This window comes from Coregonus lavaretus, assembly GCF_964263955.1.
Source record: "Coregonus lavaretus genome assembly, chromosome: 38".
NCBI lineage: Eukaryota > Metazoa > Chordata > Actinopteri > Salmoniformes > Salmonidae > Coregonus > Coregonus lavaretus.
In genome coordinates this window covers 140,494-212,582 of record NC_140025.1, presented here as the reverse complement: position 1 = coordinate 212,582, position 72,089 = coordinate 140,494, and the positions used below count along the sequence as shown (strand labels likewise).

General features: G+C 43.6%; 1 protein-coding gene and 1 pseudogene across 2 annotated transcripts; both read right to left on the bottom strand.

Annotated features, from left to right (window-relative positions):
* Positions 1-13,116: 13,116 nt before the first annotated feature.
* Positions 13,117-32,651, bottom strand: LOC311112471 (hormone-sensitive lipase-like; annotated as a pseudogene). Its single transcript has 7 exons — positions 32,637-32,651; positions 32,353-32,440; positions 15,636-15,814; positions 15,268-15,412; positions 14,271-14,492; positions 13,673-14,079; positions 13,117-13,481 (listed from the first exon to the last, which is right to left on the bottom strand). The product of its transcript is annotated as a hormone-sensitive lipase-like (transcript).
* On the bottom strand, positions 32,532-55,531 carry LOC311111947 (hormone-sensitive lipase-like). Its single transcript, XM_084154884.1, has 11 exons — positions 55,443-55,531; positions 43,134-43,383; positions 42,585-42,869; positions 42,242-42,332; positions 41,327-41,472; positions 40,937-41,122; positions 40,653-40,808; positions 40,305-40,449; positions 39,913-40,140; positions 39,333-39,721; positions 32,532-34,262 (listed from the first exon to the last, which is right to left on the bottom strand). The coding sequence occupies exons 2-11, from the start codon at positions 43,371-43,373 to the stop codon at positions 33,996-33,998; spliced, it is 2,133 nt and encodes a 710-aa protein (XP_084011010.1). The 5' UTR covers positions 43,374-43,383; positions 55,443-55,531; the 3' UTR covers positions 32,532-33,995.
* Between the last annotated feature and the right edge of the window lie 16,558 nt (positions 55,532-72,089).

Sequence of the window (72,089 nt, the reverse complement as noted above, 5' to 3'; positions counted from 1 at the left end):
GCTGCCTGAGGCTGAGGAGGAATACACAGGTCAGTGGCTCACAACACCACCCATTAGGATGACATGTAGTGGAATAGCAAAACAAGTGTTTCACTTACTAAAACTATGATATTTCTCACTCACTAAAATTAATAACGTTTTAGTAAAGAGCCTTGATTTCCTAGATCACAGTGTGTCTGGTCCTGAACTCTCCCTGTCCCTCTGTTTCAGAGTCTCCAGTTGAGGGGTGCTGCTCCCAGAGTGCGGACCGGCGGGGCAGAACGAGACCCCCTGGCCAACTGTACCTACCGCTGCCATCCAACCAGCTGCATCTGATCCCCCGGCCACCTGGAGTGTGGCCAACCAATGACTTTCCCACAATTTACCTGTGGAGTCCAGAGAAAGCCCCAGTCTGTCACGGAACACAGAGTTGTTGTTCCAGCGCCCCGCCACCAGATGAGGCTGGCCTGTTAAGACCCCAGGGTGGGTACCATTGCCAACAGAGAAGGTCACTTGACCTGGATTGGGGTGAGAGTAGAGGATGAGCTGAGAGAGGAGAGGAGAGAAAAGGAAAGGAAAGGAGGAGAGTAATGAGCTCAGTCCTCTTGCTTAAGAGCAGGGAATAGACGTGTGTGAATACAAAGCCAAATGTGGATATGTTTTTCAATGTGTAGATACAACCAACTAACTTTCCCTTTTGGATCACCCTTCCATGAATCTTTTCATCATTCGTATTGGGGTTGTTTTTTCAAGCAATTGTATGTGTACAGAGAAAGCTTGAATTAAATTGTCTCGTCTCACGTCATCATTACATCTGTCACTCTCGCTCTCACCATAAGGTCACGTTAAGTTGATACAAAAGTAGGATTTTATGTTATTCACTCAAGACTACTTATTTTGTAAAATATTTTTGCATCACCCTACTTTTCCCAATACTCTGTTTAATTGTCCATCATTTTAATGTATGTACTAGAAACAGCTTGACCTGGCAACCTTTGGGGTCTAAGATGTTGAGATTAAGTGGCATTGAAAAGTCTGACATGGAAAACATACCCTAACCTGTGATCTGTGTAAGAGACAATATAGTGAGAAACGGTCAGTTGTAACACATTCGGCTGAGGTTTTCAGCCCTCTATCAAAATAATAATAATATAATTACCAACCTTTGGAGTCTAAGACGTTGAGAAAAGTGTCATTGATGAGTCTGACATGGAATATCACATCTAACCCTAACCTGTGAAAAATGTACAGTTGTCATCAAGGCAAAGGGTGGCTACTTTGAAGAATCTCAAATATAAAATATATTTTGATTTGTTTAACACTTTTTTTGGTTACTACATGATTCCATATGTGTTATTTCATAGTTGTGATGTCTTCACTATTATTCTACAATGTAGAAAATAGTAAAAATTAAGAAAAACCCTGGAATGAGTATGTGTGTCCAAACTTTTGACTGGTACTGTATGGACTACCACAATATTCGACCTAACCCCAATTCACTAGTGGTCTTCAGTGAGGTGCACAGCTGCATCTTTATGTCCTCCATGACATCCATCTCATTAGTTCAGAACAGGATGAATTAATATCTCTGGGTTACGCCCCAAAATATATTGTGTTCATTGTTTTCACAGCCCTTTATGTAATGAGAATAAGGATAGGTGTCACATGATGGGTTAAACATGTTTGGAGAATTTGACATAGTGGTTCCCAACTTGACTTCTTTGACACATGCTAAACATCATGAGAAAAAATGCAGTTTAAAGCCATTTACCTTTGGATAAAAGTGTCCTATATCAGTCTACAAGGTTTTCATTGTAATCCATTAGGGAGTCATGATGACCGTGACCCTGTGAATAGACCTGCCATTCAACATGTTTGGCTTGCAGTATGTTTGGCTTGGAGTCTTGCATCGGCAGTTATCTGGCTGCTGTGGTGATGGCAGTAATACTGGAGGTCACTGGTTAAATCCACTTCAATCAGTGTAGATGAAAGGGAAAAGACAGATTAAAGAAGGATTTTTAAGCCTTGAGACAATTGAGACATGGATTGTGTATGTGTGCCATTCAGAGGGTGAATGGGCAAGACAAAATATTTAATTGCCTTTGAACAGGGTTTGGTAGTAGGTGCCAGGCGCACTGGTTTGTGTCAAGAACTGCAACGCTGCTGGGTTTTTCCACACTCAACAATTTTCCGTGTGTATCAAGAATGGTCCACCACCCAAAGGACATCCAGCATCCCTGTGGAGCGCTTTCGACACCTTGTAGAGTCCATACCCCGACGAATTAGGGAGTGGGGGGGGCAACTCAATATTAGAAAGTTGTTGTTAATGTTTTGTACACTCAGTGTATTGGTTGGTGGTAACATATGACTTACTTTTCTTTTAGCTGTTAGTGGAGCATAGGGCCTCAACAGCATTGAGGGTTCAGCCCACAGGGTCATGGAGACACGTGACGCATGCTGCCCCACCACAACAGTCAGGTCCAAAATTATTGGCACGTGTCTCCATTATTCTCCATTATTACACCATAAACCCTCACCCCAACAATGATCATGCCTTAATTTGGAGAATTTGTAGAAATGTGTGAATGCTTTTCCTTTCTACATTACCAAAAATGGTAAAACAATGTACTTCAAAGACACTGTTTATCATGAACAATGCCTAGATTAACAAAATAACATGACCAGATCGAACATTGCAGTATGAACAACTGCAAAAGAAAGTAATTTCACATGGAAAGAAAATAACATTTATTTCAGCACTTATTTGGGTTAAAAGTATGCTATTTGGGCAAAATATGATTATGTTATATTTGATTTGATTTATTAGGATCCATATTAGCCGACGCCAATGTCTATGTTGACTTCACTTTCCATGTGAAATGTGTATCTAATGATTGTTATTAACATACCTGCATGCCTCCATGTGGGTTCAATCCCTTTGTAGGGAAGTGAACCCAAGTGGCATTCACAAGAGGTGAATGGCCATACCTCTCCTCACTCTCCCTACACCATGCAGTTATCTAGGTAACAAACATGACACCGCTCAGTGAACCACAAGATAAGCTAACTTATTATTGATGTGATCTACACACACTTACAAAGTCACAAATATAGGCTATATTCTATTTAAACATACTCTTAGTTAGATAAGGTAAAATGATCTGTTAGTCTTAATTTATCATTCTTATTTACAGACCTATAGTGCCTTGCAAAAGTATTCATCCCCCTTGGCATTTTTCCTATTTTGTTGCATTACAACCTGTAATTTAAATTGATTTTTATTTGGATTTCATGTAATGGACATACACAAAATAGTCCAAATTGGTGAAGTGGAATGAAAAAAATAACTTGCTTCAGAATATTCTAAAACATAAATAACGGAAAAGTGGTGCGTGCATATGTATTCACCCCCTTTGATATGAAGCCCCTAAATAAGATCTGGTGCAACCAATTACCTTTATTTCATAATTAGTTAAATAAAGTCCACCTATGTGCAATCTAAGTGTCACATGATCTGTCACATGATCTCAGTATATATACACCTGTTCTGAAAGGCCCCAGAGTCTGCAACACCACTAAGCAAGGGGCACCACCAAGCAAGCGGCACCATGAAGACCAAGGAGCTCTCCAAACAGGTCTGGGACAAAGTTGTGGAAAAGTACAGATCAGGGTTGGGTTATAAAAAAATATCCAAAACTTTGAACATCCCACGGAGCACCATTAAATCCATTATTAAAAATTGGAAAGAATATGGCATCACAACAAACCTGCCAAGAGAGGGCAGCCCATCAAAACTCACGGACCAGGCAAGGAGGGCATTAATCAGAGAGGCAACAAAGACACCAAAGATAACCCTGAAGGAGCTGCAAAGCTCCACAGCAGAGATTGGAGAATCTGTCCATAGGACCACTGTAAGCCGTACACTCCACAGAGCTGGGCTTTACGGAAAAGTGGCCAGAAAAAAGCCATTGCTTAAAGAAAAAAATAAGCAAACACGTTTGGTGTTCGCCAAAAGGCATGTGGGAGACTCCCCAAACATATGGAAGAAGGTACTCTGGTCAGATGAGACTAAAATTGAGCTTTTTGGCCATCAAGGAAAACGCTATGTTGGCGCAAACCCAACACCTCTCATCACCCCGAGAACACCATCCCCACAGTGAAGCATGGTGGTGACAGCATCATGCTGTGGGGATGTTTTTCATCGGCAGGGACTGGGAAACTGGTCAGAATTGAAGGAATGATGGATGGTGCTAAATACAGGGAAATTCTTGAGGGAAACCTGTTTCAGTCTTCCAGAGATTTGAGACTGGTACGAAGGTCAATGACCCTAAGCATACTGCTAAAGCAACACTTGAGTGGTGTAAGGGGAAACATTTAAATGTATTGGAATGGCCTAGTCAAAGCCCAGACCTCAATCCAATTGAGAATCTGTGGTATGACTTAAAGATTGCTGTACACCAGCGGAACCCATCCAACTTGAAGGAGCTGGAGCAGTTTTGCCTTGAAGAATGGGCAAAAATCCCAGACGCTAGATGTGCCAACCTTATAGAGACATATATTTTACATTTACATTTTAGTCATTTAGCAAACGCTCTTATCCAGAGCGACTTACAGTCAGTGAGTGCATAATTTTTTATTTTTTTTATACTGGCCCCCCGTGGGAATCGAACCCACAACCCTGGCGTTGCAAACGCCATGCTCTACCAACTGTAATTGCTGCAAAAGGTGGCTCTACAAAGTATTGACTTTGGGGGGGTGAATAGTTATGCACGCTCAAGTTTTCTGTTTTTTGGTCTTATTTCTTGTTTGTTTCACAAGAAAAAATATTTTGCATCTTCAAAGTGGTAGGCATGTTGTGTAAATCAAATGATACAAACTGTCACAACTTCCTCCGAAGCTGCCTCCTCTTCTTGTTCGGGCAGGCTAGGGCGGTCGTCGTTACCGGCCTTCTAGCCACTGCCGCTCCTCATCTCATCATTCCATTTGTTTTGTCTTGTCAAATACACACACCTGGTTCATATCCCCTCATTAGTACGTGTATAAGTGTTCCCTCTGCCCCCTTGTCCTTGTGGGTGATTGTTTAGTGTGAGTATATTTTCCCCGTGTGCCTGTTTGGTTCCAGTGCGCCTGTTTTGCGCACTGGACTGTTTGACGCAATTCTGCGTAACTGTATTCCGGAATAAACTCTGTATTCTGTGATTTACCCTCCTGCGCCTGACTCCTTCAAATCACCCATCACAGGACTACCTTGGGCTGAATAAAGCGTATCCCTTCTTCACACTCCTGCACCTGACTCCATCCATCCCATCACCACACAAACCACCCAAAAAATCAATTATAATTCCAGGTTGTAAGGCTACAAAATAGGAAAAATGCCAAGGGGGGTGAATACTTTCGCAAGCCACTGTATCTGTCAAATAACAAAATATTATTGTACTTGACAGGCTGCTTGGGAATTGTAATGGTCATAATGACATTTACCTTTTTTTCAATAGACTGCCAGTGTGAGAAATGGAACCTCCACTGTTTATAGCTCTCATTTCTCGGTCGGAACTTGGGTGTCCTGGAGACAGAAGTAAATATAATCAAGAAACATAATTATAAAACATCATGAACACAGTCTGAATGGTTCTACAGGCATTACAGCTGTAGAACACTAGAACAATTCTGGAATACAGGAGCTAAGGTGGCTGACAGTTTTGCCACAGATTGGATGCTGGAAGACATCGGCCACAAGCTTGACCCAAGACAGCTTGGATGCAAAAAGGGCAGGTCGACGACAGATGTCTTGGTCAGCTTCCTATACATTATGTAAAATCCACTGATGCAAGTAAGAGAATTATATATGCACTATAATAACAGCAGATTTTGCCAAAGCCTTCAACAAAATGTACCATACAGTTAGGGGTCAGAGTCCCTTATCCCCTGGGTCTGTAGCTTCATCTCCAAAAGGAAGCAGAGGGTGAAATACGAAGGCACCATTTCTCCATGGCAACATCTGACCTGTGGAGTGACTCAAGGTACACTTCTTGGACACCTTATCTTCCTGGCCCTCATTGACTTCGCACTTCAGAAGTTCAATCACAGGTGCAAATACATTGATGACATGAACATTGCAGAGTGCATTAGGGTGGGGCAGCTCTGCAGCCTTCAACATGGTCTTGAAAAGATGTGCTCCTAGGTAGATGAGCACTCCACGCAGCTCAACCCAATCAAGTGCAAAGTCCTGCATGTTTGCTTTACCAACAACCCACCCCCTTTGGAATCCTTGTACCTAAATGGGAACACTCTGCAAACAACATCTGATATTAAACTGCTGGGATCCAGGATGACCTGAGCTGGAGCAACAGGTGGAAAAGGGTAACCAGAAACTCTTTGTGGTTCTCTGTGGATCAGTTGTTAGAACATGCCCATGGGGCATGCAACGCCTGGATTGTGGGTTCCATTCCCAAATCCGTCCTAGTCACCATCTACACCACCTATCTCACCTCAACCATGACTGGACAATTGGAGTGAATAAAGAAGCGAGCATGCTGGAGAATCCTTGGACCATTGATACAGCAGCTACACATCAGCACACTCAACCCTCAATCTCTGCCCACAGTCTGCCCATTGTTTACTCCAGTCTGGCAACAGGAACTTCCTACCACAACCAATCATCACAACCTCTGGAAGGAAAACACGGCACTCACACAAACTCAGACCTGTCAGAGCAAGAACTGGACGATCTAAAAGATCATCCGTCCCCTACATGACTCAATTATTTAACAGCAACTCATAACAACATCCACAACAATAGTTTTTTTTTTTTTTTTTTTTTTTTTTATCATGCAATTCAGAATTCAATTGTATTCTGCCATGTGAATGAATTAAATTAATTTGAACTTGTAATATCTAATGAAAAATAAGGACAAAGCCCTAGTCACTTCTAATAGATATGTCACTGTGTAATTTTTGCCATGAATTTGCCATGAGCCACAGCACCCCGATAAGTTTTCTAGATTGCTTGTCATCCGCATGCCGTATGCAGCGGAAAAGGCTCCCTTGCTATCACAGTATGATAGGGTCAACAACGTTAGGAAAATGGCCTTTATCTTCTCCCAATGTATTTACAGCTATCGTACACACAGATGGAAGGGACAGAAGGAAGGAAGGGGCTCGTGTGTAAACAATCGGCTTGTGAAATAGCCCAGTGTGAAGCCTACTATCAGGCCATGTTGTGCAGTGTGCTTTGAATTATTTGAAGTGTAGATCTAATTACATAGTGTGAGATGCTGCCACCATTTCAGATTGGGGAAATTGTACTTAACATACAGTTGAAGTCGGATGTTTACATACACTTAGGTTGGAGTCATTAAAACTTGTTTTTCAACCACTCCACAAATTTCTTGTTAACAAACTATCGTTTTGGCAAGTTGGTTAGGACATCTACCTTGCGCATGACACAAGTAATTATTCCAACAATTGACTATTTCACTTATAATTCACTGTATCACAATTCCAGTGGGTCAGAAGATTACATACACTAAGTTGACTGTGCCTTTAAACAGCTTGGAAAATTCCAGAAAATGATGTCATGGCTTTAGAAGCTTCTGATAGGCTAATTGACATCATTTGAGTCAATTGGAGGTGTACCTGTGGATGTATTTCAAGGCCTACATTCAAACTCAGTGCCTCTTTGCTTGACATCATGGGAAAATCCAAAGAAATCAGCCAAAAATATTGTAGACCTCCACAAGTCTGGTTCATCCTTGGGAGCAATTTCCAAACGCCTGAAGGTACCACATTCATCTGCACAAACAATAGTACGCAAGTATAAACACTATGGGACCACGCAGCCGTCATACCGCTCAGGAAGGAGACGCGTTCTGTCTCCTAGAGATGAATGTACTTTGGTGCGAAAAGTGAAAATCAATCCCAGAACAACAGCAAAGGACCTTGTGAAGATGCTGGAGGAAACAGGTACAAAAGTATCTATATCCACAGTAAAACTAGTCCTATATCGACATAAGCTGAAATGCCGCTCAGCAAGGAAGAAGCCACTGCTCCAAAACTTCCATAAAAAAGCCAGACTACAGTTTGCAACTGCACATGGGGACAAAGATCTTACTTTTTGGAGAAATGTCCTCTGGTCTGATGAAACAAAAATATAACTGTTTGGCCATAATGACCATCGTTATGTTTGGAGGAAAAAGGGGGTCGCTTGCAAGCCGAAGAACACCATCCCAACCGTGAAGCACAGCGATTGGCAGCAACATGCTGTGGGGGTGCTTTGCTGCAAGAGGGACTGGTGCACTTCACAAAATAGATGGCATCATGAGGATTATGTGGATATATTGAAGCAACATCTCAAGACATCAGTCAGGAAGTTAAAGCTTGGTCGCAAATGGGTCTTCCAAATGGACAATGACCCCAAGCATACTTCCAAAGTTGTGGCAAAATGGCTTAAGGACAACAAAGTCAAGGTATTGGAGTGGCCATCACAAAGCCCTGACCTCAATTCTATTGAACATTTGTGGGCAGAACTGAAAAAGCGTGTGCGAGCAAGGAGGCCTACAAACCTGACTCAGTTATACCAGCTCTGTCAGGAGGAATGGGCCAAAATTCACCCAACTTATTGTGGGAAGCTTGTGGAAGGCTACCCGAAATGTTTGACCCAAGTTAAACAATTTAAAGGCAATGCTACGAAATACTAATTGAGTGTATGTAAACTTCTGACCCACTGGGAATGTGATGAAAGAAATAAAAGCTGAAATAAATTATTCTCTCTACTATTATTCTGACATTTCACATTCTTAAAATAAAGTGGTGATCCTAACTGACTTAAAACATTTTTACTAGGATTAAATGTCAGGAATTGTGAAAAACTGAGTTTAAATGTATTTAGCTAAGGTGTATGTAAACTTCCGTCTTCAACTGTACATCTTTCTCTCCATGGCCCTCCTCTCTACGGCCCCCTCCATGAGCATCCTCTCTACTTGGCTCCTGAACAATTTCATAGAGCGAGAAATATTATTAGATACATACGTAATTGATCAGATACATCATGCAACATATTTACAATTAAACATTTCAGGTTTTAATGCAGTTATTAATGCTAGCACACACTGAGGAATAAGTCTTAACTTAACTTGCAAGTGCAGATATTGCCCTCCCCTTAAAGTCAAGGTAACTTATGACCTGCTCTGCGGGTACTAAGTGGTCACCATCCAACCCTGCCTATAATAAGTAGGCCTAGTCTACAGTATAGCATTATATAGACAATATTCAACCATGTGAAGCTGTGGGGTAAGCAGCGGAGTCATGCCCAAAATGTACAAACCCTCCATCAGATCCTCCTCTCCACCCTCTCCGAGCTGGGCATCTCCGGCGCGGCTCACTCCTGGATTGCGTCCTACCTGACCGGTCGCTCCTACCAAGTGGCGTGGCGAGAAGCTGTCTCCGCACCACGTGCTCTCACCACTGGTGTCCCCCAGGGCTCAGTTCTAGGCCCTCTCCTTTTCTCCCTATACACCAAGTCACTTGGCTCTGTCATATCCTCACATGGCCTCTCCTATCATTGCTACGCTGACGATACACAACTAATCTTCTCCTTTCCCCCTTCTGATAACCAGGTGGCGAATCGCATCTCTGCATGTCTGGCAGACATATCAGTATGGATGACGGATCACCACCTCAAGCTGAACCCTGGCAAGACGGAGCTGCTCTTCCTCCCGGGGAAGGACTGCCCGTTCCATGATCTCGCCATCACGGTTGACAACTCCGTTGTGTCCTCCTCCCAGAGTGCGAAGAGCCTTGGCGTGACCCTGGACAACACCCTGTCGTTCTCCGCTAACATCAAGGCGGTGACCCGATCCTGCAGGTTCATGCTCTACAACATTCGGAGAGTACGACCCTGCCTTACACAGGAAGCGGCACAGGTCCTAATCCAGGCACTTGTCATCTCCCGTCTGGATTACTGCAACTCGCTGTTGGCTGGGCTCCCTGCCTGTGCCATTAAACCCCTACAACTCATCCAGAATGCCGCAGCCCGTCTGGTGTTCAACCTTCCCAAGTTCTCTCACGTCACCCCCCTCCTCCGCACACTCCACTGGCTTCCAGTTGAAGCTCGCATCCGTTACAAGACCATGGTGCTTGCCTATGGAGCTGTGAGGGGAACGGCACCTCCGTACCTTCAGGCTCTGATCAGTCCCTACACCCAAACGAGGGCATTGCGTTCATCCACCTCTGGCCTGCTGGCTCCCCTTCCTCTGCGGAAGCATAGTTCCCGCTCAGCCCAGTCAAAACTGTTCGCTGCTCTGGCACCCCAATGGTGGAACAAGCTCCCTCACGACGCCAGGACAGCGGAGTCACTCACAACCTTCCGGAGACATTTGAAACCCCACCTCTTTAAGGAATACCTGGGATAGGATAAAGTAATCCTTCTACCCCCCCCCCCCCCAAAAAAAATAATAATTTGTAAGTCGCTCTGGATAAGAGCGTCTGCTAAATGACGTAAATGTAATGTAAATGTATTAGTCCTAATAGTGTTAGCTGGGACATAAGCCTGCATGCCCTGTGGCTCTCCAGGAACAGGGTTGGTGATCAATGCCCTACATGCCAAGACAGGTCAGGAAAGCCTGATCCCTACTAATCCTAGTATAGGCAGTCTTACTACATTTAATAGCACAAATAGTCTCTTGTTATTGTGGTGTTGGCCATTAGACCACATTCAGTGCATTCGGGAAAGTATTCAGACCCCTTGCCTTTTTCCACATTTTGTTACGTTACAGCCTTATTCTAAATTTACATATTTTTTCCCCTCATCAATCTACACACAATACCCCATAATGACAAAGCGAAAACTGATTTTTAGACATTTTTGCTAATTTATAAAATATAAATAACAGAAATACCTTATTTACATAAGTATTCAGACCCTTCGCTATGAGACTCGAAATAGAGCCCAGGTGCATCCTGTTTCCATTGATCATCCTTGAGATGTTTCTACAACTTGATTGGAGTCCACCTGTGGTAAATTCCATTGATTGGACATGATTTGTAAAGGCACACACCTGTCTATATAAGGTCCCACAGTTGACAGTGCATGTCAGAGCAAAAACCAAGCCATGATGTCGAATTAATTGTCCGTAGCGCTCCGAGACAGGATTGTGTCGAGCACAGATCTGGGGAAGGGTACTAATTAATGGCTGCAGCATTGACGGTCCCCAAGAACATAGTGGCTCCATCATTCTTAAATGGAAGAAGTTTGGAACCACCAAGACTCTTCCTAGAGCTGGCCGCCCATCAAACGAAGGGCCTTAGTCAGGGAGGTGACCAAGAACCTGATGGTCACTCTGACAGAGCTCCAGAGTTCCTCTGTGGAGATGGGAGAGCCTTCCATAAGGACAACCATCTCTGCAGCACTACGCCAAGCAGGCCTTTATGGTAGAATGGCCAGATGGAAGCCACTCCTCAGTAAAAGGCACATGACAGCCCACTTGGAGTTTGCCAAAAAGCACCTAAAGGACTCTCAGACCATGAGAAACAAGATGTCCTGGTCTGATGAAATCAAGATTGAACTCTTTGACCTGAATGCCAAGTGTCACGTCTGGAGGAAACCTGGCACCATCTCTACGGGGAAGCATGGTGGTGGCAGCATCATGCCGTGGGGATGTTTTTCAGCGGCAGGGACTGGGAGACTAGTCAGGATCGAGGCAAATATGAACGGAGCCAAGTACAGAGAGATCCTTGATGAAAACCTGCTCCAGAGCGCTCCGGACCTCAGACTGGGGCGAAGGTTCACCTTCTAAAAGGACAATGACCCTAAGCACACAGCCAAGACAACGCAGGAGTGGCTTCGGGACAAGTCTCTGAATGTCCTTGAGTGGCCCAGCCAGAGCCCGGACTTGAAGCCGATCGAACATCTCTGGAGAGACATGTAAATAGCTGTGCAGCAACGCTCCCCATCCAACCTGACAGAGCTTGAGAGGATCTGCAGAGAAGAATGGGAGAAACTCCCCAAATACAGGTGTGCCAAGCTTGTAGCGTCATACCCAAGAATAATCGATGCTGTGATCGCTGCCAAAGGTGCTTCAACAAAGTACTGAGTAAAGGGTCTGAATACTATTTTTCTGTTTTTATTTTTAATAAATTAGCAAAAATTTATAAAAATCTGTTTTTACTTTGTCATTATGGGGTATTGTGTGTAGATTGATGAGGGGGAAAAAACACGTTAATACATTTTTTGAATAAGGCTGTAATGTAACAAAATGTGGAAAAAGTAAAGGGGTCTGAATACTTTCTGAAAGGCACTGTAAGTATTAGGTCCTAAAGACTTGTTGAACCTGAAGATACAGACAAGTTAAAGGGATTATAGTTTGTACAGTAACAGTACTGCTTTCGAGTTCAAGGCACAATATTTCTGATTAGTCTCTGTCAATTCAGAGATTACTACTTCTATATCTAAATACAAGAGGGATTTCACATAGCCTGTTACCATTCTGTTTCTGCTTTAGCCAACTAATGACAAGGCGTTGGTTAACGCATAAGAACAGAATAGCAACGAGGCAAGGCATTTCTTTGATGGCTGGTTAAGAATTTGTTTTGATTCATTTGACAATTTAAAAACACAATACATCAACACATATGGGGATACAATGCATTTAAAATAAGCATTGCATAGCATTTTATTAAAGTAATTGTCCAGATTTCTATGAAATATTACCTATAATTATTTACAATATGAGTGAAATAGTTTTCCTTCACAAGCATTTTTGTAATGGTCTGTTTGAGATACGCAATTATAAGGTGGGTGTTTTGTTATCCAATTTATGCTTTGGCCACAAATACGAGAATAGGACGGGTCAACAATTTTTGGGGGGTATGAGTTAACAGAATATGAACTTTTAAAAGTGATATTTTCACTGAAAAGTTACTTTAACTCTTACCCTCTGTTATGTTTCTGCACTGTTAGACCAGACACTACATTGTGTGTATTTCAGACATTTTCCCAGTGTGCTTTGCATGAATTATCATATTGTGCAATCAGTCAGTGGACCGTAAAGGACTGCCTTTTTCCCAGACTGGGAGTGCCATTGAGTAAAATAATCTGGTTGCCTGCCTCTGTGTTGTTGTGGTCCATCGTTTTTATTCCATCTTAATTTTCTTATTTTTTCCCCCTTCCCCCTTCAACCTTTTATCAATTTTATATGCGAATCCCCTGCTCCGTTCTTTCACTCCACTTCTCTGAGGACAACTATTTTTTTCCATGCCCCATGATTGGTCCTTTCAAACTTAGGTGCCTTGCGAGTACAGTAAGGCAGGGTTTGCTGCTGGAAGACCTGTCTGATTCGCTCTACGCAGATGTCTGAGGCCACTTGTGTCTCCTCAGAGATTCCCAATAGGCTGAGGAAGCCATGTGGGAGGTCTTCCACCACCCTCAGGGTCACTGGTTGGCCCACATCCCGCAGTTTCTTGGCGAACATCACAGAGTCATCCAACAAGGCATCCAGTGCAGAGACCTGTGGGGACAGACAGGGGAGTAGCAGAGTTGTAGAATATTAAAGCAACTGGTGAAGAAAAATACAGACCCACTGCAATATTGATTATTCCTTTGCTCGCGATATCTTTCCATCCTTCTCAACCTCCAAAATCCATTGACTCTACCACACCCATCCCTCACACTCTCTCCCTTTATCCATTCATTCCCTACCTCATTCCCCCCTCTCACCGCTAAGTGTACAGGTGGTAGTCCTCTCAGTAGGTCGTTAGGGGCAAGCAGGGGCGACACAAATGGGTTATTGACGATGGGACAGGAGGAGTTCTGGATCACAGCCAGGCACTCAGAGTGCAGGGGCTCAAAGCCTTCTGGGTAGTCCCTAGGACCTGAGGAGGCGTTGAATGAGGAGGAACAGGGTGAGGTTTATCTCTGGTCGGCCTTGTTTTCGAGGGACTTCCGGTGTGACAATGACAGTGACTCTAGGCCCACTGTGGGCAGGAATGACTGGATCCAACTGGATAGCCCCTTTGTAAGGTCATTGATCAGCAAGGCTGTGTCTCTACCTAGAGCATACAACGTGCTGGTCCCCTTTGTGGGCTGTACCACCTGAGAGTCTACACCTGGAGAGAGGGTGGAAAAGAGGAAGACGAGGTAATAAAAAATGGAGGATAAGAAATTAAGTTATTTAAGACCTATATGCACATCTTTTTTGCACACATCAATATACATCAATACGCAATCTTTGCCCCTTAACTCTCTTTTACAAGAGCTTTGACTAATACCCTCTCATCCATTTTGCTTCTTTCCTTACCTGCGTAGGCATTAAGGCACTTGGAGAGCACCCCTAAGGGCAGCATTGGGTCCATGAAGGTGAGCAGGCGGGAGGGCGAGGCATCAGTGGTGAGCAGGGTAGCTGGGTAGGCAGCCATGATACCATCAGGGACGCCGCTGGAAATGGCCCTCATGGACATGGTGATGCAGAGATTCCCTCCAGCACTGTCACCAGCCAGACACACACGCTCAGCTGTGGAGCCTGGGACAGAAGGACAGAGCAATCAGTACCACCAGCTGGTCTGGTACAGGTCTGAGATGTTATCAGAAATAGTGGACTCGATGTTAATCTATGAAAGGGTGTTATGCTTGATTCAGCCAGCAGAAGGGGCCAGTCACTCGCTTTTGCCACAGTGTTTATTTTACTGGTTGATTCTCTCGCAATAGCCTAGTCAGTTGTTGAAGAAGAGACAGAGAGTCATCTGTAACTTGTACATTGAGGAGAAGCACCGAAGATAAATACTGTTATTAACATAATTTCAAAGGTGAGTGAGACGAAATCCACATAATAAGAAACACTTAGATAATCGAAGTGTAAATGTGTAATTAATATCAAAAAGTCCGCTAGCATCAAAGCTAACGTTGGCTACCGTTAGCTTCAGCAAGCTAGCCTGCCAGTTACTATTTCTACAAGCTGTCAGATGGAGCTGGAGATGTAAACAAGTTGTTCCTTTACTTTATGTGTTAGAGAAGTGTATGAGATGAGGTGATTATACTTGTGATGAATTGTTTTAATACTTTGGATATTTTAGAATTATAACAATAATAGTCAATTGAAGAAGAGAGCCAACTGTAACTTGTACATTGAGAAGAAGCATCAAAGATACATAATGTTTTTAACTTGATTTCAAGGGTGTGGAACTCTCTTAATTCCCAAAACGACACCCTATTAAATGGGCAACAACTGCAATAACAAGGTAAGAAACATTATTTTTTGGCTCGAAGGCAAGCTCTAACACAGTAGTAATGACACCGACCCAGAAGATGGCAGTCCTTGAGGGCCCAACAGTAGGCGTAGAAGCACTCCTCCAGGGCTCTGGGGAAGGGGGCCTCAGGAGCCAGGGAGTAATCCACAGACAGGATGGGGACATTTAGATCCTTGGACCAGCTCTTCAGATAGTTCTGGAAGATAGAGTGAGAATGCAGCAGGACAGATGGAGAGAGAGATGAAGAGGTGTGATAAGAAAATATTAACAGATTCTCAAAAGTAGACAGGTATAATGAGTACCGGAAGGTGAGTACGGGCTGAGCACCAAGCTCCACTCAATGTAATTACTGTGAGACTACGGTTAGTGATTAGCTAAAGTAATTCCAGGCATCACACCACTATCCCTGGCCTACGAACCTCATGGGATTTGGAGGTCTGGGCCACGAAGCCTCCTCCATGGAAGTGGATCAGCAGCCAGGGCGAGGAAGTGTGCTTCTGGGCACCAAACGGTACTATAGACAGGGAGATGGAGGGAGCTTTTGTACGAGAGAAGGCCAGCAGCTCTTCACTGTCCTGAAGGAAGAAAAAAAGAAAGACTGTGTGTGTGTGAGAGAGAGAGAGAGAGAGAGAGAGAGAGAGAGAGAGAGAGAGAGAGAGAGAGAGAGAGAGAGAGAGAGAGAGAGAGAGAGAGAGAGAGAGAGAGAGAGAGAGAATAAAATAGAGAGACCAGGGAAGAGCAGATAATGACCACTGAGGTAACAGCTGAGGGCTCACCTGTCCTTCTCGAAGCCTCTGCCATCTTGCACTTTTTAGTGCAAGATGCATGTTTTTGAATATTTCTATTCTGTACAGGCTTCATTCTTTTCACTCTGTCAATTATGATAGTATTGTGGAGTAACTACAATGTTGTTGATCCATCCTCAGTTTTCTCTTATAACAGCTATTAAACTGTAACTGTTCTAAAGTCACCATGGTCCTCATGGTTAAATCCCTAAACGGTTTCCTTCCTCTCCGGCAACTGAGTTCGGAAGGACGCCTGTATCTTTATAGTGACTAGGTGTAATTAATAACTTCACCATGCTCAAAGGGATATTCAGTGTCTGCTTTTTTTTTTTATGTTTACCAATCTACAAATAGGTGCCCTTCTTTGTGAGGCATTGGAAAACCTCTCTGGTCTTTGTGGTTGAATCTGTGTTTAAAATTCATTGCTTGACTGAGGGACTTTACAGATAATTGCATGTGTGAGGTACAGAGTTGAGGTAGTCATTAAAAATGTTAAACACTATTATTGCACACAGAGTGAGTCCATGCAACTTATTATGTGACTTGTAAAGCAACATTTTACTCCTGAACTTATTTAGGCTTGCCATAACAAAGGGGTTGAATACTTATTGACTCAAGACATTTCAGCTTTTCATTTTTAATTAATTTGTAAAAATTACAAAAAACATTATTCCACTTTGACATTATGGGGTATTGTGTGTAGGCCAGTGACAAAAATGTAATCCATTTTAAAACAAACAACAAAATGTGGAATGTGGAAGTGGAATGTGGAAAAGGTCAAGCGGTGTGAATACTTTCTGAAGGCACTGTACATAAATATAGACTAAACCAAAGACAAGATTTCACTTTTATTTCTATATGACAATACCATATCCTAGCTTTGACATGTGAAATGCAGGAGATTCTTTTTGTTTTTGTATTTTGACTAAACTTTTTAATCACAGGTGTGGTTGTGTGCACCAAAGGTCAAAGATTAAAACATGCAACTAGCCCAGGATTTTTCCTCCTGCAAACAATAATTTTTCTAACTTTGCAAAAGAATGAGATAACAATGGCATGATGCATTGAATTTTCTTCCTTGGCTTTTCAAAGCGGACAAGTGGTGGGTATATGACTAGTTGGTTTATCACTTGCCTCAGGACAAGGACTTGTCATGTGTGTTCACATGCAGTAAAATGTGTTTACATGCAGTAAAATTTGAGAGCATTACGTGGCATTAAAATACATATCAAGTATTTTATATAGGCCATTTAAAAATATGAAATAACACAAAATAAGTCACTGAAACCATTAATTTCCTAAAATGGTAAATCACTTTAACAATGACAGCATTCAAAATGTTCACATATTCTCCCGAGTGGCGCAGTGGTCTAAGGCACTGCATCGCAGTGCTAGCTGTGCCACTAGAGATCCTGGTTCGAATCCAGGCTCTGTCGTAGCCGGCCGCGACCGGGAGACCCATGGGGCGGCGCACAATTGGCCCAGCGTCGTCCAGGGTAGGGGAGGGAATGGCCGGCAGGGGATGTAGCTCAGTTGGTAGAGCATGGCGTTTGCAATGCCAGGGTTGTGGGTTCGATTCCCACAGGGGGAAAAAAAATATATAATGCATGCACTAACTGTAAGTCGCTCTGGATAAGAGCGTCTGCTAAATGACAAAAATGTAAATGTAAATGTAGAATCTTACATGAAATAGTTTGAGAAGAAAATTGAAGGACACACAGTTTCACCACTGTGTGAATGTGCCTAGTCAAGACAAGAGTACTTAGAATCAATAGACTACCTGTAAAAGCTAAATAAGTGTTAATAAATCAAACTTACCGTCCTCCTATAGATATGACAGAAAGGTTATGTCCTTGTTTTTATTGCCAACAGTGCAAATTCTTTGATAGCCTACCTTATTTCAGCACAGTTCTAGACCTACTGCTCTGTTCAATTTCCATGAAGGCCTTTTTAAACTACTTTCCATTTTCAACAAGTCATCTAATTTACTGAAGACCCCCAAGCTCTCAAAACAGCAACAGCCCTTTGAATCTAACCAGCTGGTGTGCCAAGAGTGTGCAAAGCTGTCATCAAGGCAAAGGGTGGCTATTTGAAGAATCTTAAATCTAAAATATATTTTGATTTGTTTAACACTTTTTTGGTTACTTCATGATTCCATACGTGTTATTTCATAGTTTTGATGTCTTCACTATTATTCTACAATGTAGAAAATAGTAAAAATAAAGAAAACCCCTTGAATGAGTAGGTGTTCTAAAATTTTTGACCGGTAGTGTATATCTCCTGATTGATTGGTCATTCAGGTCCAATATTCACATTCTGATATTTCTATGGGCAAACATTAACTATATGTAAAGTGTCATTCTAATCAAAAGGGGTGCCCTTTAAAAAAAAAATATATTCCATGTGGAAGGACCATTCTGTTTTCAACAAATCATTGTCATCTAATTACTCAAGACCCCCCAGCCCTTTGAACCTAACCAGCTGATGACATCATCACACATCAATAGAAAGGTAACAAACTAACCAAATCCCATCCTCGCTTAATGTCAGCTTTTACTGGACCACTGGTAGCCGCAATATAATTTTTCCAGACAGTATCCACTGGCCTCTACATTACATTACAGCTTACATTACAGCAGCCCCACAACAGACTACAAATTATGGGTGACAGGCCTTTCCGTTGTGCGGCTCCTCGGTTGTGGAACGCACTTCCAGTCACTGTCAGTGCTGCAGTCTCTGGCCTCGTTTAAGGCACAGCTGAAGACTGAGCTGTTCAGATAAGCTTCAACCTATGTTAATTCAAGTGGAGGCTGCTGAGGGGAGGACAGCTCACAATAATGACCAGAATGGCACGAATGGAATGGCATCAAACACATGGTGCCAAAAGTGGTCCCAGAAAATTGCTTACTATGTCACATGTGCAGATATGTGCACCACATCATTGCTCTTTCTCTGGACGCGTTTGAGCGGATCACTTTTGTCAAGTCATGAAGTTTTGACTATGGTCAACCACAAGTTTCTGCAGTTGCTCTTCACCAACTTCAGCCTGCAGCCATCGCCTGCATTGGGGGAAGGCTCTATCGTCAAGCAATCATTAGGGTGTTTTTGTTTGAATCACACAAACGTGACCAAAGACATGACTGAAACAGGAACCAACTTTGCTGCGATTCATATATAGCGGGCTACAGTGGATTTACAAATTAATGTGATATTTGAGGCTCTCTCTCACTTATTGATTGAACAATGTACACACACATACAGAGCCTTCGGAAAGTATTCAGACCCCTTGACTTTTTCCACATTTTGTTATATTACAACCTTATTCTAAAATGGATTATTTTTTATTTTTTATCATTAGCAATCTACACACAATACCCCATAATGACAAGGCGAAAACAGGTTTCTATAAATTTTTGGAAACGTATAAAAAAACAAAAACAGAAATACCAGTATTCAGACCCTTTGCTATGAGACTCGAAATTGAGCTCAGGTGCATCCTGTTTCCATTGATCATCCTTGAGATGTTTCTACAACTTGATTGGAGTCCACCTGTGGTAAATTCAATTGATTGGACATGATTTGGAAAGGCACACAACTGTCTATATAAGGTCCCACAGTTGACAGTGCATGTCAGAGCAAAAACCAAGCCATGAGGTCGAAGGAATTGTCCGTATAGAGCTCCGAGACAGGATTGTGTCGAGGCACATATCTGGGGAAGGGTACAAAAACCTTTCTGCAGCATTGAAGGTCCCCAAGAACACAGTGGCCTCCATCATTCTTAAATGGAAGAAGTTTGAAACCACCAAGACTCTTCCTAGAGCTGGCCGCCTGGCCAAACTGAGCAATCGGGGGAGAAGGGTCTTGGTCAAGGTGGTGACCAAGAACCCGATGGTCACCTTGACAGAGCTCTAGAGTTCCTCTGTGGAGATGGGAGAACCTTCCAGAAGGACAACCATCTCTGCAGTATTCCACCAATCAGTCCTTTATGGTAGAGTGACCAGACGGAAGCTACTCCTCAGTAAAAGGCACATGACAGCCCGCTTGGAGTTTGCCAAAAGGCACCTAAAGTGTGGTTATCTTGAGCATTGTCATCATCACAGTCTGTGTGTGTGTGTGAACATTGACAACAGATCAGAACACAAGCAGAATACATATAATTAATACCATCATTGTTTTGATTGTGTGACAATATAAATGTTTTGTAATCTGTGGAAATGGACACATTCCAGGTCGTCCAGACTGGGGAAACATTCAAAATCTAAATATGGAAGGGAAAAGTAGAAAGATGGCTGAAGTGGCTCACTGTCACTATTTTCTGTTTTCTGCTCATACTGATCTGAAAGTACTGGATAGGTGAAAACAAATACCATAATGCTTTCACCTATCTGCTGTTCAGATCAGTGCAAATGAAAGAAAGGAGATAGAGGAAGCCACTGTAGACTATTGAGGTGCACCCCTACAGTAGGCTATCGCTGCCTTGTTGTGAGTCCTGTGTAGGACACTAATGTATACGCAGGGAGTCAGGAAGCAGGTGCAGAAGGTGAGTTTAATAATAAGAACAATGAAGATAATCAAAACAGGAGTAGCGTACTGAATGTAAACAAAACCAATACTGCCTGAAGACTGAGGCTACTGAGGGCTAAATAAAGGGAAAGTAATCAGGTTGATGATGAAGTCCAGGTGTGCGTAAAGATGGGGAGCACGTGTGCGCAATGATGGTTGCCAGGTGTGCGTAATGTGGGTAGCCAGGACCGGTTGTTAGTAGACCTGTGACATCGAGTGCCGGAGCGGGAGTAGGCGTGACAGACACAGAGAAGGGTGTGTGTTCAGTGTTGTGTTTTTCTCTCCCTCAGTATGAGCACATGAAATTGTGTCATTCTGAACTGCGGATGACAATGGTCACATTCTGAACTGCGGATAAAGTTCAGAATGACACAATTTCATGTGTACATGAACATCTAAAGACCTGCATCACTATACTGAGAGCTATGCCGTTTCTAAAAGGACATATTTGGGTGTTTATGGAGCCTTTGTTCATGTTTTTTCGTGGCCCCCATACAAAACAACGAGGATGAGGAAGTGATTTGCTGTTTGGGGTAAGTTTCTTAAAAACATGTGAAATCACAAAAAAAGGAGTCTGGACCCTTGCAATTTAGAGATTTGGTTGTAAAAAATAAAACTTCTCCGTTAAGCTTATCAACGCTCTCTTTATTTTACTGACTTGTTGAATGATTGATCCATTCATCCTTCCATCCCTCCACAGCCTTCCTCTCCTCTGAGGACCCAGTGAGGGTGGAGCTCAGTCTGAGAGCTGTTAAGGGACTGGTTAGGAAGAACATTTCTACAGACAGAGAGGTGAGAGGTCACACATGGTTTAGATGGTAAATATTTATATCCCCTTAGCGGTTCATCACGTAAGCAAAACAGAATATGTTCCATCATCTATGTTAATTTACATTAGTGCAAATTGTCAACTGATATTAATGTAATTTCTCACCCCTTTTGGCTGTATGAAAATGTATTTCTCAGGCACACACATTTGTTCATTGTTATTATGAAAGTAATTTGTGTAGAATGTACTCTTCCCCACTCATTCACCCCATCTCTTTACATTGCGTATGCATTTTCGGTGGCCTGATTGCGTTTAGACTATGTCAAATTTCAAACACAATGCCCATCCTGGCAGATCTGAACCTAACGCGAGCACAATGTGACTTTCGTGCATCCAGACCTAATGCAGCTTGGAGTGATCAGGTGACAGAAGTCACTTTTAAGTTCCAGGTGTAACCGAGGCCATAGACGCTCCATATCCATTACTTTGTGTTTTACATAACTAAATGTGTTTAATTTTTGATACTGTGTCCATGTGTATAGGCTGCAAGTACATTGAAATTAAGTCGTTTTCATGTCGTTGAAACAAAAACCTGAAAAATAATTATTTTCAACTTTCACTTTCAACCAAAACCGAACATAGATTGGATGTTGGGCATAGTCGTCTTTTCAACGTCTTTTTTACAACATTTTGCAAGGTTGGATTTCAGTTTGTGAGTGTGTGATATGGGGGTTGGAGATATGTTTATTTCGATATTATTATTATTTTTTAAGTTAAAGAGACTTTCGATGTATTCCATGGCACATGGTTTATGAACTGATACACAAAACGACGCCGGATTCAAAACTTTGAGTTTTTCAATTGCTAATTATTATACAAAATTCTTGCAACCAATAGAATGTTATACTGTATATATGGGGGATACAACCATCCCAGCTCTGCAGATTTTGCTGCTTAGAGACAGAATCATTAGATCAGTTGTTTTGGTACTGCCCATATGTAGCTTGTTTTTGGTCGCAGGTTCAGCAATGGCTGAAGAATTGCAACATTTACCTGGGGCTAACTCTGCAAATAGCACTGCTGGGTGATTTGAAAAGTCATAATCAATTGATCAATAATATAATAATACTCTTAGCAAAAAAAATCTTACATTTACAATCTGTAGAAACTATGACAATAGGAAGGTTCAGAACTTTTGTGAAACATCACACCACAGTTGAAAAATATGGCAAATAGAAACTGGATGGGGTGTCGGTAAATTGTATGTAGTATATATATGCTGGAAGTAGAAGCCTAAGTATTGTTGTCCATTAGTTTACTACAATTAGGGGAGGGATGGTAGGGTTAGGAGAAAATAATAAGGGAAATATATATAAAAATATACTGAACAAAAATATAAACACAACATGCAACAATTTCAAAGATTTTACTGAGTTACAGTTCATATAAGGAAATCAGTTAATTGAAATAAATAAATTAGGCCCTAATCACATGACTGGGAATACAGATATGCATCTGTTGCTCACAGATACCTTTAAAAAAAGGGAAGGGGCGTGGATCAGAAAACCAGTCAGTATCTGGTGTGACCACCATTTGTCTCATGCAACACGACACGTCCTTCGCATAGAATTGATCAGGCTGTTGATTGTGGAATGTTGTCCCACTCCTCTTCAATGGCTGTGGGAAGTTGCTAGATATTAGCGGGAACTGGAACACGCTGTCGTACATGTCGATCCAGAGCATTCCAAACATTCTCAATGGGTGACATGTCTGGTGAGTATGCAGGCCATAGAAGAACTGGGAGATTATCAACTTCCAGGAATGTGTACAGATCCTTGCGACATGGGGCTGTACATTATCATGCTGAAACATGAGGTGATGGCGGCGGATGAATGGCATGGTATCTCTGCATTCAAATTGGCATCGATAAAATGCAATTGTGTTCGTTGTCCGTAGCTTACGCATGCCCATACCATAACCCCACCGCCACCATTGGGCACTCTGTTCACAACGTTGACATCAGCAAACTGCTTGCCCACACGATGCCATACATGTGGTCTGCGGTTGTGAGGCCGGTTGGACGAACTGCCAAATTCTCTAAAATGACGTTGGAGGCGGCTTATGGTAGAGAAATTACAATAACATTCTCTGGCAACAGCTCTGGTGGACATTCCTGGTGGACATTAGTGTCCGACTTTCATCTGTCACAGTTGCACCTCCCCTGACTTCACTCCTCGACTTTTGTCTGTTCGGTTGCTTTAGCCTTACCACTCAAACGCGCCCTCTCTCTCTTTGCTGTGTCCACTGAGCCGTTGGGCCCGCCCTGCAACCTCATTGGATAACGCTGGGCAGCACAGGAGGCTGCTGAGGGAAGGACGGCTCATAATAATGGCTGGAATGGAGTGAATGGAATGATATCATACACATGAAAAAGTGTTTGTGTTCAATAGCATTCCATTGATTCCGTTCAAGCCATTACTATGAGCCCGTCCTCCCCAATGAAGGTGCCACCAGCCGCCTCTGCTGGGCAGTCACTCAAATGCGAGGGGATGAAGCTCATTGGTTAGAACTCAAATTGCTATGGGGCTCGCCCACATTGGGGGAAATGTAGGGAAAATGGCGTGGCACAGCTTCAAGAAATAGGGATTTTGTCGCTAATTGAGGTTAGACAGTAATTCTGCTCATAGATTATGCATGTATGAACTACACATTGACACATCCAGCACAACACTGTAGTTTAAAAAATACTTTCTTAGTCGCCAAAGTACCGGAGCATGTCTTTAAATGATTTTTTTCCTATTATTACAGTCCAGATCAAAATACATAATATTCATTAAATGGTTAGCTGTGTCAATGTTGACAGTAGCTAGGTTTCCTTCCAGCCACATAAAGAAAATATGCACATTTTCCCACCAGTGGTTTCTTCCCAAAAAACAGACTTGTTGCGGATTAAAATCAGTGCGTGATGACATACAGTGAGGGAAAAAAGTATTTGATCCCCTGCTGATTTTGTACGTTTGACCACTGACAAAGACATGATCAGTCTATAATTTTAATGGTAGGTTTATTTGAACAGTGAGAGACAGAATAACAACCAAAAAATCCAGAAAAACGCATGTCAAAAATGTTATGAATTGATTTGCATTTTAATCCTTCTCCCTCCAATCTCCTGATTCTGCCTCCTCAACCCTCCTCTCCTCCCTTTCTGCATCCTTTGACTCTCTGTGTCCCCTATCCTCCCGGCCGGCTCGGTCCTCCCCTCCAGCTCCGTGGCTTGATGACTCATTGCGAGCTCACAGAACAGAGCTCCGGGCAGCGGAGCGGAAATGGAAGAAAACTAAACTCCCTGCCGACCTGGCATCTTTTCACTCCCTCCTCTCTACATTTTCTTCATCTGTTTCTGCTGCTAAGGCCACCTTCTACCACTCTAAATTCCAAGCATCTGCCTCTAACCCTAGGAAGCTCTTTGCCACATTTTCCTCCCTCCTGAATCCTCCCCCCCCCCCCCCTCCTCTCTCTCTGTGGATGACTTCGTCAACCACTTTGAAAAGAAGGTTGACGACATCCGATCCTCGTTTGTTAAGTCTAATGACACTGCTGGTCCTGCTCACACTGCCCTACCCTATGCTTTGACTTCTTTCTCCCCTCTCTCTCCAGATAAAATCCTGCGACTTGTGACTGCAGGCCGCCCAACAACCTGCCCGCTTGACCCCATCCCCTCCTCCCTTCTCCAGACCATCTCCGGTGACCTTCTCCCCTACCTCACCTCGCTGATCAACTCATCCTTGACCGCTGGCCATGTCCCTTCCGTCTTCAAGAGAGCGAGAGTTGCTCCCCTTCTCAAAAAACCAACACTCGACCCCACTGATGTCAACAACTACAGACCAGTATCCCTTCTTTCTTTTCTTTCCAAAACTATTGAGCGTGCCGTCTTTTGCCAACTCTCTTGCTATCTCTCTCAGAATGACCTTCTTGATCCAAACCAATCAGGTTTCAGGACTGGTCATTCAACTGAGACTGCTCTTCTCTGTGTCACGGAGACTCTCCGCACTGCTAAAGCTAACTCTCTCTCCTCTGCTCTTGTCCTTCTAGACCTGTCTGCTGCCTTTGATACTGTGAACCATCAGATCCTCCTCTCCACCCTCTCCGAGCTGGGCATCTCCGGCGCGGCTCACTCCTGGATTGCGTCCTACCTGACCGGTCGCTCCTACCAAGTGGCGTGGCGAGAAGCTGTCTCCGCACCACGTGCTCTCACCACTGGTGTCCCCCAGGGCTCAGTTCTAGGCCCTCTCCTTTTCTCCCTATACACCAAGTCACTTGGCTCTGTCATATCCTCACATGGCCTTTCCTATCATTGCTACGCTGACGATACACAACTAATCTTCTCCTTTCCCCCTTCTGATAACCAGGTGGCGAATCGCATCTCTGCATGTCTGGCAGACATATCAGTATGGATGACGGATCACCACCTCAAGCTGAACCCTGGCAAGACGGAGCTGCTCTTCCTCCCGGGGAAGGACTGCCCGTTCCATGATCTCGCCATCACGGTTGACAACTCCGCTGTGTCCTCCTCCCAGAGTGCGAAGAGCCTAGGCGTGACCCTGGACAACACCCTGTCGTTCTCCGCCAACATCAAGGCGGTGACCCGCTCCTGCAGGTTCATGCTCTACAACATTCGGAGAGTACGACCCTGCCTTACACAGGAAGCGGCACAGGTCCTAATCCAGGCACTTGTCATCTCCCGTCTGGACTACTGCAACTCGCTGTTGGCTGGCCTCCCTGCCTGTGCCATTAAACCCCTACAACTCATCCAGAATGCCGCAGCCCGTCTGGTGTTCAACCTTCCCAAGTTCTCTCACGTCACCCCCCTCCTCCGCACACTCCACTGGCTTCCAGTTGAAGCTCGCATCCGCTACAAGACCATGGTGCTTGCCTATGGAGCAGTGAGGGGAACGGCACCTCTGTACCTTCAGGCTCTGATCAGTCCCTACACCCAAACGAGGGCATTGCGTTCATCCACCTCTGGCCTGCTGGCTCCCCTTCCTCTGCGGAAGCATAGCTCCCGCTCAGCCCAGTCAAAACTGTTCGCTGCTCTGGCACCCCAATGGTGGAACAAGCTCCCTCACGACGCCAGGACAGCGGAGTCACTCACCACCTTCCGGAGACATTTGAAACCCCACCTCTGTAAGGAATACCTGGGATAGGATAAAGTAATCCTTCTAACCCCCCCCCCCCCCCCCCCCCCAAATTGTAAAGTGGTTATCCCACTGGCTATAGGGTGAGCGCACCAATTTGTGAGTCGCTCTGGCTAAGAGCGTCTGCTAAATGACGTTAATGTGCCCTTGAGCAAGGCACTTAACCCTAATTGCTCCTGTAAGTCGCTCTGGATAAGAGCGTCTGCTAAATGACTAAAATGTAAATGTAAATGTAAGTATTTGACCCCTCTGCAAAACAAGACTTAGTACTTGGTGGCAAAACCCTTGTTGGCAATCACAGAGGTCAGACGTTTCTTGTAGTTGGCCATCAGGTTTGCACACATCTCAGGAGGGATTTTGTTCCACTCCTCTTTGCAGACCTTCACGGCGTAGTGTGTTGCCAATTGTTTTCTTGGTGACTATGGTCCCAGCTGCCTTGAGATCATTGACAAGATCCTCTCGTGTAGTTCTGGGCTGATTCCTCACCGTTCTCATGATCATTGCAACTCCACGAGGTTAGATCTTGCATGGAGCCCCAGGCCGAGGGAGATTGACAGTTATTTTGTGTTTCTTCCATTTGCGAATAATTGAACCAACTGTTGTCACCTTCTCACCAAGCTGCTTGGCGATGGTTTTGTAGCCCATTCCAGCCTTGTGTAGGTCTACAATCTTGTCCCTGACATCCTTGGAGAGCTCTTTGGTCTTGGCCATGGTGGAGAGTTTGGAATCTGATTGATTGATTGATTCTGTGGACAGGTGTCTTTTATACAGGTAACAAACTGAGATTAGGAGCACTCCCTTTAAGAGTGTGCTCCTAATCTCAGCTCGTTACCTGTATAAAAGACACCTGGGAGCCAGAAATCTTTCTGATTGAGAGGGGGTCAAATACTTATTTCCCTCATTAAAATGCAAATCAATTTATAACATTTTTGAAATTTGTTTTTCTGGATTTTGTTGTTGTTATTCTGTCTCTCACTGTTCAAATAAACCTACCATTAAAATTATAGACTGATAATTTCTTTGTCATTAGGCAAACGTACAAAATCAGCAGGGGATCAAATACTTTTTTCCCTCACTGTATACACACAAAATGTACTTTTTTGCTTAAGTTTTCATGTACTGAATAAAAATCTAAAAGTTCAATGTATTTCCATCGCATTTAACTCTACCGATAGTTGTCACTTGTCACAAACACTGTTGCGTTAAATAGCAAATGTGCCTACACTGGTCTTGGCATGTGCGCTCTAGCCAACAGCTCGCAGATACTGTGCAAGTAGACTAGTCTACATGATGAGATTATTATAATGGATAAGAGCAAGAATATTTGTATTTGTCAAATGACAGTCAAGCACTGATCATCACGTCACCAGAATAAGACCCTCGATATTTATTGGAAAGGAGCATCAAGATCACTGTGCACTTTCACCACTCTGTGAAGTTCATAATTTATTTAATCTGTAGCCTAATAAACTGCATGGATTCCCGAGCCGTAGTGGGAGGACCACACACCATATCATCGTGTGACTCAGTTTACTTCAATATGATGGTTATTATATAAATGATTGCGCATAAAGGTGTTTCCACTGCCATTTCTCGCATAATGAATTTTACCGACACACGAACCAATTATCTGTCAGCATTTTGAAAAATGTACCGAAGTTTCCTGTTTGCATCACAGCTGTCGTGATTTTTTAAATATGGTATGACTTTATTAGCATGTGGATGGAAACGTGGTTAGTGACAGTAAATCCATATGATTAAAATAAAAAATTTACTTTCAAACACGACAGAGAACTTGGCCCATGATGGCGATGGGAAAACCCTTTGACGGATTTAGACCCAAAATGAATGTAAAAGGAATTAAGGGGTTAAAGCAAAAATAAAAATAAAATCCCATGACTGAAACTTAAGTCGATCTCAGATCGATTGTCTGGGGCCAAGTTAACCTCCCCTTTCATGTAGGGCGGCAGGTAGCTTAGTGGGTAAGAGCGTTGTGCCAGTAACCGAAAGGTCGCTGGTTCTAATCCCCGAGCCGACTAGGTGAAAAATCTGTCGATGTGCCCTTGAGCAAGGCACTTAACCCTAATTGCTCCTGTAAGTCGCTCTGGATAAGAGCGTCTGCTAAATGACCAAAAATGCAAATGTGAATATTCTCTACTTTCTCACCCATGATGTACGTCTACGTTCGGGTGAGCAAGTTCATACGTGTATATATCGTCAGAAACCCACAGGCACCTCTCAAACAATCGCCCCGTGGTGTTCCCAGCCAACTACCAATCGACACAAATCACCCCCCTTTTCTCTCCTGACTCTTCAAAAGCCACACTCTCGCTGTCTCCAGCCCCTCCCCTCGCAACTCTCCCTTCTGTGTCCAGTGGGAACAGGCTTTGTCTGTTTTTCGTTTTAGCGTTTCCAATATTCTGCCGTTAGTTAAAGTACAGTGGGGAAAAAAAGTATTTAGTCAGCTACCAATTGTGCAAGTTCTCCCACTTAAAAAGATGAGAGAGGCCTGTAATTTTCATCATAGGTACATGTCAACTATGACAGACAAAATGAGGGAAAAAAATCCAGAAAATCACATTGTAGGATTTTTAATGAATTTATTTGCAAATTATGGTGGAAAATAAGTATTTGGTCAATAACAAAAGTTTCTCAATACTTTGTTATATACCCTTCGTTGGCAATGACACATGTCAAACGTTTTCTGTAAGTCTTCACAAGGTTTTCACACACTGTTGCTGGTATTTTGGCCCATTCCTCCATGCAGATCTCCTCTAGAGCAGTGATGTTTTGGGGCTGTCGCTGGGCAACACAGACTTTCAACTCCCTCCAAAGATTTTCTATGGGGTTGAGATCTGGAGACTGGCTAGGCCACTCCAGGACCTTGAAATGCTTCTTACGAAGCCACTCCTTCGTTGCCCGGGCGGTGTGTTTGGGATCATTGTCATGCTGAAAGACCCAGCCACGTTTCATCTTCAATGCCCTTGCTGATGGAAGGAGGTTTTCACTCAAAATCTCACAATACATGGCCCCATTCATTATTTCCTTTACACGGATCAGTCGTCCTGGTCCCATTGCAGAAAAACAGCCCCAAAGCATGATGTTTCCACCCCCATGCTTCACAGTAGGTATGGTGTTCTTTGGATGCAACTCAGCATTCTTTGTCCTCCAAACACGACGAGTTGAGTTTTTACCAAAAAGTTCTATTTTGGTTTCATCTGACCATATGACATTCTCCCAATCCTCTTCTGGATCATCCAAATGCACTCTAGCAAACTTCAGACGGGCCTGGACATGTACTGGCTTAAGCAGGGGGACACGTCTAGCACTGCAGGATTTGAGTCCCTGGCGGCGTAGTGTTTTACTGATGGTAGGCTTTGTTACTTTGGTCCCAGCTCTCTGCAGGTCATTCACTAGGTTCCCCCGTGTGGTTCTGGGATTTTTGCTCACCGTTCTTGTGATCATTTTGACCCCACGGGGTGAGATCTTGCGTGGAGCCCCAGATCGAGGGAGATTATCAGTGGTCTTGTATGTCTTCCATTTCCTAATAATTGCTCCCACAGTTGATTTCTTCAAACCAAGCTGCTTACCTATTGCAGATTCAGTCTTCCCAGCCTGGTGCAGGTCTACAATTTTGTTTCTGGTGTCCTTTGACAGCTCTTTGGTCTTGGTCATAGTGGAGTTTGGAGTGTGACTGTTTGAGGTTGTGGACAGGTGTCTTTTATACTGATAACAAGTTCAAACAGGTGCCATTAATACAGGTAACGAGTGGAGGACAGAGGAGCCTCTTAAAGAAGAAGTTACAGGTCTGTGAGAGCCAGAAATCTTGCTTGTTTGTAGGTGACCAAATACTTATTTTCCACCATAATTTGCATATAAATTCATTAAAAATCCTACAATGTGATTTTCTGGATTTTTTTTCTAATTTTGTCTGTCATAATTGACGTGTACCTATGATGAGAATTACAGGCCTCTCTCATCTTTTTAAGTGGGAGAACTTGCACAATTGGTGGCTGACTAAATACTTTTTTTCCCCACTGTACTTTAGTCTATTTATTTAAATCAAATTATTCCCACCTAATTAGTTAAAGTCGGTGCATATTTATATTTCAACGATAAACCGAATTATTTCGGTCTAATTATTTAACCAGTATTTTGCAGGGTCAAACATCAAACGTTAAATCAAATAATAAACCAAATAGCCTCAACCCAAGCACCTAAAACCAGTATTATGCTATGTCAAACATCAAACATTAAATCAAATAATAAACCGAATTGCTTCGACACAACTATTCAAAACCAGTATTACGCTATGTCAAACATCAAACGCCACAGTTCAATCATATCAGCTCAAACGTTTCAGTTCAGTCACACTAGCCATTCATCACTATACCTTTATGTTCCCAATTGTTATTAACGGGTTATACGGTTTAAGCAACCACAAGTTATTCACAAATTATACAGTTTGGACAGCCACAGACGTCTTTAATTCCCAATTAGTTTTCTATCAAGGTATACAGGTTTATCATTCACTCTCTCATGCATACGACAACACTCTGATCTTAGCCGTACCTAGCCTTTGCTGATACGTGTCAATAGCGTCACCCCTTTCTTAAAGAATTTTAAGTGCCTCCTATGTACCTAGTCATATCTAGTCTGAACTGATATGTGCCATAGCGTCGCACTGCCTATCTATTTAAAGTACCTCCTATGGGTGTCTTTTGTTAATGTTTGCACAATTTAAACTTTATTTCCTAATTGTAATTCTCATTATTTACTGTTTTAAAATATTGTTTGTATTCACAGCCAAAAATGGTACAGTTATTACACAGTTAAACGTAGTATACAGTTATCACACAGCAAAAATAGTACACAGTTATCGCACTCACTCACAATACACAGTCATAATCCTATCACACAGTCAAATATGTCACACAGTCATAAATGACACACTTACACTCGACACACAATCTATTTGGGCACACAGCCTCTTCTATGGGCACACAGCCGCTTCTATTGGGCACACAGCCTCCTCTATGGGCACACAGCCGCTTCTATTGGGCACACAGCCCCCTCTATGGGCACACAGCCGCTTCTATTGGGCACACAGCCTCCTCTACTATGGGGCACACAGCCTCCTCTACTATGGGGCACACAGCCTCCTTCTACTATGGGGCACACAGCCTCCTACTATGGGGCACACAGCCTCCTTCTACTATGGGGCACACAGCCTCCTTCTACTATGGGGCACACAGCCTCATTCTACTATGGGGCACACAGCCTCCTTCTACTATGGGGCACACAGCCTCCTTCTACTATGGGGCACACAGCCTCCTTCTACTATGGGGCACACAGCCTCCTTCTACTATGGGGCACACAGCCTCCTTCTACTATGGGGCACACAGCCTCCTTCTACTATGGGGCACACAGCCTGCTTCTACTATGGGGCACACAGCCTCCTTCTACTATGGGGCACACAGCCTCCTTCTACTATGGGGCACACAGCCTCCTTCTACTATGGGGCACACAGCCTCCTTCTACTATGGGGCACACAGCCTCCTTCTACTATGGGGCACACAGCCTCCTACTATGGGGCACACAGCCTCCTTCTACTATGGGGCACACAGCCTCCTATTATCCCATGGGTTTAACCGTCAGAATTATCAAACATTTGCATGGTATCTTATAAAATTGAATTAGTATTCTATAATCGTTATTTATAGCGTAATAGAGTTCACTTACATCAAACAGGTGCTTCACAAAATTAATTTGGATAAAGCCAATGTGCAGAACTTTAGTTACATAACAATAGGTGTCTGCTTACCTGTTTTTAGAAGCCCGGGCACTTTGTGAAACACACCGTTCAACGACAGCGAAGTCCAATGGGCTGGATGAATTCCAGCGAAGTTCCGCTACCAGATCACAGTCGGAGGTCACCAATTGTTAGAAATTGCCTAATTCAAATCTGATATTGGAATAAGAGAAAACATAAATCAAGAGATATTCAATCCAAGCTAAATTTATTATATGCAAAATGTATGTATGATAAGAATGATGGTTCGTATACGGGCTCACTGAAATACCACGCAGGGCAGACAGAGAACTGACTTCCTCATTACACATCCTTCCGTAAATACCCTGACAGTTTTAGTTCCCGCTCTCTGCTGGGCCTATCAGGGTAGAGGTTGGGCGTGGTTTAGACTTGCCCAACCTATCGCTGGCGCTCAGGCTGGTCCCAGACCCTTGGCGCTCCACTGTTGCACACTGTTGCCAGGCATAAGTTGTTATCATAACAACCTGTAGAGTCAGCACCCATAGACACCGTTCCACTGTACTCTATGTACCTACGTTCAAGGACGGTTCACAGATCACAAAGAGGCAGTGTAGTCTAGTATTTTGAGACACAAGTTCTTATCTCCCCCTACTCCCTAAAACATCTCCTCACATTAAATCACAGCTTGTTAGGTGAAACAATTTATATCAGTACAGTACAAACCCTTCATGCTTAATCATCAATAAATTCCTTCCAAGGTAGTCATCACATCCAGCTATGAGAAAACAAATCCCCACAATGATTAAATACAATTTTTGTGTTCTGTAAGTAGTAAGTACATTTGACATCTACCCTTAAATGCAACATGATATCATTCCAAAACAGTAACCCAGCAAATATAAAGCAATTCAACTCAAACAAAAACTTAGGTCCACGTTCAACCAAGTCACTTCCACACTCATACACTGCTGGTCAACATCACCTTGTCAATACAACACTGTAGTTCTATCTTGTAAATACATAACAAACAAGCTTATATAATTAACCAAACACACATTTGTAGTACCTATGTATGCATTAGGTCCTATTAGTTGTTCAACCCGATGATACAGGCAAGGTAATATAAAGGGATTAGTTTGTACAGTACAGCTTTGGAGTTAAAGGCACAATATTTCTAATTAAACAAGTCTGTCTATTCAGAGATTATTACTTCTATTTCTAAATACAAGAAGCATTTTACCTAGTAGCCGGTTGCCATTTTGTTTCTGCTTTAGCCAACTCAATGACAAAGGGGTTTGTTAAAGCATAAAAACAGAATAGCAACCAGGCAAGGCATTTCTTTCAGTGCTGGTCAAATTTGTTTTATTAACATACCCTGTGTTATGTTTCTGCATTGTTAAAAAGGACACTACATGTCATACTTTTTCCCCAGTGTGCTTTGAATTATCGTATTGTGCAGTCAGTCAGTAGACTAGAGGACTGCCTTTTCCCCAGACAGGGAGTGCCATTGAGTAAAATAATCTGGAAAGCCCCTCACGTTGCCTGTCCTCCCTTTTTCTTCCATCCTTAGTTTCTTATTTTTTTCCCACTTCACCCTTTGATACATTTTAAATGCATGAGTCCCCAGTTAACTACAAGCTCTAACCTAACAACTATACTTTCCCCTCCATTCTATTATGCAGCTGGTCAGCCACTCAATTTGATGGGCCAGCCCCATGATTGGTCCTTTCCAACTTTGGTCGCTTGTGAGTACAGGAAGGTGGGATTTGCTGCTGGAAGACCTCTCTGATTCGCTCTACACAGATGTCTGAGGCCACCTGTGTCTCCTTAGCAAGCCCCGATAGGCTGAGGAAGCCATGTGGTAGGTCCTCCACCACCCTCAGGGTCACTGGTTGGCCCATATCCCGCAGTTTCTTGGCGAACATCACAGAGTCATCCAACAAGGCATCCAGTGCAGAGGCCTATGGGGACAGACAGGGGAGTAAGAATGACAGAAAACTCAGAGATCTAAAAAGGGGCCAATCTGGATATGCTTCCTCCATTTCTGGACTGTTAAATTAATGATATGTAGGCCCCTTTTCAGTACACGACACACTGACGTCAGGCATGGAATGCACACGATTTTTGGAGGCAGAATGACCCCCATCGCCATCTGCGTCCATTCAACATAGCCTAGATTTCTGCAGTTATTACTTCTAAACAAAAAAACTTTTTTCATACGCTTACAATGTTGTTTTGATTATTGCTTGAACAGTCGCTAAGAATATATTTGGTTGTGATCTTTGCAAAATACTTATTTTGGATGCAGCAGTTGATAGCTAGAATGCCAACGCTCATTGACATAAGAGCTCTAGCCAAAATGCTGAAGTTGGAAGTGTTTTTTAAGTATAATGCAGTTGATTTGCGACGATGACAAATATTATATTAAGCAGGATATTCATACAAGCCTTAAAATCCAAATTATAATCCAAAAGTAGTGTCAAATGCACTCATAAGCAACATGTAAATAGAGGCTTGTTTTGTTGGCGGTTTATGAGAACTCCCATGTTCTGCAACCAATATGGCATGCTTCGCCACTCCTCCGAGTGGCCACTAGAGATCCTGGTTTGAATCCAGGCTCTGTCGTAGCCAGCCGCGACCGGGAGACCCATAGGGCAGCGCACAATTGGCCCAGCGTCGTCCAGGGTAGGGTAGGGGAGGGAATGGCCGGCAGGGATGTAGCTCAGTTGGTAGAGCATGGCGTTTGCAACGCCAGGGTTGTGGGTTCGATTCCCACGGGGGGCCAGTATGAAAAAAATTAAAAATAATGTATGCACTCACTAACTGTAAGTCGCTCTGGATAAGAGCATCTACTAAATTACTAAAAATGTTTTTTTTAATGCAGTAATGTTTGCAAACACAGAAAGGGGTCTATAGAGCCCCACAGTGCAGGTGTCATAATACCCATAAAACCTAGCAGTCAAACAGGGAAGGGGGTATGCTTCCCTGTTTGGATAAACAACCAGAAATAACTATTGATTTTTTGCTTAATTAAGAAAAAACTTAGATTTGTGTTTTGGATTGTTGAGGCAATTAGACTATGCCCATTTCAAGCTTATCTTTCTAAAAAGTAAAAAGTTATTGATCTTGCTTTGTAGTATACCCCTCCAAACCCAAAATATAAGCTTGTTTTACGCCAATGTTAATGTAAACAAACTGTATAGCTTCAAAACATGGTTAAAAGTATCATTTTGATCTCATGGATGGTCAGTCCTTGCATCTATAGCTCGGTGGTTATACCTATATTTCTCAAGCCCCATCCCTCAGCTGTTTACCAAAACAAGTGGCGGGGTGATCGCTTATTATTTGAACTCCCGATTGGCCCTTAAAGTGGAAAGACCATCAATCGTGGAGTGTTAGAGAGACCAGTGAACAATGACAAAATAGACCCACTGCAGATTTTTATGAGTACTACTTCAGTGCGGTGGCGGAACCCCCGGCCCCCACGACAGCACGCGTGCGACACCCACACTGCTCAAATCATAGACAAATGCACCTTTTTTTACCTAATAATGCTGTTGGCAAAAGACTGCCTCAGTAGGAATGGTAGGCTATAGACTGTTGTGGGTACTTGGCAATTGGCTGCTCTTCAGTAGCTAACTAGAAATATGTTTAAATGTACAATCAGGGACGTAATCATTAGTCCAAACAGTTAAAACTAGAGTTTCTATTGGACAAATTCAGGAAAGTCCCTCCCTGTTTCTTTCTGTTTGCTTCCGTTTAATGTTTAAGAAACGTTTTGCAACAGATCGGCAAAATGAATACACCCCAGGGCCAATGTTCCCTCAATGTTTTCATCACTGAGCAAATTTCAGGTCTGCTGAGTGAAAACTTGAACGTTGTGAAAAATCTGTGCAACTTCCAGCACACGTTTACTGTGCACACTGTTTACTGTGAACACCTTTTAAGTTATAGTTTTAACAGTGGCCTACCATTTAAAAAAATTGAAAATACATCCCATAACATTTTAACATGGAAATAGCTAATAAAATAGCTGTTATACCTATGATACTGCCTACAGTAGAAGCCAATGTGTGGTGTTCAATGTAGACTTCTAAAAACATTATGCAGGGCTTGATATAACCCCTTTAGCCACTTGTCCTTCAGACAGAGGCTGAAAATGCTGTTGTATTGTGTTGTTTGATGCAATACAACATTATTATTATTATTATTATTGTTATTATTCCCATACCATTATTATGACAGAGAATCAGTCAAAAATGTATGCTACCCTCTGCCTATTGGCTTCTTCGCTTATTCAAAATGGCTAGAAATGTAGGCCTAAACGTTTTGTGCTCTTGTAGGAAGCAATCACTCCCCCATTGCTGACCAGAAATATGCTATAATTGGGCTAATAACTCACTAACTAGCAAAGAATATGAACAAATATGCACACGCGCATCTACTCTCCACCGCTCGTGCCTGTCATTGCATGGAGTCCTCCTTCCGATGCGCTCTGCCTAAAACAAAATCAGACTACTGGTAAATCTTGCATAGTTAGATTTGTTTCGGTATGTTGCATTAAAAGGGACTAATATTATGCTGATTTGATCATAATTCCCACAGTAGAGGGAAACATTGATAGTGTAACCTCCCTGGGAAAATGTTCTCATGCGCAGCTTAGAGGGAACATTGCCCAGGGCTCTCCCTAAGATTTTCTGACAAGGTGGTGTTGATTGTAGGTGGCATTTAGCTTTTTTTTTTTACCTGTAACTGCCATTTATTGAAACCTAGAGTCTTAAATGATATCAATCAATGTAGGCAAGTTTGATCCTAAATAAAATGTTGATTGTCTCAATGACACTTTCATTTTGGGGAAATGATTATTCTAATTAATAGGCGTCTTTATGTGAATAGTCTAGTGAAAATGTAAACTAGCTTTTTAATTTTGTTTGGGGAGAAGATTCGGAATTATTCAATTACTGGATGCAATGTAGTAGTCTAGATTACTGTAAGCTATTTGGAATATGAAACAACTGAACTAGGCCTATATGAGCTTGTTTCAGATCTCCATCTCTGACCTAATCCATCAAGTTAGGTCTGACTACTAGGCTAGCATTCATTCAACATGCCTTGTTGTCATTGGTGAACTGACTATTACTATCATTAGCAGCCAACTGTTTGTTGACATTTAGCTACAATTGAAGTCGGAAGTTTACATACAGTTAGATTGGAGTCATTAAAACTCGTTTTTCAACCACTCCACACATTTCTTGTTAACAAAGTATCGTTTTGGCAAGTCGGTTAGGACATCTACTTTGTGCATGACAAAAGTAATTTTTCCAACAATTGTTTACAGACAGATTATTTCACTTATAATTGTCTGTATCACAATTCCAGTGGGTCAGAAGTTTACATACACTAAGTTGACTGTGCCTTTAAACAGCTTGGAAAATTCCAGAAAACAATAGTACGCAAGTATAAACACCATGGGACCACGCAGCCGTCATACCGCTCAGGAAGGAGACGCGTTCTGTCTCCTAGAGATGAACGTACTTTGGTGCGAAAAGTGCAAATCAATCCCAGAACAACAGCAAAGGACCTTGTGAAGATGCTGGAGGAAACAGGTACAAAAGTATCTATATCCACAGTAAAACGAGTCCTATATCGACATAACCTGAAAGGCCGCTCAGCAAGGAAGAAGCCACTGCTCCAAAACCGCCATAAAAAAGCCAGACTACGGTTTGCAACTCCACATGGGGACAAAGATCGTACTTTTTGGAGAAATGTCCTCTGGTCTGATGAAACAAAAATAGAACTGTTTGCCCATAATGACCATCGTTATGTTTGGAGGAAAAAGGGGGTCGGCTTGCAAGCTGAAATACACCATTCCAACCGTGAAGCACGGGGGTGGCAGCATCATGCTGTGGGGGTGCTTTGCTGCAGGAGGGACTGGTGCACTTCACAAAATAGATGGCATCATGAGGAAGGAAAATGATGTGGATATATTGAAGCAACATCTCAAGACATCAGTCAGGAAGTTAAAGCTTGGTCGCAAATGGGTCTTCCAAATGGACAATGACCCCAAGCATACTTCCAAAGTTGTGGCAAAATTGCTTAAGGACAACAAAGTCAAGGTATTGGAGTGGCCATCACAAAGCCCTGACCTCAATCCTATAGAACATTTGTGGGCAGAACTGAAAATGCGTGTGCGAGCAAGGAGGCCTACAAACCTGACTCAGTTACACCAGATCTGTCAGGAGGAATGGGCCAAAATTCACCCAACTTATTGTGGCAAGCTTGTGGAAGGCTACCCGAAACGTTTTACCCAAGTTAAACAATTTAAAAGCAATGCTACCAAATACTAATTGAGTGTATGTAAACTTCTGACCCACTGGGAATGTGATGAAAGAAATAAAAGCTGAAATAAATCATTCTCTCTACTATTATTCTGACATTTCACATTCTTAAAATAAAGTGGTGATCCTAACTGACCTAAGACAGGGCATTTTTACTAGGATTAAATGTCAGGAATTGTGAAAAACTGAGTTTAAATGTATTTGGCTAAGGTGTATGTAAACTTCCGACTTCAACTGTATATCAAGATGAGAGGACAGATCAAGAACTGATTAATTAACATAGGCCTACTAATCTATAAAAGTCTTTCTGTGAAGGGGGGTATTAGTGGAACAGCTCTCTCTGGGGGGGGGGGGGGGTGATTTTTTCTCATCGCCCAAGTCCTCTGATTGGCTCAGCTCCAACTTCAGACGGTTGAGTCAAAAACCACAATGTTCCAACTAGAAGCCTATTTCTGCATATTTTAGGGTCGTTTTTTGTACCTGCGAACTTTGACCTCAAATTGCGTGCATGGTCCGCAAAATGAGTGCAGTTTGGCAGGTCTGATATTCTTTTGCTTTCTTGGCTTTTCCATCGCTCTCAACCTCCACACCAGTTTTTCCAAATGCATCGACTCCACCACAACCACTCCTTTACACACACACACACTCTCCCTTTACCCATCCATTCCCTCCATCCCTCATCCCCCCTCTCACCACTAAGTGTACAGGCGGTAGTCCTCTCAGTAGGTCGACAGGGGATAGAAGCGGTGACACAAACGGGTTCTTGACAATGGGACAGCTAGGCGTCTGGATCACAGACAGGCGCTCAGAGCGCAGGGGCTCAAAACCTTCTGGGTAGTCCCTAGGACCTGAGGAGTAGTTGGATGAGGAGGAACAGGGTGACGTTGATCTGTAGTGGGCCTCGTTATCGAGGGATCTATGGTGTGACGATGACAGTGACCCTAGGACCTCTGCAGGAAGGAATGACTGGATCCAATTGGACGCCCCCTGTGTGAGGTCACTGATCAGCAAGGCTGTATCTCTACCTAGAGCACTTAACGTGCTGGTCCCCTCTGTGGGCTGTACCACCTGAGAGTCTACACCTGGAGAGAAAGTGGAAAAGAGGAAGAAGAGGTAATTGGGGAAAAAAAGGAGGACGGAAAATGCAGTTATTTAAGACCTACACACAAAAACATCACTCTTAATGCTGAGACATTCTTTGCCCCTTAACTCTAATTTCCATAAGCTTTGCCTAATACCCTCATCCCTTTCACATCCTTCCTTCCTTCCTTACCAGCGTAGGCGTTGAGGCACTTGGAGAGCACTCCTAATGGCAGCAGTGGGTCAATGAGGGTGAGCAGACGGGAGGGCGAGGCGTCAGTGGTGAGCAGGGTAGCTGGGTAGGCAGCCATAATACCATCTGGGACACGCACACCGCAGGCCATGGCCCTCATAGACACGGTGATGCAGAGGTTCCCCCCAGCACTGTCCCCAGCCAGACACACACGCTCAGCCGTGGAGCCTGGGGCAGAGGGACAGAGCAATCAGTACCAGCTGGTCTGATACAGGCGGTTGTTATAATACTGCAATAACAGATTACTAATAATATTGACCGGCAGGTCCTCTGTCTAGGTAAGAACCCTTTTATTTGGTTCTAAACTCTAACACATTAGTAACGACACCGACCCAGAAGATGGCAGTTCTTGAGGGCCCAACAGTAGGCGTAGAAGCACTCCTCCAGGGCTCTGGGGAAGGGGGCCTCAGGGGCCAGGGAGTAATCCACAGACAGGATGGGGACATTTAGATCCTTGGACCAGCTCTTCAGATAGTTCTGGAAGATAGAGTGAGAATGGAGGACAAATGGAGAGAGAAAATGGAGATGTGACAGGAAAATTAAACAGAAGTGTTAAAAGAGAGGAAAGTAGACTTCATGGTAAGTGCTAAGCCCCACTTAACTTGATTACTGAGAGACTAAGGTGAGTGACTAGCTTAAGTAATTGCAGGCATCACACCACTATCCCTGGCCTACCATACCTCATGGGATTTCGAGGTCTGGGCCACGAAGCCTCCTCCATGGAAGTGGATCAGCAGCCAGGGGGAGGGAGGGTGCTTCTGGGCACCAAATGGCACCAAAGACAGGGAGATGGGGGTAGCTTCTGTACGAGAGAAAGACAGCAGCTCTTCACTGTCCTGAAGGAAGAAAGAGAGAGAGATGTTTGCATCATAACTGAACCTTTTTACACTAACATGATTAAACAGTGCAGAACTGTGATAAAAACATCACATAGTAACCACTGAGGTTACAGCTGAGAGCTCACCTGTCCTTCTCGAAGCTCATAGGAGATGAGCCGCATGTTGACAGGTCCAGGGCCCCAGTGGGCCACCGGAGGGGACACAGGGGCAAAGAGACGGGGGTCTGAGGCCAGGGGGAGGCGCAGTGGTTTAGGAGGTATGGTCAGGGTGATGTTCAGCTGCACTAGGTTAGAGGCTATACTGGCCAAGCCCTGTGGGAGGGAGGGATAAAATGATGAAGAGGATGTTGTAAACGGTCTTAAAAGCAATCAAACCAACAGAAAGATGGGAAGAGCAAGAAAAGAGACTGAGTAAGTAGGGGAAACAGACACAGAGACCCGGAGAGACTGCAAGATGCAAGACATCCTTATTTGCATACAATATCATATTGCTAGTCGACACCCTTCTCCCCTCACCGATAGAAGATCTGATTCTGTGAGGTTCCAGAAAGACTTCCAGAACTTCATGTCCAGATTCTGGGTGATCCGCTCAAACTCTGCTCCCCTCAGCTCTGGATCAATGACATACTTCCCAGAGGTAAGGAAGGAGAAAGCTGCCATACCTGAGGGAAATGGAGAGTGAATGCAAAGTCTGTTTGGCAGTGCATACTATGCACTACCTTTTAAAAATGTCAAAAGGATAACCACAAATCTTACAAAAGGCCCTACTAAGTAGATAGTCAGTCAGGTTGATTGAGATAAGTTCTATTACGAAAGTTCAATCAGGAAGGCTGTTCTGAATGTTTGTTTAACTTCATCCAGTATGCATAAAATAATTCACTTTTGTTTCCTATTCTACGGGCATGGTGGGAATTAATACAAACATATCATCATCAGCATAGCATCTCGTTTCTTCTCCTCTTTCTTATTAGCCATGTGTGGAATGTCATTCACCCATTTACCGTGTATAAGCACAATAATGCACATTCCTCACGCTTGCTGTTTAACCTACTTCTGCAATTATCACCTTCCTCTCTCTCTCAACCAATAGGCATACATCTTGGGATGCATTTATATGTCAAACTTAGCCGTGTTCTCTTACTTGCTGTATTATAGAAAAAGTTACCGACAACCCTCCATCTCCCCACTAACACCAGCTATAATAACGGCCCGTCATTAGAACTCCTTTCCCCAGCGGGGAAATCACATCATCTGGCTCAAGGATCTTCCCTCAGAGACGAGGCCATTCCTCAAACGACTTAATAAAATGTAATATTGCATTCAGTCTGTGTTGTTTATTCAGGTAAGCCTGTACTCCACTAAACTAAAATATATATCGTTTTTACAAGTTCTTACAGCCCAAAGAATTCACAGACATTTACAGAGACTGACCTAACCCAGACTGTTGTTTTCCGTAGCTCTCTCCGAATGAGACCATGCTTATGACAACTGTCTGCAGGAACGGACGAAGGGTAGGCGAGAACTGGGGAGACGGAGGGAAAATTAGGATTTCAGTATCATTAGTCTCGCGTAGCCATACCTCCAAAAACGTTATTGTCAGGGAAGCCTGGTTCTCGACGAGGCTACAGTATCATCCACCATCAGTATATTCCCAAGTCATGAAAAGCTTAGTCCAGCGTTCACAATGACCAATTGCTAAATTATATCTTATCAACATTATATTGAATTCAATGCGCCACTCCTCCCACAAAGTCAACAAGTGGTGATGACTGACCTGAAAGCCCAGGCAGCGGCCATAGAAGCAGGCCTTGTGCATGGAGGTGTACTCCCTCACAAACCTCCTGCTCAGCTCTCCATCCTGCAGGGAGTACAGCTGCCCGTGACCATTGTCGTGGAGCAGACGCTGAGCGAGGTAGAGGAGGGCCCGCAGCTGACACAGGGCACTGCAGTAGGCTTCCATCTCTGAGGCATTGTGGTTGGCCCTGAAGAAGGCCCTGTGGCAGTTAGAGGCAATGTAGCGGCCCTTGTGGATGATGTGCAAAAGGCAAGACTGCAGCACCTGAGAGATGAGATGGGATGCTTTTTTGTCAGCTGGTATTGTGAATAAAATGAATATATTTCTAGTTTTGCATTATATTAGTAATCCAAGATGCTCCATCTCACCTTCCTTGTATTATCCCTCTGTTGCTAGCTTGCTCAGTCTTTTGACTGTGTGATTGTCTCAGTCTCTTGACAATCACACGACGTGATACTTCTTCTAGACTACTGACATCATAATTCTGGGCAGTGAAGTTAGTAGAAAAGGTATGTTATTATAGCTTACCTTTACCAGTGTGCGATACCCATTCCCAGGGGTCTCTGTGTCAAAGTCATAGTGGTGGTAGACTGCAGTAAAACCAGCAACCACGGGTTCGAGGGCATGGCCATGTTCCTGAATCTTTCTCATGCAGGTCACCAAGCGCCCGGAAGCGTTACTGTACAGCAAGTCGGTAGGCCCAGACAGAGCTGTGATGTTTTCCTCACACACTGCCTCCAAGGCTGTGAACACAGCTCTCCAGTCCATACCTGAAACACTAGAGAGAGAACATACATAAACTAAATATTTTATTTCTGTATGACTATATTATATTAGCTTTGACAGATTAAATGCAGGAGATTGAAAAAAAAAAAAGTTATCTGACTAACCTCTTTAGAAGGAGAATTGTGCTTTTTTACAAGCCCCCCAAAAATATATGTATGGCGCGCTTTATACACTTTTTATTTTATTGAACTTGCCCCAACCATTCTCATCCTCATTGTACAGGGGATCTGAAAAAACAGGAACTAAGTCTCCAAAAACACCCAAATATGTCCTTTTAGAAAAGGAAAAGCTCTCAGTATAGTGATGCAAGTCTTTAGATGTTGTACACATGAAATTGTGTCATACCGAACTTTATCAGCAATGTTATATTCCATTTTGTTGCGACTCAATCGATACCCCTCTGTCCATTCTACAGGTAACTGCCAAAATAAAGGAAACACTTGAGTAAATGAGGGATACAAAGTTGCAGACACTATGAATCTATGCCAAGGCGCACTGAAGCTGTTCTTGTGGCTCATAGTGGCCCAATGCCCTATTACGACACTTTATGTTAGTGTTTCCTTTATTTCGGCAGTTACCTGTAGCAGTAGGCTACACTGAGAATGGAACAGCTGGATATGGAAAACATCTTGAGTCGCACAAAATGGAATATAACGTTGCAAATAAAGTTCTGAATGACACAATTTAATGTGTACAACATATAAAGACCTGTATCACTATACTGAGTGTGTCAGTTTCTAAAAGGACGTGTTTTGGAGCATTTGTTCATGTTTTTTTCAGAGCCCCCATACTGCACAATGAGGATGATTGGGGTAAGTTTCTCAAAAACAAGTGAAATCGCAAAACAAGTGTCTGGACCCTATAACATTACATTTACATTTTTAAAAAGCAAACTTCTCCTTTAATGACGGGTTTGGTTGTGTGTGCCAAAGGTCAAAGATTAAAACATACAACTATCCCAAGACTCTTCCTACAAACAAACTGTACTTTTAACCTGTTGACAACATTTATCAAAATGAAAACAATCTTGTCATATATCCTAAAGGTATAGGCCTAGTCAATACAAGAGTACCAAGAATCATGAATCAACAGAAATTAACCAACCTTGGTCCCATAGATAAGACTGATAAGTTCTCTATTTTGTCCTTAGCTTGATTGACAGCAGTGCAAATTCTTTGATATCCTACTTTATTTCAGCACAGTTCTTATGGAATTAGTTTTGTGCCTTTAATATCAAGCAAACCTTTTAAATTCGAGAACAACATTTTTATTATTGCAAATAAAAATAATGATATTGAAAGCAAAACATGAACCCAAAAGTTTTGAAAGCAGAATAAATTATATTGCAAGGAAATCATTCTGAAAGGCAAGAACAAATGAATTATAAATAAATGCAAAGAAATTGTTTTCAGTGAAACATTTTCAATCATAATGAGATTGCGATGAAACGCTTCCCTCTTTGGCAGTGGTGTAAAGTACTTAAGTAAAAATACTTGAAAGTCCTACTTAAATAGTTTTTGTGGGTAATCTGTACTTTACTATTTATATTTTGGACAACTTTTCCTTTACTACATTCCTAAAGAAATGAATGTAATTTTTACTCCATACATTTTCCCTGACACCCAAAAGTACTCGTTACATTTTGAATGCTTAGCAGGACAAGAAAATGGTCTAATTCACACTTATCAAAAGAACATCCCTGGTCATTCCTACAGCCTCTGATCTGATGGACTCACTAAACACATGCTTCGTTTGTAAATTATGTCGGAATGTTGGAGCATGCCCCTGGCTATCCGTAACTGAAAAAAAGAAAATGATGCCGTCTGGTTTGCTTAATATAAAGAAATTGAAATGATTTATACTTTCACTTTTCATACTTAAGTATATTTAAAAACAAATACTTTGACTTTTACTCAAGTAGTATTTTAAATGGGTGACTTTTACTTTTACTTGAGTCATTTTCTATTAAAAAGGTATCTTTACTTTTACTCAAGTATGACAATTGTGTACTTTTTCCACCACGTTACCCTGCCCTTTGCTTTCGCTGCCTTTTTATGCGTTTGCAAAGTTTGGGAACATTAATTCCGTGTAGGTGGGGTTTAGAGGGAGGCGTAAATGTTGCTTCTCTATTGGTCAACCGGTTTTGGAGTGACCATTCATCCTAATGTTTTATATCCCAGTTAGCAGCTTACATGATGGCCAGTACAGCTTTGTTTGATAGCTAGCTAGCTAGCAATGCCGAGAGGCAACAGTGTTTTCTGCTAACTAGCCAGCCAGTGTGTAAAAAAGCGTGACGTTTTGTATTCATTTAACTTTTCAATTTCTGATAAAAAGGACTCAGTAGCTACTAGCTAACGTTAGCCAGCTAGCCAACTGGGACTGACTAGCCTAGCTAGCTAACGTTTTAACAAGGAGGACATCAGGAAAAACCCTTTGGTAAGTGTCTTGTAATTTCTCATTTAGAAGATGCATTGAAACAATTAGCTAGCTAGATAACTAGCATGATAATAAAGTGCATTCGGAAAGAATTTAGACCCCTTGACTTTTTCCACATTTTGTTACGTTACAGCCTTATTCTAAAATGGATTCAATTGTCCTTTGGTCCCAGCTCTCTGCAGGTCATTCACTAGGTCCCCCCGTGTGGTTCTGGGATTTTTGCTCACCGTTCTTGTGATCATTTTGACCCCACGGGGTGAGATCTTGCGTGGAGCCCCAGATCGAGGGAGATTATCAGTGGTCTTGTATGTCTTCCATTTCCTAATAATTGCTCTCACAGTTGATTTCTTCAAACCAAGCTGCTTACCTATTGCAGATTCAGTCTTCCCAGCCTGGTGCAGGTCTACAATTTTGTTTCTGGTGTCCTTTGACAGCTCTTTGGTCTTGGCCATAGTGGAGTTTGGAGTGTGACTGTTTGAGGTTGTGGACAGGTGTCTTTTATACTGATAACAAGTTCAAACAGGTGCCATTAATACAGGTAACGAGTGGAGGACAGAGGAGCCTCTTAAAGAAGAAGTTACAGGTCTGTGAGAGCCAGAAATCTTGCTTGTTTGTAGGTGACCAAATACTTATTTTCCACCATAATTTGCAAATCAATTCATAAAAAATCCTACAATGTGATTTTCTGGAAAAAAAATGCTCAATTTGTCTGTCATAGTTGACGTGTACCTATTATGAAAATTACAGGCCTCTCATCTTTTTAAGTGGGAGAACTTGCACAATTGGTGGCTGACTAAATACTTTTTTCCCCCACTGTATGTGCCTCGACACAATCCTGTCTCTGAGCTCTACGGACAATTCCTTCGACCTCATGGCTTGGTTTTTGCTCTGACATGCACTGTCAACTGTGGGACCTTATTTAGACAGTTGTGTGCCTTTCCAAATCATGTCCAATCAATTGAATTTACCACAGGTGGACTCCAATCAAATTGTAGAAACATCTCAAGGATGATCAATGAAAACAGGATTCACTTGATCTCAATTTCGAGTATCATAGCAAAGGGTCTGAATACTTATGTAAATAAGGTATTTCTGTTTTACATTTGTAATACATTTACAAACATTTCTAAAAAACTGTTTCGCTTTGTCATTATGGGGTATTGTGTGTAGATTGATGAGAACCAAACGATTTAATCCATTTGAGAATAAGGCTGTAACGTCACAAAATGTGGAAAAAGTCAAGGGGTCTGAATACTTTCTGAATGCACTGTATATATGAACCAGTATCTGTGCGTTCGAGACCTCTCTAACGCCCAGGAAGCTCAGATTCAAACTCCCATTCACCAGCTCTGCAAGTGTTATAATGTCAAAATACATTTGTTGATCACCAAATATGGAGTTTCGCTGAGCCACTATCTTAATTTACTCCCTTTACGCCCGGTATGTACTTCCAAAAAAGGTGTAAAAAAAAAAATGTACAAGCAACTGATTTTTTTAAATCTTCGGCACCTCCAATGTATTGATCTGATGTAGACTTCCGACCGAATGATTTGCATTGGAGGTGCCGAATATGCTTGTACGTTTTTATGTAGACCTTTTTTGGAAGTACAGTACTAGTCAAAAGTTTGCACACGCCTACTCATTCAAGGGTTTTTCTTTATTTTTACTATTTTCTACATTGTATAATAATAGTGAAGACATGAAAACTATGAAATAACACATATGGGATCATGTAGTAACCAAAAAAGTGTTATACAAATGAAAATATATTTTACATTTGAGATTTTTGGTTCCAACCGCTGTGTCTTTGTGAGACGCAGAGTAGGTGAATGGATGATCTCCGCATGTGTGGTTCCCACCGTGAAGCATGGAAGAGGAGGTGTGATAGTGTGGGGGTGCTTTGCTGGTGACACTGTCTGTGATTTATTTAGAATTCAAGGCACACTTAACCAGCATGGCTACCAAAGCATTCTGCAGCGATACGCCATCCCATCTGGTTTGCGCTTAGTGGGACTATCATTTGTTTTTCAACAGGACAATGACCCAACACACCTCCAGACTGTGTAAGGGCTATTTGACCAAGAAGGAGAGTGACGGAGTGCTGCATCAGATGACCTGGCCTCCACAATCACCGGACCTCAACCCAATTGAGATGGTTTGGGATGAGTTGGACCGCAGAGTGAAGGAAAAGCAGCCAACAAGTGCTCAGCATATGTGGGAACTCCTTCAAGACTGTTGGAAAAGTATTCCAGGTGAAGCTGGTTGAGAGAATGCCAAGATTGTGCAAAGCTGTCAAGGCAAAGGGGGCTACTTTGAAGAATCTAAAAAATATTTTGATTTGTTTAATACTTTTTTGGTTACTACATGATTCCATGTGTTATTTCATAATTGTGATGCCTACACTATTATTCTACAATGTAGAAAATAGTAAAAATAAAGAAAAACACTTGAATGAGTAGGTGTGTCCAAACTTTTGACTGGTACTGTACATACCGGCCGTAACGCGAGTAAATTAAGATAGTTGCTCAACGAATGCATTCTGACATAACGCTTGCAGTTACAATAAACAATAAAAAACTGTAATTGAATTGTGACTAGTGCACTTATTGATAATTGTACATTGATTTGCACAATTTGTGCTCCTTTTTCACAGGCAGTTCTGGTTGATGACCTCTCCATAGTCGATTGAAGCCGAGGAGGAATATCACTTCGTACCGATCAGAAAGAGGAGGGCAGACTTATCCATTGTCGCTGAACTTGTTCAGTCAAGTTTACAGTGCCAATTTGTTACCAGCCACAAGTCAATGTTCAATAAGGTATTCTGCAAATAGAATTACAATACAGAAGTTCTGCGTAACTTATGTTGGAAACCATTATCAAGGAAAACGAGTTTCTCTATCACAGGTCTCCAAGTGTACAGTAAGGCAGTGATTCCCAACCTTTTTCGGTTACTGTACCACCATCTGAATTTTGCTCTGCCCGGAGTACCCCTGAAGTACCCCCTCATGTGCATTTTACCAGTAACCCTATGGACTCATTAGTCTTCTCAACTACTGCGTATATGCCAAGTACCCCCAGGGGTCCTAGTACCCCTGGTTGGGAACCACATACCACAGTAAGGGGTATATACTTAATAAAATAATTTGTGATGGTTAATTATGCCGACAAATTGCTACAGCATGGACATGACAAATCAATGAACTAATTAAACACATCTGCTTTATGCCTCTGATTTTCCAGTCGACATTAGTAAGGAAAAACCATATGCAATAATGCCCATGTCTTGCAGCTTTAATAGTATTGAGTCAAGCAACAGCTTTGTCAACTGTCTCACCAAGGACTAACTCAAAAGAACGTTAAGGCAAGGTTATATCAATGGTGGACATATTGAAGCAGGTGGGGACAGTAGACTGGGATAGAGAGAGATTGAATATGTCCATAAACACTCCAGCCAGCTGGTTTGCGCATGCTTTGAGGACGCGGCTAGGGATGCCGTCTGGGCCGGCAGCCCTGCGAGGGGGAAGAGCCATCTTAGCCATTATAGGGAAAGAGGGAAGAGTTTCATCGCATTCACGCTATCATTGAAAAGATTTCACTGAAAACATGTTTTTTTTTTTAAGGTACTTTTTACCCCTTTTTCTCCTAAATTTCGTGATATCCAATTGGTAGTTCCAGTCTTGTCCCATCGCTGCAACTCCCGTATGGACTCGGGAGAGGCGAAGGTCAAGAGCCATGAGTCCTCCGAAACACGACCCCGCCAAGCCACACTGCTCGCTTAACCCGGAAGCCAGTTGCACCAATGTGTCGGAGGAAACACCGTACAGCTGTCGACCGAAGTCAGCGTGCATGCGCCCGGCCCGCCACAAGGAGTCACTAGAGCGTGATGGGACAAGGGCATCCCGGCCGGCCAAACCCTCCCCTAACCCGGACGACGCTGGGCCAACTCATGGGTCTCCTGGTCGCGGCCGGCTGTAACACAGCCTGGGATCGAACCCGGGTCTGTAGTGGCGCCTCTAGCACTGCGATGCAGTGCCTTAGACCGCTGTGCCACTCGGGAGGCCCTGAAAACATTTTTTTTACAATTCATTTGTTTTTGCCTTTCTAAATTATTTTCTTGCAATATTATTTATTTTTCTCTCAATACTTTTGGGTTAATGTTAATGTTTTGCTTTCAATATCTTAATTTCTTTGCAATACTAATAATTTTGTTCTTGAATTCAAAAGTTTTGCTTGATATTAAAAGGCACAAAAATCATTCCATAAGTTCTCCAGTTCTAGACCTACTGCTCTAGGCCAAGTTTCCCTAAAGTGATGGAACTTATTAGGCTTAGGAGTGTTTTAACGATTAATCTTTCCTACAACGGCCGAAGATGTAACATGCGTTTCCCAAAATACCACGCAGCGAGAACGTTCGGTAAGTGCGTCGTTGAGGCATGTGTCAATACTGATAAGATTGAAAGAAACAAAGCACTGCTCTCGGATCAGCGTTCTCCCTTTCCAATCTTACCTTAACATTAGAATTATTCCACAATACTGACGACGGATCAGCTCCTAAAGAGATAAAGTATCACCCATGGCTACAAATACTGAGGCAACTTATTGTAATGCTTACCCTATAATAATGCAATAAATAAAAATGTGGCACATCATTGCACACGTTACACATGAAATGTATTGAGGCAAAAATTACAGACAGTCGTGCAAAAATAGCTAAATAAAACTAAATTGAATGAACATTACATTTATTTTAATATCATTGAAAAATATAGCCTATAGCCTACTGTATTTATATTTCTAATACAGTCATCTCGGTTTTCCTTGAATCATCTTCTTATCTTTGTTGGTAACAATTGCAAAGAAATGGGCAACTTTGTATTTGTAGTCATATTCGTTATGAAGTTATCGGCGGTCACATTGATTTCAATATCATTCAAATACACTACATGACCAAAAGTATGTGGACACCTGCTCGTCGAACGTCTCATTCCAAAATCATGGGCATTAATATGGAGATGGTACCCCCTTTGCTGCTATAGCAGCCTCCACTCTTCTGGGAAGGCTTTCCACTAGATGTTGGAACATTGCTGCGGGGACTTGCTTCCATTCAGCCACGAAGGCATTGGTGAGGTCGGGTACTGATGTTGGGCGATTAGGCCTGGCTCACTGTCGGCGTTCCAATTCATCCCAAAGGTGTTCAATGGGGTTGAGGTCAGGGCTCTGTGCAGGCCAGTCAAGTTCTTCCACACTGATCTCGACAGACCATTTCTGTATGGACCTCGCTTTGTGCACAGGGTCATTGTCATGCTGAAACAGGAAAGGGCCTTCCCCAAACTGTTGCCACAAAGTTGTAAGCACAGAATCATCTACAATGTCATTGTATGCTGTAGCGTTAAGATTTCCCTTCACTGTAACTAAGGGGCCTAGCCTGAACCATAAAAACAGCCCCAGACCATTATTCTTCCTCTACCAAACTTTACAGTTGGCACTATGCAGTCGGGCAGGTAGCGTTCTCCTGGCATCCGCCAAACCAAGATTCGTCCGTCGGACTGCCAGATGGTGAAGCGTGATTCATCACTCCAGAGAACACGTTTCCACTGCTCCAGAGTCCAATGGCGGCGAGCTTTACACCACTCCAGCTGACGCTTAGCATTGCGCATGGTGATCTTAGGCTTGTGTGCGGCTTCTCAGCCATGGAAACCCATTTCATGAAGCTCCCGACGAACAGTTATTGTGCTGACGTTGCTTCCAGAGGCAGTTTGGAACTCGGTAGTGAGAGTTGCAACCAAGGACAGACGATTTAAAGCACTACGCGCTTCAGCACTCAGCAGTCCACAAACATGATGGCATTGTTTACTTCGAACGCCCAACACACAGTCATCTCAGAACTTCTCTAGCGCGAAAATGAGTTATCTTTCACCGTTCTACCTACCAGAGATTTACCCCGATGCTGCCAGTGGTTTGCGGCTATCAAAAATGATGCTTACGGTGACCAAAGATTATCAGAGGGATTTTCAGGCTGAACGGATGGGGACTTTTCACACCTTCTGCTGCCCCCCAGCCCATTCACTGTTGACTGATCTTCCCTCCCGAAAGCAGCTCCCAATGTCCCCTCATTGTTCCTAAACAATACACTAGTCTCTCTCTAAACACTTAGGTCCCAATCGGTTGACACCTTTACCAACAAAGGCATGTTGCTCTACGTCCCTTCCACAAAAAGTGTAAAATGGTAACATCACAACCATGGCTTTCCAGGAGACGGGCAGTACCGGCAAATCTTCTGCAAGAGGGCCAAACAGTTGGTGATTAAGGTCTATGAGCCCTACACCACTTCCGGCAGTCTTATCAAGCTGGCCGTAAACCACAGACGTGACAAGACATTCACCACAAGCACTCTGCTTCCACAGCCCACCATTGCCAGTGTACCGAAGCCGGATAAAGAACCATAAAATGAATATGGATCTTTTTGCTCATTCCTTGAAATGTGTCTGCCTTTATGGATTCACATAACATCTTTATATAAGCTGTACAGGGCTCTGTAGCATCAAACAGATGTTAGACATTCAGATATATCCAAATAATTAGATTGACAAATAAACAAATACAGGGGACTGTACAATATTTAATGGTAACTCAAAAAGAAAACTGGGTATTCAACAAGAATGTTATATCATAAAACTAACATACAAAAAATACAGTATGAACAGTGTAGTACAGTTCAGTGTGTCTGAGAGTGTCTCAGGTGTAGTAAAGTGCAGAATACTGTAGCTACAGATTGTTACAACAGATAACGTGATTTAACCAAAGATTTTTGGTATCCATTACTGGGATAGGCAGCATTTTCAGAATGCAACTGTACACTGACAATTGAGACTCCTGTTTCCACGAATCAAGGACGGAGACAGCATCGCCAAGTTAAGGTTGGTCGAAAATTCTGTGCTACACCAAACTGTACCTATCCTTTAACTCCCAGTAATGGATACCAAAAATCTTTGGTTAAATCACATTATCTGGTGTAACAATCTGTATCTAAGAGAACTGGTGATAAGCAGATTATGGGAGAGGTAAGTTAAAGTAAATTCAGGGAATACTTGTACTGCTGTGGGAGGAGTGTTGTCATTATCAAACTGCCTTTCAGCTCCTCTTGAGTCATCTTCTGCTTGAAATCCATCATAATGTCCAATCCATTGAGAGGGATACAGTTCACGGGATACAGTTCTATTACAATGACACACGCAGGCAAAGGAATTCTGTTTCTCTCCAAGAATCCACTCCAGGAAGAAGCCAAGGCACCACACGGTATTGTCTAAAAGACAAAAAAAGATTTGGAATTATACTCCATTGCACAGTTTCAACGACAGTTGAACTGTGCCAGAATAACACCATTAGGGTTGATTAGTTGAACATGCATACATGTGCATAGGCACAGAGATTACATTTTCACTGTTAGCTAGTAAACTTAGCTAGCTTGCTGGATAGCCAACAGTTTTTATTTACATCTGTTTGGAATCCTATCTTGCATCATGCCTATATTTCTGTGATTTTGAAATGCATCCACGGTCATAATCATAACCAATGTCAACCCTCGTCAATTATGTTACATAGCTAGCTAGTAAAACTATTTACAGTTGCTGATGTTACACGTTTGCTAAAAAGTTACAAACGGGTGGCCTGGTGCATAGTAACAAGTTAGCAGGTGCCAGGCTAACTAGCCAGCCAACTCCAGTCATGTGCTAACAATTGCTGGTAAACTTACCTTTAGGTGGCTGGTTATAACATTATAGCTTGCTGTTTAGTAGCTATATCTATGACTAAAAAGAGAAGAGGTTTTACAATCGAGATACAATAGATCTGATTGTAAAACCTCTTTTTTTTTGTCATAGATATGGCTACCTGTACTTGTTTAGCTAATTTAGCGAGGTAGCTAGTCTAGCTAGCTAGCTAAGTTAACAAACAGAAAAATAATTTGAGTTCCCCACACTGTAACACAGTAGTATGTTAGCCAGGAATACACAATATGGGTTTCAGTAGATAAACTAAAGTTAGCTAGCTAGCTAGGTGGCTTGCAGGAAAAATAACTTACTTAGCTAGCCGCCGTATTTGTCATCTGCCCTCTTGGTGCTGGCATCGGCTGTAGCTGTGGTCCTCTGTAGCTCAGCTGGTAGAGCACGGCGCTTGTAACGCCAGGGTAGTGGGTTCGATCCCCGGGACCACCCATACACAAAAATGTATGCACGCATGACTGTAAGTCGCTTTGGATAAAAGCGTCTGCTAAATGGCATATTAATTAATTAATTAATTAATTAATTAGCTGGGCTTCTTGCTTAATCCAACTCTTTGTTTCGAATCCTCTTCGCTATATTCCGGTTGAAACATGTATGGTTGAATGTCACCATGTAGTAAAAAAAAATGCTCCATCGTAGAATTTGTGTTGATGAGAAGAAACACTTGAAGCCATTGTGGTCTTTTCAGTTCTTTCAGTGTTAGTGTCCGCCTCCCTTTCAAAAAAGCCTTGGGGGAGGGACGGGGCCAGAGCACGAAGCACCGCCCCACACCAGTTGTAGTCTTTCAGAGTCTGGAACAAATCAGCTTGTATATTTAGCAATGAATCCACTGAAAGATGTCCAACGGCTCTATCGAACAAGGACAACCATATCTACACGCACAAAAACGTATAGTGCGATCAGTATCACATAGAGCCTTCTCGAAATGCCACAAAGCAGGACTACATTTATTTTCTGATCTCGTCCCCCCTCCCTCCCTCCCTCCCTCCCTGCCAACCTCCTTGCTTGTTTTGCCCACTATGATTAATTTGCTCCCATTGGGTTAGTTATAACAATCTTTGGCCCAGACCTGACTTCCTCCTGGGAAATTATGTGTGAAACATCTCACTAGAAATGCCTCGGACATGAAGAAAACAAGCCCAGATTCCCACAGGGTGAAACTTCCCTTTTCAGGAGCAACTTTAATAATGATGGTTTTGGGAAACAGCTTGGAGATCTAATGATGCTCCTACGAAGGTTTTAGTGATGAATGTAGCCTTAAAATGCTTTTGGGAAACCAGGCTCTGTTCAATTTCCAGGAGGGCCTTTTTAAATTCCTTTCTGGGTTTTTTAAATCACTGTCATCTAGTTACTCAAGACCTCCCCATCTCTCAAAACAGCAACAGCCCTTTGAACCTAACCAGGTGATTGATGACGTCACCAGACATTGACGGAATAGCAACAAAGCTAATGTCACTCCCAAAATATCAGGTGTCACTGGAACACGAGACTCGTATCCACGATATCAACTTTCCCGGAGGTAACCACTGGCCTCTACATTACAGTCCATCGACAGACATACTTTTTTTTTTACTGTATCAATGTTGACAACGGCAGTAAATCCATTGTTAAAATTCGTACTTTCAAACACGACATAGAACTTGGCCGCCAAAAAGATAGCTACTGCTGAAGCTAAAGTTATCTATGGCAGAAATTGTGACTGACGAACGACAACAAGCAATCGACTTCAAACGGACACCCGAAATAAACCTGCGACTTATGTTTACGAGATACGTGTGAATGTACAGTTATCATCATCAAGCTTAGTGTATTTTACAGACTAGTACAAACTTACCAAGACGCATCCTCTCTTCTGCTGACAGTTTCTGTTTCGCCCACAGAACCCTGACAGCTAGTGACTAGTAATTATTACTAGTATTCTGCCAGCAGCACAAATGATGATGTCACGTTCGTATGGTAATGTCGACCTTCAAAAGAAAAGCCGGTATTTAAAAACATTGCAATGTGGATAACTCATTCAAAACATAATGAATGTACCCCCTTTTATTGTGCCAACAAGAAAAGGCAATAAGTAATGTATGACCAATAATGAAAAAATACAATGTTGACACTGGTATGTTGAGAATAGTGCGCTGTAGAGAGATACATTTTCTACCTGTCTCAGCTAAAGTGGGGTGGGAAAAAATCCGCGATCAATGCTGCCACAATAATTTCCTGCTGCTAGGAGAACGGTAATGAAATATGTGTAGTGATGATGTGCAGTTCGCGAACGATTAAATTGTTTTTGAACGACTCTTTTTATTGCCTCTAGAGCAATGATTCGTTTTTCTGAGTGACATTCTACTCGTTCGTTTACCTGCTGCTGGCGGCAATGAATTCAACAGCAAGATTACTACGTGCTCCTCCAGTGACTCCACTCAGACTAAAAAACACAACACAGCGGTCGGTGCCGGGATCCTTGCGTCGTCCCTACCCTAAACCCTAAACCCTATCCCTGATCGTGGACTATAGGAAAAGGAGGGCCGAACAGGCCCACATTAACATCGACTGGGCTGTAGTGGAGCAAGTCAAGAGTTTCCTTGGTGTCCACATCACCAACTAACTATCATGGTTCAAACACACCAAGACAGTTGTGAAGAGGGCACGACAACACCTTTTCCCCCTCAGGAGACTGAAAATATTTGGCATGGGTCCCCAGATCTTCAAAAAGTTATACAGCTGCACCATTGAGCGCATCCTGACCGGTTGCATCACCGCCTGGTATGGCACCTGCTCAGCATCTGACCATAAGGCGCTACAGAGGGTAGTGTGTACAGCCCAGTACATCACTGGGGCCAAGCTTCCTGCCATCCAGGACCTATATACTAGGCGGTGTCAGAGGAAGGCCCAAAAAATTGTCAAAGGCTCCAGTCACCCAAGTCATAGACTGTTCTCTCTGCTACCGCACGGCAAGCGGTACCGGAGCGCCAAGCCTAGGTCCAAAAGGCTCCTTAACAGCTTCTACCCCCAAGCCATAAAACAGCTTAACAATTAATCAAATGGCCACCCGGACTATTTACATTGACCCCCCCTTTACACTGATGCTACTCGCTGTTTATTATCTATGCATAGTCACTTTACAAATTACCTCGACTAACCTGTACCCCCGCACATTGACTCGGTACCGCTCCCCCCTGTATATAGCCTCGTTATTGTTATATACTTTTCTTGTGTTACTTTATTATTATTTTTTTTTTACTTTAATTTATTTAGTACATATTTTCTTCTCTGTTTCTTGAACTGCATTGTTGGTTATGGGCTTGTAAGTAAGCATTTCACGGTAAGGTGAATTGTATGTGACAAATACAATTTGATTGGATTTTATTGTATTTAATCTTAACGCCTACCCAAGCAAGGCCGTTGTGATGAGATAACTGGATCCGGTGGAATACGACGATACGAGCGCATATTTCAGAGAGCGCTCCGTAAGGCACGCCCAGTGGGCAGAGCTAGGCATGTTGGACTGGGACACGTTATAATAGGAAAAAAAGCCTATCATTTTACAGTAGGTCCGCAATGGTTCTGTGTAGCCAGGTTATGATAATATATTTGAGACCAGTGTATTGCAGTTAATTTCGTCTTTGACTTAATAACTAAAATAGCTTTGAGTAGTAAACAGCGAAACATCAACGAGTCCCAGGCAGTTCGCAATAGAACATACTAGATGGGGCATCTTTTACAGTGGGATCACCTGGTTACCACAAGTCTTTGGAATACATTGAGCTCGTTCACAAAACAGACCATGGAACGCATTTTCACACGAAGGTCCGCAGTAGGTCTGTATAAATTATGCGATTATATTGGAGACAGTTTTATAGCAGTGAATGTCATCTATTAATTTACTCTTATAGTATTTCTAAGTAGAAGCCATATCAGCCAGGGAAACTAATTGTTCTCACTTTATGATAGAACATTCGGATTTGTCTGCCTGACTGTTGGGATCTTTACCTGAATTATTAGGATTTCCTTATGATCAGAACAAAACTACTTATTTTGCTCAAATAGAGAAACATTTTAATTGTGTTTTCTTTGAAAGATGGGCCTGTCTGAGAATAGAACATTCCGTTTTCTGCCTGACTGTGGCGCTGTTTACTGCATTTTTCTGGATTATTTTGTGAGCAGAACAAAACTATTTATTTTACTCAACTACAGATTGAAATAAATTGTGTTTCTTTAAAAAAATGGACATTAAATGCTACCTGAATTGACTCAGAAAAGCAACATAAGTAGGCCTACAGTATCACAGCGAGGTCAAACAGGTGTGGCCTGAGGCTCTTGGACCGCGACTGAGTACACCCTGGCCTGACACCTGGATGTGCATGGCCCAATCCTACCTGGCCCAACTCTACCTGCTGCCTGCTCTGGTCAAAAGTAGTGCATTATACAGGGAAAAGTTATAGGCAATAGGGTGCCTTTGGGACGCATTCTGCCTGTTGTATTTGTATTTATTATGAATCCCCATTAGTGGCTGCCAACAATTAAAAACATTACATTTCACATTTCTGTATTTTGAAAGTTACATATCTTGATTGCTGACAAGCAAAACATTTTGGGACTATGTCAACAATGGACTAATGAAACAAATACCAAAATATAGTTTTGGGGTGGAATTGTCCTTTAAGTGTGTGCCCTCAGGCAACTACTCGACTACCACATATCTACAACACAAAATCCATGTGTATGTTTTCATGTGTGTGTGTATGCGTGTCTGTGCTTGTGTGTGTGTCTCTTCACATATTTTTTCTATCAGATTTTACTGCTTGCATGAGTTACTTGATGTGGAATAGAGTTCCATGTAGTCATGGCTCTATGTAGCCATGAGCCCCACCCTGCCTATTGTAAACCATTTCTCCATCCCATTCCCCCAGTTAAGCAAACGAAGGGAGAGGCTGTGACTATAAAACTGAATGTTCTATTCTCAGCCAGGCCCACCTTTTCAAAGAAAACACAATTTTATCTTTTCTCTTTTTGAGCAAGATAAGTAGTTTTGTTGTGATCACAAGAAAATCCTAATAATTCAGGTAACGATCCCAACAGTCAGGCAGACAAATCTGAATGTTCTATCATAAAGTGAGAACAATTAGTTTCCCTGGCTGATATGGCTTCTACTTAGAATACTAAGTACTTAGAATACTCTTTACTATAAGAGTAAATTAATAGATGACATTCACTGCTATAAACCTGTCTCCAATATAATCGCATAATTTATACCTTCGTGTGAAAAGGCATCCCATGGTCTGTTTTGTCAATGAGCTCAATGTATTCCAAAGATTTGTGGTAAACAGATGATCCCAATAATTTAGGTAGCCTTGTAAAATATGCCCCCTCTAGCATGTTCTATTGCGAACTGTCTGGGACCTGTTTACTACTCAAATATATTTTAGTTATTAAGTCAAATACGAAATTAACTGCAATACACTGGTCTCAAATATATTATCATAACCAGGCTACACAGAACCATGGCGGACCTACTGTAAAATGATATACTTTTTATCATATTAAAACGTGTTCCAGTCCAACATGCCTAGCTCTGCCCACTGGGCGGTGGTTTACGGAGCGCTTTCTGAAATATGCGCTTGTATCGTACTATTCCACCGGATCCAGTTATCTCATCACACTGGCCCGCTCATTAGGCAGGATTGGTGGCCGCCTATGGCGGCAGATTGAAGAGAGCGGCATTTCACTTCCAACAACACATACAAACTCACATAATTCTGCCCAAAAACAATGACCATTTCTCTCAACCAGTGGCATATGGGCTTTTTAGGTGACCGCTGATGCCGCCCTGTGATAAGCAGTGCCCACTTTGTCAAAGGCAGGAGCGCAAAATATTTCACTTGTCTATTCCCAACATAGATTTTTGGTGAGCTTCAGACCAAATCTGAACCAATCATAGACGGGGGCAATATTTCTGTCAAGCCTAGGGTGGAAGAACGGCCAGTACCGGCCCTGCCCCTACACTTAACAATAACCATAACCAAAACCCTTACCTAACCATAACCCTAAACCATTTTAAATTTCAACTTCAATGGGGTAGGGACTTCCCAAGGTTCCCAAGATAGCACAGACCCACCAACAACTGTCTGTCATATATGCGAGAAGGAAAACTACAGTAGATCATGCTGCAGGCAGCATAGAGAATAAAAATACATGTTTAAAACGGATAATTGATCGCATGGTGCAAGAATGACAACGGCTTGGACTTTTAGATGTTATTAAAATGAAAAGGCACCTGCAAAATAAATGTTGTTGTGTTGATACATTTGTATCGTTGTTTCATGCTCGATGCACTCAGGTTTTTGTTACATATCATTTGAGAGGCGTTCACCATGAGCAAATTTGGTCATTTCACTTTGCCTGTAAGAACCATGATGAACACAGGCATGTTTGTTTCGGCTTTGCTGTAGCGCAGCCTCTGGGAGAATTGCCTAATATTAGACTACATGATTAAATCAGTGAAAAAACATTTCTCCCCAAGTTGTTTACAGGCATTTAACACCATTCTGCATTTTGCCAACATCAAATCGATTAAATCATATTGTTAAAATGTTTTCATTCAGTTACAAAAGTAATAGTCCTGGCTGAGCCCCATATGCTAGCGCACTGTGGCTGCTTGGCGGTTAAAATGTAGCCAAGCTGTGTTTATATGCACCAGTGGAGGCTCCTCAGAGGAGGAAGTGGAGGACCATCCTCCTCAGTGAATTTCATAAAATTAAAAATAGTGAAACATTAAAAAAGTAATCCTTTTTAGATCAAATATGAACTGACATGTTGTCCACCCAATCAAAGGATCAGAGAATGAGTCTAGTACTGAAAGCATAAGCTACAGCTAGCTAGCACTGCAGTGCATAACATGTGGTGAGTAGTTGACTCAAAGAGAGAGAAAAACAATAGTTAAACAATTTTGAACAAATTAATTTCTTTAAAAAATGAAGGAGAAGCAAGAGAGAGAGAGAGAGAGTAATTCTTTTTTTACTTTCACTTACTTAGCTAGCGAATGCAGCTAGCTAGTTTAGCCTACTCAAACAACCAGCTCAAACAGAAGGATGCTATGTTAACTAGCTGGCTATGGCTATGGCTAACACTGGAACTCTTCCAAGTCTAGGTAAGCTTTTGGTTTTACAAATATATTGCCACCAGGGCCCACCGGTGTAACTACTGAACTGCTTGCTGGCTGACTGTACACTGTACTGCATCATTGTAGCTGGTTTACTAACGCATTAGTTCTATTAGCTATGTTGATTGACGTTAGCTAATATGGTGACAACGATGTAGGCTATGTATAGCAGTTAACGGTTATGATATGAAGGTTTGGCTTGGAAAGGTTTTTTCAACTGGTCACAGACAGCTGATGTGTTGTGCACTGAAGTACACAGGCGAAGGGAAAAGTTGAGAGGAGGAGAGCGTGTAGATGCATGAAGGAATACAATGAGCAAAGTGACCATGCTTTTTGTATGTGGCTGCTATGAAAGTGAACTGTGTTTGCGTGTGATCAGGGGTGTATTCATTTGGACGATTCTGTTGAAAACCGTTGCTTAAACGGAAGCAAATGGAACGGGGATAAACATACCTTAATTTGTCCAATAGAAACTCTCGTTTGCAACTGTTGGACTAATGATTACTCCCTAGATCAGCTAGATGCAGGCAGCGTGTGTGTGTTTCAGGGGAAAGGGGTGTATCTGAGCTCCATCAGCTAGGACTTGATATTAGTTAAGCAAATCTCCCCATTCTTGCTCAATTTTGCATGCCTTCTCAAACAGCTACAACTGTAAATGCGTTCGCAAATCAAGTCTTCTCTTGAGTTGAGCTCAGGGATGGAACAACTGAGCTTGTGGTTGTTTGTGGGGGAAGGGTGGGGGGAGTGTGTGTATGTATCCCACATCTATTGCTAAGGGGTAATGATGTTAGGGACAGTATAGGATGAATCACAATAATTGTTTCCCAAAATAATAATTGCTTGCCAAAAAATTTAACTTTTGTAATGCCAGTCTTGGTTATCAGTAACAATCCTTCATATGAAGTGCATTATTATTTGTTAATTGTGGAAATAAATTAAGATATGCAAGATTTTTTTATATACATTTTTTAAATAACTGGATACAATACCATTGAGGTGAGGGTGTTGGAAATGCTTTTGGCTGTTAATCTTCTTCTGTTCTGTAGGTGGCACTGTGTGCTCTTTTTAAAGGATGGGTCCCAATCCCTAGCCGTGTCCTCAGACCATGCGCAGACCAGCTGGCTGGTGTGTTTATGGACATATTCAATCTCTCCCTTTCCCAGTCTGCTGTTCCCACATGCTTCAAGATGGCCACCATTGTTCCTGTACCCAAGAAAGCAAAGGTAACTGAACTAAATGACTATCACCCTGTAGCACTCACCTCTGTCATCATGAAGTGCTTTGAGAGACTAGTCAAGGATCATATCACCTCTACCTTACCTGTCACCCTAGACCCACTTCAATTTGCTTACCGCCCCAATAGATCCACAGACGATGCAATCGCCATCACACTGCCCTATCCCATCTGGACAAGAGGAATACCTACAATGAGGGAAAAAAGTATTTGATCCCCTGCTGATTTTGTACGTTTGCCCACTGACAAAGACATGATCAGTCTATAATTTTTATGGTAGGTTAATTTGAACAGTGAGAGACAGAATAACAACAACAAAATCCAGAAAAAATGTATGTCCAAAATGTTATAATTGATTTGCATTTTAATGAGGGAAATAAGTGTTTGACCCCCTCTCAATCAGAAAGATTTCTGGCTCCCAGGTGTCTTTTATACAGGTAATGAGCTGAGATTAGGAGAACACTCTTAAAGGGAGTGCTCCTAATCTCAGTGTGTTACCTGTATAAAAGACACCTGTCCACAGAAGCAATCAATCAATCAGATTCCAAACTCTCCACCATGGCCAAGACCAAAGAGCTCTCCAAGTATGTCAGGGACTGTCACAATCGTTGAGAGACGGGTCAGACCAAGGTGCAGCGTGGTATGCGTAAACATAAACAAAACAATAAACAACGTAACGTGAAGTCCTCAGGCTATACACATACAAGCCTAAACACGGAACAAGATCCCACAACTAAGGTAGGCAAACAGGCTACTTAAGTATGGTCCCCAATCAGAGACAATGAGCGACAGCTGCCTCTGATTGGGAATCACACCCGGCCAAACCTAGAAATACTAACATAGATCCTCACGCCCTGACCAAACCAACTAAAGACAACCGGCCTCTCAAGGCCAGGGCGTGACAGGGACAAGATTGTAGACCTACACAAGGCTGGAATGGGCTACAAGATCATCGCCAAGCAGCTTGGTGAGAAGGTGACAACAGTTGGTGCGATTATTCGCAAATGGAAGAAACATAAAATAACTGTCAATCTCCCTCGGCCTGGGGCTCCATGCAAGATCTCACCTTGTGGAGTTGCAATGATCATGAGAACGGTGAGGAATCAGCCCAGAACTACACGGGAGGATCTTGTCAATGATCTCAAGGCAGCTGGGACCATAGTCACCAAGAAAACAATTGGTAACACACTACGCCATGAAGGACTGAAATCCTGCAGCGCCCGCAAGGTCCCCCTGCTCAAGAAAGCACATAAACAGGCCCGTCTGAAGTTTGCCAATGAACATCTGAATGATTCAGAGGAGAACTGGGTGAAAGTGTTGTGGTCAGATGAGACCAAAATCGAGCTCTTTGGCATCAAATCAACTCGCCGTGTTTGGAGGAGGAGGAATGCTGCCTATGACCCCAGGAACACCATCCCCACCGTCAAACATGGAGGTGGAAACATTATGCTTTGGGGTTTTTTTCTGCTAAGGGGACAGGACAACTTCACCGCATCAAAGGGACGATGGACAGGGCCATGTACCGTCAAATCTTGGGTGAGAACCTCCTTCCCTCAGCCAGGGCATTGAAAATGGGTAGTGGATGGGTATTCCAGCATGACAATGACCCAAAACACACGGCCAAGGCAACAAAGGAGTGGCTCAAGAAGAAGCACATTAAGGTCCTGGAGTGGCCTAGCCAGTCTCCAGACCTTAATCCCATAGAAAATCTGTGGAGGGAGCTGAAGGTTCGAGTTGCCAAACGTCAGCCTCGAAACCTTAATGACTTGGAGAAGATCTGCAAAGAGGAGTGGGACAAAATCCCTCCTGAGATGTGTGCAAACCTGGTGGCCAACTACAAGAAACGTCTGACCTCTGTGATTGCCAACAAGGGTTTTGCCACCAAGTACTAAGTCATGTTTTGCAGAGGGGTCAAATACTTATTTCCCTCATTAAAATGCAAATCAATGTATAACATTTTTGACATGCATTGTTCTGGATTTTTTTGTTGCTATTCTGTATCTCACTGTTCAAATAAACCTACCATTAAAATTATAGACTGATCATGTCTTTGTCAGTGGGCAAACGTACAAAATCAGCAGGGGATCAAATACTTTTTTCCCTCACTGTATGTAAGAATACTGTTCATTGACTATAGCTCAGCATTCAACACCATAGTACCCTCCAAGCTCGTCATCAAGCTCGAAGCCCTGGGTCTGAACCCTGCCATGTGCAACTGGGTCCTGGACTTCCTGACGGGCCGCCCCCAGGTGGTGAAGGTAGGAAACAACATCTCCACTTCGCTGATCCTCAACACTGGGGCCCCACAAGGGTGCGTGCTCAGCCCCCTCCTGTACTCCCTGTTCACCCATGACTGCGTGGTCAAGCACGCCTCCAACTCAATCATCAAGTTTGCAGACGACACAACAGTAGTAGGCTTGATTACCAACAATGACGAGACCGCCTATAGGGAGGAGGTGAGGGCTCTGGGAGTGTGGTGCTAGGAAAATAACCTCTCACTCAATGTCAACAAAACAAAGGAGATGATCGTGGACTTTAGGAAACAGCAGAGGGGGCACCCCCCTATCAACATCGACGGGACCGCAGTGGAGAAGGTGGAAAGCTTCAAGTTCCTTGGCGTACACATCACCGACAAACAGAAATGGTCCACCCACGCAGACAGTGTGGTGAAGAAGGCTGAAGAAATCCGGCTTGGCACCTAAAACCCTCACAAACTTTTACAGATCCACGATTGAGAGCATCCTGTCGGGCTGTATCACGACCTGGTACGGCAACTGCAACACCCACAACCGCAGGGCTCTCCAGAGGGTGGTGCGGTCTGCCGAACGCATTATCGGGGCCAAACTACCCGCCCTCCAAGATACATACAGCACCCGATGTCACAGGAAGGCCAAAAAGATCATCAAGGACATCAACCACCCGAGCCACTGCCTGTTCACCCCGCTATCATCCAGAAGGCGAGGTCAGTACAGGTGCATCAAAGCTGTGACCGAGAGAATGAAAAACAGCTTCTATCTCAAGGCCATCAGACTGTTAAATAGCCATCACTAGCACATTAGAGGCTGCTGCTGCCTATTGAAATCACTGGCCACTTTAAGAAATGGAACACTAGTCACTTTAATAATGTTTACAGTCACTTTAATAATGTTTACATATCTTGCACTACTCATCTCATATGTATATACTGCATTCTATTCCATAATATTCTACTGTATCTTAGTCCATGCCGCTCTGTCATTGCTTGTCCAAATATGTATATTGTCTTAAATTCCATTCCTTACTAGTTTTGTGTTAGGTATATGGTGTGAAATTGTAAGATATTACTTGTTAGATATTACTGCACTGTCGGAGCTAGAAGCACAAGCATTTCGCTACACCCGCTATAACATCTGCTAAACACGTGTATGTGACAAATAAAATGTGATTTGATTTGATATCTTAAAGGCCCTACGATCCAGGTGGACAGGGGTGGTCTGCCAGTCACTGGGAAGACAACCCAACTTGGGATAGGGGGAGGTTTTAGCGGGTGGAATAGTGGAGAACAATTGGAGGTTTGCTCAGTAGCAGTGCAAATATCATGGTACAGCTATATGGACACTCAATCATGATGGTACTTTTTAATGGTAAGTTTACAAACATATATTATGATAAATATAATTAAAACTTTTATCTCATTATGGTAAATGAAATAAGTATAGGCAGTTATAATTGTAATGGCTTAGCAGATAATAAGAAAAGATTATCACTATTTACCTGACTTATTTACCTGACCCCGTCCATACACACAAAAAAAAAATGTATGCACGCATGACTGTAAGTCGCTTTGGATAAAAGCGTCTGCTAAATGGCATATTATATTATATTATATTATTGAAGAGAAGGAATATAATATATTTTGAAACTAATTCAACAATTGTTTACAACAAGCAATGGGAAGATATCGGAACAGGGACTTTGGGGAATAATAACATATTGTATGGGATACATTTGTATTGTAGTGAAGCCGTCTCTATAATAATGCAAGATCTCTTTCATAATCATGTGAGGATTAGCTAATAACTGCGAAACAAACATTCTGGATAATATAGAGAACCTTTAACTATTTATGTCACGGTTTCGGCCGAGGCTGCTCCTCTTCCTTGTTCGGGCAGGCTTCGGCGGTCGTCGTCTCCGGAGTACTAGCTGTCACCGTTCTATGTTTCATGTTCGTTTGGTTTTGTCTCTTTGTAACACCTGTCCCTTGTTTGTGTTTGATTATGTTCCCTATTTAGTTTCGTTTGTTTGGGTCAGGTGTTATGCGTGATTGTATTTTGTCAGCTTGCCACAGAGGAGTTTGTTCTCTCTCGTTTGTTGTCATTTTCGAGAGTTCGCACTGCGTGCGCTTTTTCTTGTTTTCCGCACTGTGTTTGTGCGTAATTGTTCGCGCCGCCCGGTTGGGTTGGCGACTCTTTACCTGATTTGGATTTACTAAAGTCTGTTGAAGTCATCCTGGTTCCTGCGCTTGATTCCCTACACTCATCCACACACAGCACTCTGACAGAATCACGCATCATTCCATGGAATCAGCAGGAGCGACCGCGCCAACAGCAGGTATGGAGGAACGTCTTCGTGGGCAGGAGGATCGGATTAACCAGGTCTGTCATGCCCTGGAGGGGGTGATGAACACTCTCCACCGATGGGAAACCAGCGGGGTACCCACGACCCCACCTACCGAACCATCCCCATCGGTCAGTCCTCCTGTCCCATCTCCGGAACCCAGTGGGATTCGGCTCTCGCTCCCGAGGGCGTACGACGGCTCCACTGCCGGGTGTCAAGGGTTCCTGCTGCAAGTGGAGCTCTACCTCGCCACCGTACACCCGGCGCCCTCGGGACACGAGAGCGTCTCAGCCCTCATCTCCTGTCTCACCGGCAAGGCGTTGGAGTGGGCCAACGCCGAATGGAGGAGAATGGACGCCGCTACCACTACCTATGCGGAGTTCTCCCGCCGCTTCCGTGCTGTGTTTGACCATCCACCAGAGGGGAAGGTGGCGGGGGAGCGTCTGTTCTACCTCCGACAGGGGATGAGGAGCGCCCAGGACTTTGCCTTGGAATTCCGGACTCTAGCGGCCGATGCAGGGTGGAATGAGCGGGCCCATATAGACCACTTCCGTTGCAGCCTCCGGGAGGACGTCCAGCGAGAGTTGGCGTGCAGGGACACCTCGTTGACCTTTGACCAACTTGTCGACATGGCCATTCGGCTGGATACCCTGCTCGCCACCCGTGGACGTCCCGGGTGGGGTTCGCCCATTCCACTCTCCAGCACCTCCGAGCCGAGCCCTATGGAGCTCGGGGGTGCTGGCGCTAGAGAACGGAGGAGTAGGAACCCGAGGGGGGCCGTTCCCTGCACTAACTGTGGCCGTGGAGGGCACACCGCGGCTAGGTGTTGGGGAGGGTCCCCCGGTGGAGGAGAAGGCAGGTCACGCATTGGGGGGTCCCCCCAGGTGAGTAGGCGCCCTACTTACCCAGAGCTTTCTGTCGTGCACCTAACCTTGCCTGTTTGTTTTCCACAGGTTGCACCTCGTTCCCAGCATAAGGCGCTGGTAGAATCAGGCGCAGCTGGGAATTTTGTAGATCGCCAGTTTTGTATAGAGTTAGGGATTCCCCTCCTTCCAGTTGATAAGCCTTTCCCTGTTCATGCCCTAGATAGCCGTCCGTTAGGGTCTGGGTTGATTAGGGAGGTCACAGCGCCCCTTCAAATGATGGCGCAGGAGGGTCATGAGGAGACGATTCAGCTCTATCTGATTGACTCTCCTGCGTATCCGGTAGTGCTGGGCCTTCCCTGGTTGATGACCCATGACCCTACTATTATGTGGCGAGAGAAAGCTCTTAAAGGGTGGTCTGCCCAGTGTGAGGGGCGGTGTCTGGGTGTTTCCATAGGGGCGACCTCGGTGGAAAGTCCGAATCTAATGACAGCACTGCATATTCCCCCCGAGTATGAGGATTTGAAACTGGTGTTTAGTAAGACTAGGGCGGCGCAGCTGCCGCCTCATAGACGGGGGGATTGTGCGATAGATCTCCAGTCAGGAGCAGCTCTCCCGCGGAGCCATGTGTATCCCTTGTCTCAAGAGGAGAGGAAGGCAATGGAGACGTACATCGCTGAGTCTCTGAGACAGGGATACATACGGGCCTCCACTTCACCCGCTTCCTCGAGTTTCTTTTTTGTGAAGAAAAAGGATGGAGGTCTGCGCCCGTGTATTGATTACCGCGGTCTCAATCAGATTACGGTGAAGTACAGCTATCCACTTCCTCTGATTGCGACTATGACGGAGTCACTGCACGGTGCGCAGTTCTTTACAAAATTGGATCTCAGGAGCGCATATAACTTGGTGCGCATTAGAGAGGGCGATGAATGGAAGACAGCGTTTAGCACGACTTCCGGACACTACGAGTATCTAGTCATGCCATATGGGTTAATGAATGCTCCCTCAGTCTTCCAATCCTTCGTCGATGAGATTTTCCGGGACATGCAGGGACAGGGAGTAGTCGTGTACATCGACGACATTCTGGTGTACAGTCCTACCCGAGCAGAGCATGTAGCCCTGGTGCGCCGAGTATTGAGGAGGCTGTTGGAGCATGACCTATATGTCAAGGCAGAGAAATGTCTGTTTTTTCAGAAGTCGGTCTCCTTTCTGGGTTACCAGTTGTCTGCGTCAGGGGTGAAGATGGAGGTAGACCGGGTGTCAGCTGTGCGTAATTGGCAGACCCCAACCACTGTGAAGGAGGTGCAACAGTTCTTGGGTTTTGCGAATTATTACCGGAGGTTTATCCGGGGTTTTGGACAGGTGGCAGCTCCCATAACGTCTCTGTTAAAGGGGGGTCCGGTGCGCTTGCGGTGGTCAGCTGAGGCGGACAGGGCTTTTGGGAGACTGAAGGACCTGTTTACCTCGGCGCCGGTGTTGGCGCATCCGGATCCCTCTTTACCGTTCCAGGTAGAGGTGGACGCGTCAGAGGCCGGTATAGGGGCCGTTCTTTCCCAACGTTCTGGCACTCCACCTAAACTCCGTCCCTGTGCGTTTTATTCTAAAAAGCTCAGTCCGGCGGAGCGGAATTATGACGTAGGAGACAGGGAGCTGTTAGCCGTGGTACAGGCCCTAAAGGTGTGGCGGCATTGGCTCGAGGGGGCTCAACACCCTTTCCTCATTCTAACTGACCATCGTAACCTGGAGTACATCCGGGCAGCTAGGAGACTGAATCCTCGCCAGGCCCGCTGGACTATGTTTCTAGCCCGGTTTGTGTTTAAAATCACATACATCCCTGGGTCCCAGAACGGGAAGGCAGATGCTCTGTCTCGGCGGTATGACACGGAGGAGAGGTCCGTTGAGCCCACGCCCATACTACCAGAGTCTTGTCTGGTTGCACCGGTGGTGTGGGAGGTTGATGGCGAGATCGAGCGGGCGTTACGCACCGACCCAAGTCCTCCACAGTGTCCAGTGGGTCGGACGTACGTTCCGCTCGAGGTACGCGATCGCCTCATTTGTTGGGCTCATACGTCCCCCTCCTCTGGCCATCCGGGTATCGGCCGGACAGTGCACTGCCTTAGCACGAAGTACTGGTGGCCAACGTTAGCTAGGGATGTGAGGATTTATGTCTCCTCCTGTTCGGTGTGTGCCCAGTGTAAGGCGCCCAGACATTTGCCCAGGGGTAAGCTACAACCCCTGCCTATTCCACAACGACCCTGGTCCCACCTCTCGGTGGATTTTGTTACCGACCTTCCCCCCTCACAGGGGAATACTACCATCCTGGTCGTTGTGGATCGGTTCTCGAAGGCCTGTCGTCTCCTTCCCATGCCGGGTCTACCCACTGCCCTACAGACCGCTGAGGCTCTGTTTACCCATGTCTTCCGGCATTACGGGGTACCCGAGGATATAGTGTCTGACCGAGGCCCCCAGTTCACCTCCAGAGTGTGGAGAGCGTTTATGGAACGGTTGGGGGTTTCGGTAAGCCTTACCTCGGGTTACCACCCGGAGAGTAATGGGCAGGTTGAACGGGTTAACCAGGAGGTGGGTAGGTTTCTGAGGTCTTATTGCCAGGGCCGGCCGGAGGAGTGGGCGAGATACGTTCCGTGGGCCGAAATGGCACAGAACTCTCTCCGCCACTCCTCCACCCAACTAACCCCTTTCCAGTGTGTGTTAGGGTACCAGCCGGTTCTGGCACCTTGGCACGAGAGCAGATCGAGGCCCCTGCGGTGGATGAATGGGTACGGCGCTCGGAGGAAACATGGAACGCTGCCCACGTACATCTGCAGCGGGCCATCCGTCGGCAGAAAACGAGCGCCGATCTCCACCGCAGTGAGGGGCCTGTGTACGCACCTGGAGATTGAGTCTGGCTCTCGACCAGAAACCTGCCCCTCCGCCTGCCCTGCCGGAAGCTGGGTCGGCGGTTTGTGGGGCCATTCAAAGTCCTGAGGAGGTTGAACGAGGTGTGTTACAGGTTAGAACTGCCTATTGACTATAGGAATATTAACCCCTCGTTCCATGTGTCTCTCCTCAGGCCGGTGGTAGCTGGTCCACTCCAGGAGTATGAGATAGAGGAGACTCCTCCGCCCCCGTTGGACATCGAGGGGGCTCCGGCGTACACCGTGAGGTCCATCCTTGATTCGAGACGCCGGATGGGGGGTCTTCAATATCTCGTGGAGTGGGAGGGGTACGGCCCGGAGGAGCGGTGCTGGGTGCCAAGGAGGGACATATTGGACCAGTCCCTGCTGACCGAGTTCCATCGGGGTCATCCTGCGCGCCCTGCTCCGCGTCGTCCGGGTCGTCCCCGAGCCCCGGGGCGGCGCACGGCTGGAGCCGCGCGTCAAGGGGGGGGTACTGTCACGGTTTCGGCCGAGGCTGCTCCTCTTCCTTGTTCGGGCAGGCTTCGGCGGTCGTCGTCTCCGGAGTACTAGCTGTCACCGTTCTATGTTTCATGTTCGTTTGGTTTTGTCTCTTTGTAACACCTGTCCCTTGTTTGTGTTTGATTATGTTCCCTATTTAGTTTCGTTTGTTTGGGTCAGGTGTTATGCGTGATTGTATTTTGTCAGCTTGCCACAGAGGAGTTTGTTCTCTCTCGTTTGTTGTCATTTTCGAGAGTTCGCACTGCGTGCGCTTTTTCTTGTTTTCCGCACTGTGTTTGTGCGTAATTGTTCGCGCCGCCCGGTTGGGTTGGCGACTCTTTACCTGATTTGGATTTACTAAAGTCTGTTGAAGTCATCCTGGTTCCTGCGCTTGATTCCCTACACTCATCCACACACAGCACTCTGACAATTTATTGATCAGCATTTTGATATGCTCGAAAATAATCAGATACATCGAAGCGAACAAGAGAAGAACGCTCCTCGAGGTCTGCGAGCGAAACTGAAGGGAAGCTGCCATCTAAAATTTCAAATTTAACATTCGAAGGGGACGTTTTTATAACTATGTCTCCAGAAGATAGAGCATTGCTTACAAGCATGAACGAGCAGTTAAAAAAGCTGGATCTATTGCCTGGGCTACTGGGGGAGGTTGAGGCCTTAAAAACAGGAATGGATTACAGTAATAAAATTATGGAAGAAATACAAGTTGAATATAAGATATTGAAAACTACCGTGGACTCCCTAAAAGACACTACAGAGAGGCTATGGTATGATAATAAAACAATGAAAGCCGAATTACTTGATCTAAAGTTCAGAAGTATGAAGGATAATATTGTTATAATGGGAATAAAGGAGGATGAAAACTATCAGTCAACGGAGGAAAAAGTCAAGGTGTTCATGAAACGTCATCTCAAGATGACGGACGAACAGGTGGATACAATTGATTTTCAAAGGGCTCACCGTTTCGGTGGCAGAGGGGAGGGAAGGCCCCGTCCGATCGTAGCTATGCTAACTCACTACAAAATGAAAATTGCCTTGTTACAACGGGTAGGGAACTGAAGAACACCCTGTTCTCTATTAATGAACAATTTCCCCATGAAATTGTGGAGAGACGACATGCCCTGTACAGGCTCTGAGCAGAGAAGCAGAATGTTCGTCTAGTGGTCGATAAATTGTATGTAAACAACAAAATGTTCAAGGACTCGAAGATTACTGTCAC

What these genes read in the sequence shown, in the direction of transcription:
- LOC311111947 (XM_084154884.1), bottom strand. Translation starts at nt 43,373, where the DNA reads ATGGACTGGAGAGCTGTGTTCACAGCCTTGGAGGCAGTGTGTGAGGAA. An exon ending in GGTATCGCACACTGGTAAAG is followed by an intron (nt 42,870 to 43,133) that starts GTAAGCTATAAT and finishes CTCATCTCTCAG; the next exon opens with GTGCTGCAGTCTTGCCTTTT. An exon ending in CAGAATCAGATCTTCTATCG is followed by an intron (nt 41,123 to 41,326) that starts GTGAGGGGAGAA and finishes TCCCTCCCACAG; the next exon opens with GGCTTGGCCAGTATAGCCTC.